The following is a 63,596-nucleotide window of genomic DNA, read 5'->3' as shown; positions in this document are numbered from 1 at the left end:
TGAAAGGACAATATTCCATCATGTGGAATGTTATTTAGCATATTTGGCAATAAAAATGAATTAAGTACTGATATATTCAACAACACGGGTAAACATTGAAAATGCTATGCTAAGGGAAGGAGATCAGTCAAAAAAAAAAAACCCTCATATATTATATGATACTATTTATATGAAATGCCCACAAGAGGAAAATCAAAAGAGACAGAAAGTAGATTTTTGGTTGCCTCAGGTATGGAGAATGGGGAAAATGGAAAGTGAATGTAAAGGGCATGGATTTCTTTTGGGGGTGAAGAAAATTTTCTAAAATTGATTGTGGTGATGGTTACATAATTCTGTGAATATACTAAAAACCATGGAGTTGCACATTGTAAATGGGTTAATTGTACGGTATGTGAATCATTTCCCAATGAAGCTATTAAGAAAGAATACTATAAGGACCACACAGAACGCATCTGCTGGGCTGCCAACTTTTAGTTTTCTGCATAGGACTTGATCGTTGCGTAAAAGGTCTGGAAGGGGATCATTAAGCCTAGTCCCTTAGGAAACCAGAGAAGAGGGTGCTCTGCTAGTGGCAGAAACAGGGCCAGAACTTGCTTCTTGCTTTTGACCTCTAGGCCACACTAACTGTATCCAAAGCCCAGTTTTCAAGGCTTAACCAGGAGGATCCTGAGAATCATCATCAACAGCTGGATAGTCTCTTCCCTTTCCTACATATTGCAAAGGTTCCCTGAAGGCTTGTGAGGAGGGGATAAAATATGGCAAAAAGGGTGTACTTCTTAAAGGAAAAGACAGGCATAATGCTTCCCTGAGCCTTTTTCCTTACAGCACAGGAAGCTCTGCAAGTTCCAGAGAACACATACTCTGTATGTTTGTGATTCACTTACACTTAGCTCATCAATATATTGTTTGTGCAAGAACCATTTGATGTCCAAGAAACCCTGGGGGCCTCTTAAAGGGTATTTTTTTTTTTTTAACCAGAGAACTGAACTCTGCCAAGAGCAAATGAAACTCAGATATCAAAAGGTCTGAGTTCAGTTTTCTTTGAATACAAAGGGTGAGTAGATTCTGAGCTGAGCCAAATGCATTCCCCCACCCTTAATTTACAGTACATTATTTTGGCAGACTCTACAATCCTGAAAGTTGGCTTTCTTCTTCCATTCCTCTCTAGGGTGTAACCACAAGCCTATCTTTTAGTTAACTCTACCAAAAAATAATGCCATATTATAACAATTTATGAGAGCCTCACTCATCACTGTTCTTACAGCTGTCGGTTTTATTAGAACAAATTGAGATGTTTGAAAAGGGTAAAACTGTCCTCTGATTTTGTTTGATTTCCTACAAAAATTTATTTCTTTTATTTTTTAAGTCCTTTCTTGTGGGAGTTTAGTCAAGGGATATTGCCACATCCCCTTCCCAGTAAATGGTCAGGCCACCGCCCAAGATTACTGTTGCTTGGCGTGCTCAGATTTGGAGGGTGCAACATATCCCTCACTGTGCTTTCCAAGGAGATAGGCTCAGAGTAATGATTAATACTTTTCTTTTCTTTTTTTTTTTTTATAAAAACAATGTTTGATCCCCAGAACCAGGAAAGAGAGAGACATAGAGAAAGAGACAGAGAGAGAGAGAGAGAGAGAGAGAGAGAGAGAGAGAGAGAGAAGAAAGAAAGGAAGGAACAGGAAAAGTTGAAAGCATCCCAAATTCTGCCACTAATATAACTGCGGATAAGAGTTTGTGGATCACTATTCTTTTATTCTAAAAAAGCATTTATATCTATATATCTATACCAATATATGTCTAAAGCTACATCTGCACTGTTATAAAATATCATATTGTTTCATAATCTATCTTTTCCACTTGTTAGTTCATGGTTATCTATTAATACAATTATAATAACTCTTACATAAAGTTCAAATGTGCAGGAGACTACTTCAAAGATTCAGTAAGAGTTGAGGGTCTGTAAATCCCAGTAGCTCAGGAGGCTGAGGCAGGATGCCACCTGTAGGATCATGAGTTCAAAGTGAGCCTCAGAAAAAGCGAGGCACTAAGTAACTCAGTGAGACCCTGTCTCTAAATAAAATACAAAATAGGGCTGGGGATGTAGTTCAGTGGTTGAGTGCCCCTGAGTTCAACTCTGGTACTGGAAAAAAAAAAAAAAAAGATTTCAGTAAGGAGTCTTTTGATTTCAAGTGGTAGAAAACCAATGTTAACCTGACTAAAATACAGTAGGTCAGTTTTTGGCTGATATCTGAGAAGTCCAGTGGGAGATGTGATTTAGGGTATTGTAGTATTCAGGGACCAAATAATGTTACAAGATCTGTTTTCTCCTTCTTTGGTCTCCTTCTGCTGCCTTTGTGCTATTCGTATGTTGCATGTAAAGGCAGTAGTTCTAGAGCATGTGGTTTCAGGCTCTTAGCTGGCAGAAGAGAGCAATGCCATGTTCCAGGACATACCAGGCAAACCCTATTGCATCGCATTGGTCACATCGCATTGGTCCCATCGCCATCTCTGAGCCCATCATTTTGGCTTATGCCTGGGCCACATACCTGGAATCCAAGTGCTTCACTCAGGATAATTCAATTCAACTTTTCCCAGAGGTTCTCCCGAAAGAATTTCAAGAGCTGGAAGGAGGCTTCATTATGCTGCAGACACAAATTTAAGTCTGGTTCAGGGAACAACAAGTGCTTCTCCCTCTCTCCGAAAGCTAATGCCCTAAATTCTGAGCCAATTCTTTCCTCTAAGGCAATGAGATTATGAAATACTTGTCCCCTTTAAGTCCTCACTTATCTCTTTCGGGTATCTTAAGTTTTCTTGCTTACCACTTGGTTTTTCCCACCATCTTTCAGATGTGGACTGGAACCACTCATTTTATTTAGTTTCTCTCTTCTTGGCTCCATGAACTCGAGGGAAATGGAACAGATGTTCTGATGCAACACATCTTTGGTTCTTTCATGGCTTATCCAAGTGCTTATTGACTGCTGACTAGAACTTGGAGTTCTCGTGAGCAGCAAAACCATTTGGTAGGGGTTGGAGTTGTGGCTCAGTGGTAGAGTGCTTGCCTAGCACGTGAGAGGTACTGGCTTTGATTCTCAGCACCACATAAAAATAAATAAATAAAATAAATATTAAAGAAAATGCTAAAAAAATTTTGATATAGGTGAATCAGGCCCTTCACCAGGATCAATGCAGGAGGAAATGCAGATCACCTCTTAAAAATGTAGGCACTTTGATTTAGTGTCAGATGTTGTTCTAAGCACCAGGGACAGAAAAAGAACAAGAGACCCATTTTCCCTGCTCTTGAGGAGTGCAGATTCTGGAGATCTTTAGTCCCACAGAAAATATATGATAATTTACTAAATGCCACTTATTGCTCATCTTTAAATGTAACAGAAACAATCCCTCCACAGATGGTTATGTTTTGTATGTGTAGGGTGTGTGGGGGGTACAATACACATAAATCAAATTTTTTATCATGTTAAAAAGATGTTAAGTGCTATGGAAAAAAATAAAGCAGGGTAAGGAGGGTTGGGTATGTCAGAGAGGGTTTACAACTTTGAATAGGGCGGTCAGGGTAGGCCCCATTAAAAAGGTGATATTTGAAGGAAAATGAGGAAGGGAGGCCTGATATTTGGGGCAAGAGCAAATGCAGAGACCCTAGAGCATAAGTGTGCCAGTTTTTAAGGGTATCAAGGAGGCCAGTTCAGCTGGAGTAGATTCAGCAAGGTGGGAACAGTAGGACATGATGTTCCAGGAAGATCACGTAGGGCTTTCATCCTGAAGGAAATGAGGACCCACTGCCAAGTGCTGAGCAGAGAAGCATTTTGATCTTAGGCTTCCAAGCATGGTTCCAGCTTCTGTGTTTAGGCTAGACTGTGCAGTTGCGGGCATAATCGCACTTGTGAGGTGGTAGCGATGCACACCAGAGGGGTGACAGATGCAGTGGGTGGAAATGGTCGGATTAGGAGATCGATTTTGAAGACAGGACGAACAGGATGTGCTGACAGACTGGATGTGGGGTAGGAAAGAGAAGAGGTAGGGACGATTTAAAGATTTTTGACCTTAAAGAATAGGAAATCTTGCCCTTAAAGAATGGGGTAGCATTTGAGACGGTGAACACTGAGGGAGAACGTTTCTGTTTTGTTCTGGTGAATTGGGTCAGGAGCTCCCTTCGGACACATTAGGCTTCAGGGGACTATTAGCTATTCAAGTGGAGTGGACAGCTGGATTTTGAAGCTCTCTGGAGAAATCAATTTGGGGGCATCTATCTGTAAAGCCTTAGAAAGTGAGGCGCTGCTACAAAACCTTGGGGCGCCTGTCGAGCGAGGGTCCTCCAGAACTGGCCATGTCCCCTCCTCTCAGCTCTCCTAAAAGCGGGAACATCCCTGGTGGCACCCCTTTAACCCTCAAAGCCTTTCTCTTTCCTCTTTGGGGAAAGATGATAAAAATGAACAGTAATGATGACGCGCCCCGCACGGTGTCCTTTCCCGAGGGGCTGCCGGCAGCGAGGCACAGCCTTGCAGGAAGAAAGGCGGGTTCGGCGGCGGCGGCTTCCAGCCTCGCGATGGGCCGAGTGGCCCGGGCCCGGAGCTGGGCGGGGCCTGGGGGTGGGCGGGGCCGAGGCCGGGCACGCCACAGAGGGGGCGTGGCTCGCTGAGCGCGCACGCCCGCCGGCCTGTTCGCGCACCTCCCTCTTCCTGCCTTTCCGGGGGTGATCAGCTGGTCTGCGCTCCCCTGACGTGGGCCGGGGCACGTCACCACCGAATGGCAGCCTCCAGAAAGCCACCGCGAGTAAGGTGAGGGGACTCTACCGGGGAGCCGGCGTCCCGGCAACGCGCGGCTGCCCTGTCGGTTCGCGCGTGCTGCAGCCTGGAAGGCAGGGCCGAAAGGGTAAGCCGCGGTGGGCCAGCCGCAGTCGGGCGAGGGCCGAAGCTGCCAGAGTCTCTTGAGAGGGAGCCCAGGGACTGAGCCATGCAGCTGGGCAAGATCCGGTTGGTTTCCGGCGGGGCCACCGGCGCCCCAGAGCAGCCTGAGCCTGTCCCGGACTAGTGTGCTAGAAGACCTGCCCGCTGGACCCGAGGGCGCGGTGGGGGTCACCGCCCTCCACCCCGTGGCCCCGCCGCGAGGCCCAGCAATTGCAGGAAGTTGCCTGGTCTTGGATTCTCCCCGGGTACAGAGAGGTGGGCGATCCCATGCCCTCGCCTCTCTTCCCCAGCCATCTGATCTTCAAGTTTTCACCTGACACTTCTGATACCTGCATTTCATTTACAGAACCTCACCACCACAAAGATAGGCACTTCTGGGCCCTTCCCACTCAAGTGTTTTCAGAGGCTGCATTAGGGCAATATTTTGGCATAACGTTTAAGAAAATCCCACCAGTTACCTGCCGTGGGTTCTTCTTGGGCACAAAGAGATGAGAAGGATAATCCCTCTGCTTCGAGTGAAATATGTCTTAGTTTATTTTCCCCAACAATGAGGGTACACTTACTAACAAAGTGGGAGACCAGGAGAATCCATCAAAGTACACAAAGGTCAGAATCCAAACTTTCTGATAATTCCCAGAGGTCACTCACCCTCTAAACATAGGAGATTTGAAGGAACTCATCATGGCAGTATGGCCAGGCTTACCTGCCAAATTCAGATCAGAGCTTGTGAGTGGACAGATTACAAGCCTACCTTGACATTGACTTGATTGGCCTTCCCACACTTAGAAGTGAGCTGAGATCCAGACCTGCATTATGGAAGGGTGTGATGAACTTCACTGTGGAGAGATCTAAGTTAGGTGCTGGAAGTGAGGCCAGGTAAGTTGATAATGAAATGATGAGTAAGGCTCTAGACTGGAAGGAAGCCTTTGAGGACCAGGTAGTCATTGCTGGATTCATAGAATGACAATATTTTAGAAGCAGAAGAGTCAAGATGGTAGCCTGAAAGAGGGGAGGCCACTTGCCCCAGGCCTTTTCCATAAGTAGTAGAATTTCGGTGCTATCCAATGTAAAAGTGAGGACTTCTTTCAATTTGGGTGATAGAAACTGAACTCACATTGACTCAGGTAAAAAAGGTTGGACTGCTCTCTATGCAGCTGAGTCCAGGAGCACCCACACTCACTCTTTTGACCTCTTTTGTTTCTTTTCTCTGATTTCAATGTTGGCCTCATTCTCAGGCAGACCATCTTCTTATGGCAGGTTATGAGAGCTGTAGGCTAACAGCCCCAGCAGAAATAGTATTATTTTTCCTGGTAGTCAGAACAGAAGGTCCAGATCTGATTCTCACTGGTTGACTTCATTCTTATGTTCATCCCTGAATCAGTCATTATTGCCAGAGGGATGGATTGACCTGGGACCCAGAACCTGGTGGGTGTGTGGGTGATACTCATTCCAGTCCCTTGGACTGAAATGGAAAAGGGATGTTCTCAAAAGGAAAACCAAGGTGATCATTTCAAAGGAGGAGGGAGAGATTCTGGTAGACAGAGACAACATTTCTCCACCTTAAGAACCATTCCAGTTTGCCTTTATCTCTTCTCACTAGGGCTGATTGAGCATCATGGTTCTTGTTTTGCCCTGTCCTGAGCAGTAGACATGTATGATTCTCATCATGGACTAGGGGTAGTATTGGGAGAGGGTACCTAGAACCCCATTGGGATTTTTTTTTTTTTAAAGAGGGAGAAAAATGTGTGGTTGTTAGTAGTTCTGGCCATAACTATCTTGCACAAAGGTTACACAGGAAAGTGCCCTGCATACCCCCATTCCTTTTACCCCTGCTGTGGCTCATCATGACTCTGGGAAGGTGGAGGCTAAAGATGTCCTGGGAAGGGGGAAGAACACTGAACTCAAGAGTTGAAAGGTCTGGACTCTGGTTCTGGTTCTATCACTAAATTGCTCTGAGCCTTTGAGCAAGTCATTTGATCTGTTTTCCAGTTTCTTTGTCTAGAGGAGGGAGTTGAATTAGGTGGTCCCTGAGGTACAGCCCCTTAGCTCTAACATTTAATGATGGTCCTGCTTTGATAGTTTGTAAATGTGTCTGGCAAAATAAGTGAAGGGAAGATGGGTCTTGGAGTCTACAGAGACCACAGTACTACAAGAGCAAGGCAACTGTAGTGTTTACCTGCTTGTGGCTCCGGAGATACTGAGAGAGTTCAAGTTGGTGATGTTTACCTGGAGAGCTTGAACCTGCCTGTCACACCTGGTTTTGGCTCATTACTTTGCAACTATGGAGGTGTATGGTCTCTTTTATCTTTGTTACTTCCCCTGAATGATAGGACTACCTCTGGATAACCTCCTCCTGTCTGTCTAGTCCTGTGTCTAAACCAGTCTTTGGGACCAGCTATCCATAGATAGATAAGAGCTACTGACTTCTTTCCCTCAACATCTTGGAAATTTACATATAAAGTTATGAGAAATTGGTTGAGAATCTACCCCTGTCTTTGTTTAAAAATTCAACAGCATTATTTAACAACTTTATTGTATCATGCATGAAACAATTCATCTGCTAAAGTGTACAGTACACTATTACTAGTATATTTACCAAGTTTTATGGTCATTACCACAGTCAATTTTTAGGGCATTTATCATTCTCCCCCAAAAATATTGTACCACTTAGTAATCACTCTTCACTACCCCCAGTCTTTGGCAACCACTAATCTGCTTTCTGCCCCTATGGATTTGCTTATTTGGGTCATTTTATATAAATGGAATCATATAGTTTGTGGTCTTCTGTGAGAGATTTAAACCCTTAGTGTAATGTTTTCAAGGTTTACCTATGTTGTAAGTATGGTTTGTTATTGCCAAGTAACAGTCCATTATATGGTTAGAACAATTTTATTTGTCCATCTATAAGTTAATGGGCTTTTGATTGTTTTTGCTTTTTGGCTATTACAAACAATGAAGCTGTGCACATTTGTGTATACATTTTATTTTTCTACAGCACTGGGGATCAAACCCAAAACCTCACACATGCTAGGCATGGGCTCTACCACTAGCCCTAGCTCTATGTACAAGTTTTGATGAGGATATATGTTTTCAGTTTTCTTGAGTATATAACTGGGAGTGGAATTGCTTGGATTGTATGCTAACTCTGTGTTTCATCTTTTAAGGAACTATCAAGCCACACCATCATTTTACATTTCCACCAGCAACTTTTGAGGGTTATAATTTTTCACACCTTTGTCCATACTTGTTATTATCTGTCTTTTTTGATTATTACCTTCTTGGTGGATGTGAAATGGTATTGTGGTTTTGACTAATGACTAATGATATTGAGCATCTTTTCATTGGAAAAATGTCTATTCGGATTCTTTTCCCATTTTAAAATTAGGTTATTTATCTTTCATTGTTGTTGTAATAGTTCTTTATACATTCAGGATACTAGACTCTTAACCACATTTGCAAATATTTTCTCTTATTAGTGGGTTGTTCTTACAGTTTCTTGATATGGTATCTTTTGAACCACATAGTTTTTATTTTGATGAAGTCTGGTGTATGTGTTCTTTTGTTGCTAATGTTTTTGATGTTGTATCTTTAGAAATCATTGCCAGATTCCAAGTCAGGTGGACTTATGCCAATATTTTCTTTTAAGGTTTTATAGTTTAGCTTCTATTTTATATCTATGACCCATTTTGAATTAATTTTTGAACATGGTGTGAGGTGGGTCCAATTTAATTCATTTGCAATGGTGATGATTGTTCCAGTACCATTAGTTGAAGAGACTATTCTTTTTCCATTGAATGGTCTGGTAACCCTTGTCAGAAGTCATTTGATAGTAAATTTGAGGGTTTATTTTTGGGCTCTTCAATTCTATTTTATTGATCTATAAGTCTATCCTCTTATCTTGATTACCATAGTTTTGTATTAAGTTTTGAAATCAGGAGGGGTGAGTTCTTTTTCAAGATTATTTTGGCTATTGTTGGTCTCTTGCATTTCTTATTTTAGGATCTGTTTGCCCACATTTCTGCATTGAAATCTGCTAGAATTTTGATAGAGAATGTGTTGAGTTTGAAGATTTGTTTGGGGAATATTGCCATCTTAATATTAAACCTTCCAATCCATGAACATGGAATATCTTTCTACTTAGGTCTTATTTATTTCAGTAATCTTTTGTACTTTCCATAGTATACATATTGTATTTATTTTGCTAAATTTTTTCTTCAATAGTTGTTTTTGATGCTATTATAAATAGACTTAATTCTTAAGTTTCATTGTTCATTGCAAAGATATGGAAATAAAACAGATTTTTGTATGGTTTTGTATCCTGCATTCTTGATGGATTTTTTTACTCTTAATTTCTTTTTGGTGAATTCTTCAGGATTTTCTATATTTAAGATAATGTCATTAAAAGGAAAGAGTTTTACTTCTTTACTAAACTGGATGCATTTTTGTTTTATTTTCTTGGCTAATGGCCCTGTGTAGGACTTCTAATACAGTGTTGAATAGAAGTGACAAGAGTATTCAGCCCTGTCTTATTCCTGATCATAGGGAAAAGCATTTAGTCTTTCAGCATTACGAATATTATTAGCTGTGGGTTTTGAAATATTATTTCTCAGGTTGAGGAACTTCTCTTTTCGTTTTTTGAGTACTTTATCATTAAAGGGTTTTGGATTTTGTCAAAAGCTTTTCCCATGTCTCTTGAGATGATCATGTAGTTTGTGTTTTTTATTCTATTGATATGGTGTGTCGCATTAATTGACTTTCATATGTTGAACTAACCTTGTCTTCCTGAGATAAAATCCATTTTGTAATGCTGTATGATCCTCTTTATAGCTACTGAATTCAATTTGCTGGTATTTTGTTGAGAATATTTGCATTTATGTGTGTGTGTGTGTGTGTGTGTGTGTGTGTGTGTGTGTGTGTTATGTAATGTGTATGGTATTGGGGATTGAAACCAGGGCCTTGTGCTTGCTAGGCAAGTGTTCTACCACTGAGCCACACTCCTGACCTGGTGTCTTTTTTTTTTTTTTTTTTTATGGAAGATACCTGGTTCTCTCTAAAATAAGGAAATGCAAGAGACCGACAATAGCAAAAATAATATAGAAAATCCTGAAGAATTCACCAAAAAGAAATTAAGAGTATTCTGCCCTGTGAAACTAAAGTAGCAGCCATATGAAAGCAGGCCTGGAGTGACTGGTGAAAATGTCTAGTCTTTAGTTCTGGCCATGTGATAGACTGAGTTAATGTGGACCTGTCTCTAGAAACACTTTGGTCAAATTATTACCTAATTGCCTTTATGTTCATAGCTGAAAATAAAAGTAAAATCCTAAATCCCCACAGTAGGCCCCTGGTGCCTTTCTGGTCTTACCTCCTAACCACTTACCTTCATGCATCCCCCCAACCCCCCAAAGGTGCTGGCCTCCTGCTTTTCCTCAGGCACACTAGCCATACTTCTGCCTCATGTGCCTTATTATTTGCTGTTCTCCTTTTCTGGAATGTTATTCCACTAGATATTAATGTGGTTTACCCCTTCACTTATTTTTAGGCCTCTGCCAAAATGTCAGCTGTTATCAGAGACTCCTTCCCTGGCTACTTCATATGAAACAACCTTCTACTTATTGCCTAAACACCCTCTTTCCCTTTCCCAGCTTTCCTTTTTATTTTTTTTTTTCATAGAACATGTCTCCCATTCCCCTGCTCCATTCCCTGCTCCGTCTTTTTTCGTTTACAGTTGTGTCTAGAATATGGACTAGCTTTTGAAAGATTCTCAGTAGATATTTGCTTGTGTAGACTTGAAAGAGAAATCCTCACGTACTGGAAATTTAGAGAGAACTTAGAACCTGAATGGTACACTGTTAAACTGAGCCCAGGAAGTTTATCCAATGCAATGAGAGACCTTTATGCCAGGAGTCTGGGGCATCATACTGCCCTATATAGGAATAGGAGACTCATGTGCAAATCTTCTAGCCAAGATATTAATGTGACAGTTGTACTAGAAGCACACAACAGTGGAAGTAATGCTTGTAAGAACCAGGACACATCTCATTCTCACAGGCAGTATCTATGACGAGAGCTCTTAATAGAAGATTACAAAGCATACAGGCATGAGCCACCACCAGCAAGAGGCTGCAGATGCAGCAATCGGGAGGATTGATATCCCAAATGGAAAGTCTGAAAGGAACTATAAAATAAGAACCTAAAATGGTTAAATTGCTAAGAAAAGAAATAGAAACCAGAGTAGAAAAAAATAGTATACCATAAAGAAAAAAAAAAAAAAGCCCAAACCAGGCACAGTGGCGCACACCTGTAATCCCAATGGCTCAGGAGGCGGAAACAGGAGAATTGGGAGTTCAAAGCCAGCCTCTGCAATGGTGAGGCACTAAGCAACTCAGTGAGACCTTGTCTCTAAATTAAAAAAAAAAAAAAAAATATGGTTGGAGATGTGGCTTGAGTGGTTGAGTGCCCCTGAGTTCAATCCCCTGTACTAAAACCAAACCAAAACAAAACCCCCCAAACCCCACAAATGTGAAAGAGGACCAAATAGAACTGTACAAGTGAAAAAATAAAATGTTTGAAAATAAAATCTTCTTAGTCTGGCCATATAGAATATAAGACATAGTGAAGAGAATTCATGCAGTGGAAACTCCAACTGAGGTTAGCCTGCCATAGTGATGTTTTACACACCTGCAAGTTTATCTAAAGCTTTTGTTTATTCCATCACTGTTATTGGGGTGAGAGTTCTTCTGACTCATGGAAGAAAACTGCTAAGTTGACTTGATGTCTTTGACTGAGCTTTGCCACGTTTACTGGTCAAAGTCTACAACATCCTGTTCTTTCTCTATTTAAGGGCGAATCACCAGGATTTTCAGCTGAGAAATCTAAGAATAATTGAACCTAACGAGGTGATACACTTAGGAGACACAGGTGGGAAAACAGGTAATAATCATTTTGTCTATAAATTAGATGGTGCATCTCAAAAGGATTTTAGATATCTTCATCCCAATCCCAAATTGGGTGAGAAGAGAGGATAACGAATTAATAATTGGTCATGACTGGGTTGAGGATCTAGAAATTAAAAATCATTTTGTTTTTTGGCTTCTTGAGTGTGGTTGGTTACTGTTTTTATTTATTTACCACTTTCTTTGGTTAGCAAATCTGAGAATTGTAGTGGTTTTCATTTCCCATTCTTGTGGGGATGAGCGGTAATGGTAATAGAGATAGGCTATTATTGAAAATATATTATTTTTATTTTTCTAATCTTGTTCTTTATTTTTAATATAGTCCTTTATTGATTTACCTTAGAAATTAGCTTTCAACCTTTCATTAAATTCTGAAATGAGAAAATATATTATTGTGCTTTATAAATTAAAATTATACCTTTAGGAAAATCTTTTTGGGAAGAAATTTCTGGGACCATACTTTCTTCCCTGGGCTTGTTAGTTGTATGAGGGGTTGACAGAAACCTGGATTCTGAAAGGGATACATTACTATATTCCTATCCCAGATAAGCCAGTGCTTTTCTGTGGAGAATCTCAGTATTTCCTCCTAGTTGACTGAAGAATTCAGCCCTTGAAGTGCATAAAAACTGTTGACTATCTAATTTCCCTTGGAACAGCAGAGCTATGATTGCTATGATTGAAATTTTAGGTCTTTTTTAATTTGAAAATATAGATATATCTATCCAGCACATTTTGGGCAATATTAGGAAATAGGAAAGGAAAGAGGAGGGAGAAGTATGAAAAAGAGGAAGTAAAGAAAGGGAAAAAGGGATAGATTCATCAGAACTGGAAGAAGACTTCTCTTTTTTAATTGTAGTTGGACCCAATACTTTTATTTTATTTATTAATTTTATGTGGTGCTGAGGATTGAACCCAGTGCCTCGCACATGCTAGGTGAGCGCTCTACTGCTGAGCCACAAGCCAGCCTCTCTTCTCTTTACTACATATGAAGAAATAGTTTCAGGAAACTTAAGTTGTTTGGGGTTGTAGATGCCAGCTGGTTAATAGCATTCGCATGTTTTGATTCTGCTGTTCTTAGAATGCTTTAGCCTCTTTTTAAGTCCCCTAGGTAATATGGTGGTAATGGAGCATGGACTTGAGAATTGGATACATTTTGTGTCCTGGTTTATGATGATCCAGCTGATTTGGGCAACTATTTAACTCCTTCCAACTCCTGTTCCTTTCTGTGTAAAATCCTAGGAGGATTATTGTGAAAATTCATCACTAACGTATGAAAGCCCTCAGCCTTCCCTCAGCCATGCCACAAGGAAACCACTACCACCTCAAAAGCTATTGATGCTGGAAGAGCATCTGTGCAAGCGTTAAGATGCTGAAATGGGAAGAACTAACCCTTTCTATTCTTATAACAAGAGGGGTGGGAATCCCAGTGGTGCTTTAGTCCAGGTTCAAATAGTTCTTAAGCTTCAGCAATGAATGCATTGCTGTATTAGTACGTACTTTCACACACATTATCATGTTTAATTCTCCTAGCACCCAGGGAGGTAAATATGGAGGGCTGTCATGTGAAAGCAGTGAAGAGTTGTGTTCGTGATAAAAACTGAAGATTTGGGAGCTTATTTCTAAAAGCAGAGCCACATGCACAAGAGACCTTTCCATGAGTCACTCTCTTTAAGTTACAATTTAAAAATACCTGGCAGTGTATGGGCTAATGTTACATCATGGATTAGGCCTGTTGCTCTTGGCTTTCTACTTCCCTGCACACTTAGCTCTTGGCTGCTTCTAACATTTCTGAAAAATAAGAGAATATGGAATGAGCAGATGTTATAATACAGTATCTTCTAAGTTCCTAGCTTTCTTCTTTCACTGAAGATTTATTATCATTTGTTATATTGGTTTTGAAAAGATCATAGACACAAAGTTGTGACACTCTTTTAGCCCTCTTGGGGTGAGTTTAGGTGTGTTAGGTGCTGAGCTGGATACATGGATACAGAAATGACAAGTTTTCTGCTTCAGGGAGAAGCAGTATACAAACCTGCTATACCATTATCATATTGCATTTATAGTTAGTTGTGTATTTACCTTTAATGATTGTAAATACTAATGTAACATTTATTTTGTACCAGGTACTCTTAAGTGCTTCACATAGAGTAACTATTTTAATCCTCATAAAAATTACCCTATGACTTTTACCTCCTCCATCTTTTTTAAAAAATATTTTTAATTGAAGATGGACACAATACCTTTATTTTTTATTTATTAATATCTTTTTTAGTTGTAGATGAACACAGTATCTTTATTTATTTTTTTGTGGTGCTGAGGATTGAACCCAGTGCCTCATACATGCCAGGTAAGCACTTACCACTGAGCTACAATACTAGTCTTACCTCCTCCATCTTTGCTGCCTTTTTGACTGCTGCTACCTTATTGGCTGAGGTTTATAATTGTGACGTCTTGTCCTTTCCTTAGCTCTGGCTTCTTCCCCCATTCAATCCCTTTCAAGGCCCTGTTGTTTTATGGCTATAGCTGCCCCAACCGCAGTTGCCTATTATACTCACCTGACTGGTAGCTGTCCCTGCTGCTGTGGCCTATGATTTTAGCCATTGCTCGTTGATGTCCTCTCTACATTTACTCTTGCCACAAGAGCCCCTAACTATATCCTCACTGTCAATTGTGTTATTGGGAGTTCTCTCATTGGGTCTGACACAGGTGACAAAGAAGTGGTTGCCTTTGACCCAGGACACCAACCAAATGTGTTGGGCTTGAAGGGATAGGAAAGAAGAAAGAGGGGGACTGCTGAGAGTGGTGATGGAGACAAGTAACACTTTGGAGGAAGTAAATATGCACTGTGGTGGAATGAGACAAGGCTGCTGCTGAATCTGAGAAGGCCTAGTATGCCAATCCAGAGAAGGAATGCAGTCATGAGGCAGGAGATCAGGAGTTCAAAGCCAGCCTCAGCAACTTAGAAGGTACTAAGCAACTCAGTGAGACCTTGTCTCTAAATAAAATATAAAAAAGGGTTTGGGATGTTGCTCAGTGGTTAAGTGCCTCTGGGTTCAATCCCTGGTGCAAAAAAAAAAAAAAAATCCTGAAGTTAGAATGTGCCTGAATTAGAAGCCAAACATAAGGAAATTAATGATCTTGAAAGAAACTATATTGGACTCTTTATCAGACACTTGCTGATAAAATTAAAATTCCAGATGCCAAGGCTGCACTCCAGATCAATTAAATCAGAAGTCCCCCCAGGTGGTTTTCATGTGCAGTCAACATTGAATCACTAAAGCATTTTTGTTTGACCCTTTTTAAAAAATGTTATCTTGCTCAGAAATGTAGTTTGAAAATATGATAAATCTATTTTGAAGCTCCTTATAGGGAACAGAGTCAAATTTTCAAACACTGGCAATCTTATGAGGTCATAGTCAGCTACCTATTGTATGATTCTAACTGTATGACATTCTAGAAAACACAAAGCTATGGAGACAGAAAGATCAGTTATCGCCAAGGGCTAGAGGAGAGGGAGGGATGAATAAATAGGTTGAGCACAGGATTTTTACAGTGGTAATACTTTGTATGGTACCATAATGTTGGATGTATCATATGTATTTGTCAAAACTCATAGAAAGTACAACACCAAGAGTGAATGGAAGAGTAAGCTGTGGACTTTGGGTGATAGTGATGTGTCTTTGTAGGTTCACTGATTGTTAAAAATGTGCCAGTCTGATGGGGGAATGCTGGTAGTGGGAGAGGCTGTGTGTAGGTTAGGGCATTTGTCACGTGGGAACTCTGTGCTTAATTTTGCTGTGAACCTGTATAAGGTCTATTAAAAAAAGAATTGGAAAAACTCATTATTCTACTTTGAGTTGTATAGTTTTTCGTTAGTAACCTATGGGATGTAGTAAAATGTGCATGACCCCTGGTCTGTGTGGGCTACTTGCAAGGTCATTTTGTTACATGAAACTACCACTATAATGTTTAAGAATTGTTAACTGTTACCTGTATTTGTTGAGAGAGGGTCTTTTTGAAGATCCAGCTCAGTCATTTCTGTCATCTGTGCCTTCATCACATAGAAATGGAGTTTCTGTGTGCAGTATTCATTGGAAGCAGTGTTCTTTTGATTTTGATACTCACATATTTGTAAAAGCTTCAGAATTTCTAGTGGGACCACAGTCAATGTCCTTATTTCTTTTTAATGACTTTTATTTTTCTATTCATATTTTGTGTTTTCTAGAGCTGGTGACTCCAGCTCTGATTTTGTTGGGCTGATAGGCTCCTCTGGGCCCCTGAGACTTCTTGGGGCTCAGTTTGAAACCTTGGGGCTTTAGAGAGGAGAACACAGCACTGAGGCCCTTGTCCTCTTCTCCCTGAGGTTGCACAGCTGGTTGGTAGCTGGTCATCCCTAGAGCAGAAGACTTGAAGACTGTTTTGAACCCAGGGCTTCAGGTATGCTCAGTAAGAACTCTGCCACTCTATAGCCCCAGCCTGCACTTAAGGCTTGATTCCTGGTGGACTGGGCTTTCTACTCCAAATCTATGGTTTGTTAGTTGACTGGAAAAAAAAAAAAAAAGGTTTATAAAGCAACTTCTTTTAAAGCACTCAAATTTAAGAAGCAGAAAAACATCAGAAGAAAAAATGATAATCATTCTAAACTTACCCCAAAGTAACTACTCTTAACACTTGGGTGACTCTCCTAGAAACTCCTCTATGCATATATACATATATAATTTTAAATAAGAATAATCTATAGGTATTCTTTAAAATTTGTTTTTTAATCACTCACCGGTGTTGTCTAGCCATCTTTCCAAGTGAAATGTAGATCTATATAGTATTTTTCTAGTTTTGTGTAATTTTTAATGGTTGCTTAGTGAACTGTTATATATGTTTAAGTTTAACCAATCATGTTTTTCCCATTTATTTTTTACTTCCATAAATAGACATCAACACGTATTTTTGTGTAATTGCTTATCTCCTTAGAATAAAGTACTAAAAGTGAAAAAGGTAGCCAATTTGGAAATGAGTATTAGTAGCTAAAACTTTCTTGCCACATAATTACCATTTGAACGTGTTTAGAATCTGTACCCATTAGTGTTTCTGGCAGCTTTGGGCTTGTTTTGGTGGTGGGATCAGCAGAAGATGCTGCTGGGGAGGGGCAGAACATGGCAGGCCCGATGGCTTGCTTTGAATCAGTCACTGAATTGCAGGGTGCAGGCTGGTTTTGGAACCAATTCTCCATCATTGCAGGTTGCAGAATGGCTCCAAAGGTGACTTCAGAGCTGCTTCGGCAGCTGAGACAAGCCATGAGGAATTTGGAGTACGTGACGGAACCAATCCAGGCCTATATCATCCCGTCTGGGGATGCCCACCAGGTACAGAGTGGCAGTGGGTGGGGACAGAACACATCAGTCTTCCCTTTTGTGTCTTTTGCCCAACTCTAAGGTATTTGTAGAATTTCATTTGTTAACTCACAACCAAGGACGTCCTCTAGAGCTTGATATAGGGACATGTGTCCAGTAGGGTCTTGCTGAATACTCATGGATTTCACCCTCTTTTCTTTGTTTTCAGTGAATTTAGCCAGCTTTCAATAAACTGTGAAAGAATAAGTGGACAAATTAAGTGGTGGAAGTCTTGGACCTTTCTTTACTGATACAGTCCACCCATCTCTTCTGTCACGCCCTGCCCCTAGCAGAATTGTCTTCCCTGAAGGACAGGTAGCAGGTTATCATGGAAGTATCATGATCATGTTGGGTTATGAAGATGAATTTAAGATTGAATTCCTTCCCTCACTGTGGTTATAGTTTTTAGTGAGAGATGGAAAAATATACAAAGTGCTCTTCTTCCTTAGAGTCATTTAAATATTTTTTTAATTATTTATTTTTTAGTTGTTGCTGGACACAATATCTTTATTTATTTATTTATTTTATTGTGGTGCTGCAGATTGAACCCAGGGCCTTGCACATGCTAGGTGAGCACTCTGCCACTGAGCCACAACCCCAGCCCCTAAGTATTTTTTTTCTTAATAATTTTTTTTAGTTATAGGTGGACACAATATCTTTATTTTTATGTGGTGCTGAGGATCGAACCCAGTGCTTCCCCCATGCTAGGCAAGTGCTCTTCCTCTGAGCCACAACTCTAGCCCCTCATCTAAGTATTTTTTCCAGCCTTTGCTTATGTGCAAAGGTGACAATTACTCCTGGTCTCTAGACTTCAGTTTAATAATGGAGTTACGTTGTATACACATGTATCTGTATTGCAAGGAAGAACGTGGTAAATGCTATCAAGAAAATTTGGACAGTGGGCCTTGGAATTTTGATGAAGAGATTCACAAAGCAAGAGAGGTATTTGAGCTAGACCACTAGACCTTGAAGGACTGATGGGTGGAGTTTGGATAAATAGAATTGGGGTGAGGTGGAGTGAAAGAATTCTAGGTAGGAGGATTAATAGGAACAAAGGCAGAGAAACAGGAAGCTTCAAGTGCTTGCCAGATACAGTGTGGTAAGTTTCTCTAACTAGAACCCAGGGGAGTAAAAAATAATAATGAAAAATAAGCCCGGTGTTTTAGGATTCTTGTGCAGATAACAGAAACTGCCTTGAGGCACCTTGAGAAATGGAATGCCTTGTGAGGGCTTAGGGGCGGAAGCACTGAATTGGCAACACTTGAGGCTCTGTGTGTGTGTGTGTGTGTGTGTGTGTGTGTGTGTGTCTGTATGGCGGGGCCTGGGAGTATGCTTGCCAGGGCCTCTTGTAGGTGTCTGGTCCTGAGGATAGGAACCTAGCTGACTCTGAGCAAGAACTGGGTGGAGGATTTGACTCTTAGTGCACATCTGTTTTTCTGGCCAGCAGGACAGGTGGTATAAACTAGACAACTCTGGTTTGTGTATCTTTCTCTCTTACTTTTAAGATGCCAGATTGAGCTAGAACCTTAATCCCAAATCTAGAGTCCCTAATGAGAACATGATGGGCATAAACCCTTTGTTCTGATTTCTTTGCATGTGTGTATTTGAGAGATACCATGTGGAACAAATATAAGAGGTGGGGGTCTACTTGATTGAAGCGGGTAGCTGAGGCAGGTAAGGGTATTACGGTTAGCTGAGCAAAGATCTCAAAAGATATACAGTCTGGCTGACCTCCTTTCTGCCTTTCCCAAAGTCCTGGCTCATATGGCTGTGACAGGGTCAGACTTGTGATAACTTGGGGCAGCCTCAATAGTAGATCCTTGCCTGGAGAGCTGGAATTTCCTGGCCTCAGGAGCAAGTGAAAATCTGAACTGAATAAACAGAGCAATTGAATGATTTAAAACAACAGCCTAAAGATTAGGATACCTTGATATTTAGAAGTGTTCCCCAAACCGTGTTTGATAGCATTCCTGTTGTGTCTTGTAAGATGTTCTGCAATAGTGCAATGAACTGAACATTTCTTTTATTGTAGTAAATACATAACTTGAAATTCACCATGGTAACCATTAAAAAAGGTATAGTACTGTAGTGTTAATGTATAAATACATTGTTATGCAATAGTACACTAGAAGTTTTTTCATCTTGCAAAACTGAAACTCTAGACCTTTTAATTGACAAATCCCTGTTCTCCCTCTCCTCCCTACCCCTGGTAACCACCATTCTGCTTTCTATTTCTAAGAGTTTGTCTACTTCAGATACTTCATACTTCAGATATTTGTCTTTTTGTGACTAGCTTATTTCACTTAGCACAATATCCTCAAGGTTTATCTGCATATGACAGTGACTGACAGGAGTGAGGTGATAACTCAAAGTTAAAAAAAATTTTTTTAATTGAACCCAGGACCTCACACATGCTAGGCAAGTGCTCTACCACTGATCCACATTCTCAGTGCTTTATTTTATTTTATTTTGAGACAAGAATTTCATTAAGTTGCCCAGGCTAATCTTGAACCTGTAATGTTTCTACCTCAGCCTTCTGAGTAGCTGGTATTACAGACTTGAACCATTACGTCCAACTTATTTGACAGTTTCTTAACTTCAGGACTTCTCAGGATCTTTCATATGTTGATATACATTGCATAACTAACTCTAAGAAGAGGGTAAAATCTTCAGCATTTCCCCAGACTTAAATGATTATGGAAATTCCAGTAGTCATCTCAGGGGTGAAAGGGGATATTCTAGTGTCTCATGAAATAACTTTTGTTGATCCACAGTAGCACTTTTCATGCCATGATGGATTAGAACTTGCTCCTTGAAGTGAGAGGATGGAAAGATCCATGCGTGGAGAGGAGAGGCCACTGAAGATGTAGAGGTAGATGAGAGGGGGGTGCTGAGCAAGCCTGAGGAATGTTGAGGGAATACTGGCTTTTGAGCCTAGTCATGTATTGGAAAAGTAGATGATCAAACTAGAAAGAGGGTTGGTGGCCTGTGAGGAAGCCATAGAGCTGGTATGATAATGTTACTAGCTTTAGTAGGCAGAGAGGGAGGTGAGGCTAGCCTGGGGAATTTTAGGTTTGGATTTTAGAATTGGGTTTCATAATGGAATCCTTCCATCCATCTGTGTTCACTAGAAGAGATAGTCAAGATTCACCACATTTTCATCTTCACCAAGGAATGAATGAGTAAATAGTTGAGCTGGGCACATCACCATTTAAGACGGGCTGACCTTGGCTTTCCCTTCTAGGAATTTCTTTTTCCTTGTGCTTTCCTTGTCTTTGCTGTCTCTCATCAGTCCTAGGCATTGGCCTTTGCACTTGGAACCAGAGGCCCATGAATTCTCTGGAGTATGCCAGGGGTGTTGTGCATTTTCTGCCTTCACGCATTGAGCTGTTTGCCAAGGCTGGTTTGACCTCAGCCGTCCTGCCTCAGGACTGGGCAGAATGGTGCGGCTGCTGCGGAGCCTGTCACGTAGCAGTTGTTTGGGGATGTTCTGGATGTCCCTGGTGCTGTTTGAAATTGGGGATCTCTTCTGAAAGGAGTTTCACAGTCTGTCATGGAGTCCCAGATAAAGACTCTTGATAACTTTCAATTATTGGTGAACCTAATAAAATAGGGGAGGCCTAATTGTGTGGGAAGATTGACCTGCGAGGGCCACTAAATGAAAGGCTGAAGGCTTCTGGTTAAGGGGGTGTTCAGAGGTTTTGTCGTTGTGTTTCAGTTTCATTTTGCCCGGGGTAGGGCCACTAAATGAAAGGCTGAAGGCTTCTGGTTAAGGGGGTGTTCAGAGGTTTTGTCGTTGTGTTTCAGTTTCATTTTGCCCGGGGTTAGGATATGATCTGTGCAATCTGTGTGTTTACTAGTCAGGAACATTCCTGTAACCAAGCTAAGCCAAGTTTATCTTGATGATCTTAGTCCTGGGTACTGTTCCCTAGCAGCTTTTTTTTTTTTTGGTCATTATGAAACTGGTTTTTGAATAGCCTGATGGAGTGAGTTTTTTTTTCTTTTTTCTTTTTGGTCTTTTTTAAAATTGAGATTTTATTTTGTATATCTTTATGGGTTACATTATGGTAATTTGATAATAATAAGGGTAATAAGCGTTTCCATTTCTTCAAACATTGTGTGTTGGGAATTTCATTTTCTTCTAGTCACTTTGGAATCCGTCATAGATTGTTTTAACCAATAGTTACCCTACTGTTCTATAGAAGACCAGAATGAATTCATCCTCTGTAACTGTGTTTTGTTGCTCCTTACTGAAGTTCTTTCTATCCCCCACCCCCAGTCTCTAGTGACCACTATTCCGTTCCGCTCTTCTATGGGATTGACTTAATAGCCCCACAAATGAGTGAACATGTATTGCTCTGTGTCTGGCTTATTTCACTTAACATTAGCGACCTACAATTCCATCTGTGCTACTGCAAAGGATGAAATTTCATTCTTCTTTATGTCTATAATATTCCATTATGTATAGATAACATTTCTTTATCCATTTATCTACTGGTAGGCATCTGGGTTGATTCCATACTCTAGCTGTTGTAAATAGTACTGCAATAACCATGGGAATGCAAGTATTTTTTTTTTTTTTCATTTTGATTGAGGATTGAACCTGGGGTGCTTTACCCACTGAGGTACATTTCCAGACTTTTTTTTTTTTCTTTTGAATTTTTTATTTTGAGACAGGATCTTGCTAAGTGCTGAGGCTGACCTCAAATCTGTGATCCTCCTGCTTCAGCCTCCCAGGTCTGTGCCAGATGTCTGGCTATAAATATCTTTTTGGTATAATGATTTCTTCTTCTTTAGATATATATCCAGTAGTGAAATTGATGGATCATAGGGTGGTTCTATTTTTTGTTTTCATTTTTTTTTCCCAAGGGATCTCCATACCATCTGTACTAATTTAAATTTCCACCAGCAGGTATGAGAGTTCCCCTTTCTCCCCCTTTCTCTTCATTCTCATTAGTTTTTTTTTTTTTTTTGTCTTTTGGATAATAACTATTTTAACTGGAGTGAGGTGATATCTCATTGTGGTTTTGACTTGCATTTTCCTGATGATTAGATGTTGAACATTTTTCAACTTGTTGGCCATCTGTATGTCTTCTTTTGAGAAGTATCTGTTTAGTTCTTTATCCTGTTTTTAATTGGATTACTTGTTTTATGGGAATTTAAAACATTTTCTGTGTCTGACATTAGGTGTGGCCTGATATATCCAAAACAATTACTTTTGGGAATGGCAGTGAGGCTGGCCAAACCACGGGGGCTGTTCCAGGCTCCCCTCAGCTCTTTATCTCCTACTAATGATCCTGGAATATAGAATTAGATGGCTTTTCCTTAGATGAGGAGAACAAGGCTCTAATCCCAGACAAACATGTCTTTCCAGCAGCATTCTGAAAATAAAAAGTCAAGCTTGCTTGGTATTAATTGTCACTTATTGCAGAAGTTACTGTTTAGACTTCACAAACTTACATTCTGTACTCTGGCTGTTCTCCCATTTTCGCCACCCTGTTTTTCTTTTCTAATCTCTAACTGGCCTTTCTGTAGCTTAGCTCTCTGTCCTGCATATATGGGGGAATTTGTGTATCTCTTCTGTCTGCCTTGTCAGCGCCTGGTGCTGGGCACATGCTGAGGCAGGAGGTTAGCAATCTATTTGGGTTCAGATGCCAGAGTTGCCACTTCCTAGTTGCTTGACATTGAGCAAATTACTTCACATTTTTAATGATTATGTTGAATTCTCTGGGTCTGTCTACCTGTAAAAGGTGGTGGGGGGGATAATGATAGTACCTACCTCATAGGACTAAATTAACTTGGGATTAATAGATGCAGATGCTTAAAGCTTGTCCGTCTCCTAATGAGTTGTCTTATACTTATATAATAATACCTTATTATTATTATTTCTATTACAGAAATGAATGAGATTTCCCTTAAGAAGATCACAGAGTAGATAAGTCACAGTTAAAAATGCTAAAACAGTTGGAAACTGGCAAATGTCATAGGAAAGAACTCAATCAGCACTGTCTAGTAGAAATATATGAGCCATTTATGTAATTTTAAATCTTATTATAGCAACATCAAAGTAAAAGAATCAGTGAAATCAAATTAATAATATATTTTGTTTACCCTAGTATGTCCAAAATATTATAATTTTGACATATTAATATAAAAATTAGAATAGGACAGTTTATTTTTTTTTCATACTGAGTTTTCAAGTATGGTATTTTACATTTAAAGTCATCTCAATTTGGATATGTAATTTTCAACATAAATTTTTGATCTGTATTTAAATTTTTTTTGTATTTAAATTAATAGTTAAATTTATTCATTAAATTTATAGTTGAAAAAATAGACCCACACACCCAAGTTGTTCTAAACATACTTAAAAATTTTCCAGTAATTTAATCTTGAGTATCAGTTTTATTTCAATTAATTAAAATGAAATGTTCTGTTTTTCAATCATATCAGCTACATTTCAAGTGCTCAGTAGCTGCATGTGACTGCTGTAATGGACAGCATAGGTTTATATAAAGTGTAGAAGGCATTCATAGGTGAGAGAGAATATTTTAAGCCAGCCAGGGTCAAAGAAGGCTTCATGGGGGAAGTACCATTTAAATTGGAATGTGAAGAGGTAGAATTTGGATGTATGGAGAGAGAGATAGGCATAGAAGATATACCATGAAAAATCTTTGAGACGAGGGGAACAGGCATAATGATAAATGTGAAGAAAGCCATAGAGGGACCTGTCCAGCCATGGGTGGCCTTGGCTTCCAGACAGGAGTTTGGGTTTATGGGAGTAGGGACCCACTGAGGGCCTTTGAAATGAGGGTGACAAGATCATCAGGAGCCATATGTATTATGGATTGGAGAAGGCACACACTGGGAATTGAGAAACATGTTCAGAGGCTGTTTCAGGATCCCAGAATCTGGGAAAAGAGGGCCTGGACTTGGGTCCAGCATTTGGAGCAGAGCAGAGAAGAGGAACTGGGAAGAGAAGTAGTAGAACCTGGATTACATGTGGGCTTCATATGCAGGAGGCAGAGAGGATTGGGAATTTTGGGGCCCAGGGTATTTGTGGTGCCATCAATAAAAAGAAATAGGCTTTGTTTCAGTTCCTGTGGAGAGCAGGGGCATCGTTGGGGTGACTCTATTAAGTGGGTTTCTGGGTCCTTGCCAAGACTGTGAGAACAAGAAGGAAGGGTTGGCTTTGTGTGTGACCTGCACAGCAGCCTCTTAGCAATAGAGAGGCTCTGTTCTCTGTGACTCTTGCTCCTCATTGTTTCATTTCAGGCTTGATTCAAGGTTGATGGAATTTCTCTTTTTGGGTGGGGAAGGGAGGGTGTTGGAGAAGTGAAGGGGAATCTTGAATTCTATCCTTTGTGTATTTTCCAAAACACAAATACACACACCCACACACTGTTCCCTACTACAGAGAAACGTACCCCAATTGCACAATTACTCAAGGACTTGGCACTCCAGTGGTCTGCTGCTCTCTGTCCTCTACCCCTCTGAGGATTTCTTTTTTTAAAACTCAGAACAAAGGTTGTGGTATAATGAATTTAGGCCCAAGGGGACTTTTACAGTGAGGACTTGTCCTTTTTCTCTGGTAATCTGGAGGCTTTCATGTATATCTTAAGTGAAACATTGGGATTTGTGGGCACCATTGCTTCAAATCAGGAGAATCATTGGTTGGGCCCAGAGCTGTGTAAGTACTTCCTTTTAGAAATCCCAGTTCCTCATCCTCCCCATCTGAAAGGATCCATATTAAATTCTTGGGCTTGGCTTATAAAAGGGTCATATTTGTCAGAGACTCTGCCAATATATTTCACTGTGTTTATGGTTCCTTCTTCTGGAAGATACAAATCAGATTTTCCTAAACTCTTTGAACGCTTTTCTGTTCCTCCAGCTTCCTGGTTTGTTTGTTTTGTACTTTAAGAGGCTTTTTCCTAGGAGGGGTAGTGATTTTGGCAACTGTGTGAACTAGGGTAACGCCAGCAGTTGTAACCCATCTTAAAGTGTCAGTGGCTTGATACTGTGAAGGCTTTTATCTTCAAGTACAAGAGTGGATTTCCTGGGTAGGATCCAGGCTCTTTCCATCCTATTCACCCCTACCCCAGAAAGGAGTATGGAGAGGGAACACTCATATTTAAGTGCCTTGACCCAGACATCACTTCCCATACACATTCTGTTGGTAAGACCTGGTTACATGACATCACCTAGATACAAAAGGGCCTAGGAAATGAAGTCCTGGTTGGACAGACACTTTTCAGTGACTCTTCTACACTAAGGTAGGAATATGAATCTTTGGACAACTATTTGTTTTTACCACATACCTCGACTTGGTTCCATTTAGGAGAGAATAAGAAATTTCCAAAGACTGGGAGTTATCTAAATATCTGGGCACAAGGAATCCATGTCTTCATTCACAATTTACCCTCTGGTACTTCCTGTAGACAGTCAACCATTTATTCATTCAGTTTTGTTTTCATTGAGAACCTCCTATGTTTGAGGCATGTGCTAGGCGTATGGGAGTGTGGAGGGTCAGGGAGGGGAAGGTGTCATCCCAGTAGGTGCTCTGGTAACCTCAGTCATCACTCAGCCATCAGTCTTCCTTGCCCTGTTCCTTATGCATGTGGCCATGGTGACCACTCTTTTTAAATCCCAGCTCTGGTCTTCAAGTGTCTGTCTAGAACTTGCAGGATAAAGTTCAAGCTTAGGGTAAGGGTTGATGTCTTTGACCTTGTCTTCAGACAGCCTTGCCAGAAATCTCTGCTGCTTCCTTGAACTTCCTGCCCTGTTAGGCCAGTAGGCTTGCTGCCTCCTGTGGGAGTTGCTCTGGAAATACATGCCCTTAAGTCCTCAGCAAGAGATAGTAAACAGTTACTGCGCCCCACAATAACTTGGGCCTTACCTCTGCTCCGATAATGAGGGTGTGGCTCCACAAGTAGATGTCACCCAATGGGGTTGAGTTACAATCACTTGTTCCTTTGTAATCCTATCCCTTTGCCTTTTTTGGGATAGAATGTTCCATGGAACCTCCCCTTGTGTGTCCCCTATGTAATAATAAAGAATTCCAGTGATTCTCTCTCTTTCCATGAATCCTTAAGGTTGGAGAGCCATCACAGATTTTGGAGAGGTTATTTCTGTACGTTTGTGTGCTTTCTTCCCCCATTTTCGTAAGTTATTGGAATAGTGAGATTTTTGTGAACCCAGCATTTATCGCCAGCCTCCCCCAGACCTTGCCTCTTGCTTCTTGGCCTTCTCACACCTTTCCTTCTCTCCACATTGTTCTCTTACTCTTCCTCACCTGTCCATGGTGGCCTGGGTCAAACCTCTGAGCTTGTCCTGATGGATTTAAGGCAAATCTCTATATCCTTAAAACTGTAGCAAATTTTTTAAAAATATATTTTTTTAGGTGTAGATGGACACAATACCTTTATTTTATTTGTTTTTATTTTTATGTGGTGCTGGGGATCAAACCTAGTGCCTTATGCATGCTAGGCAAGCATTCTACCACTGAGCCACAACCCCGGCCCTGAAAACTGTAGCAAATTTTGTATTGCCTATTCAGCATAGTTTATGTGGTTGTGCATTTCATGCAATAACTCTCTTATTTTGCTGACATTTCATGCCATAACTCTCTTATTTTGCTGGCCAGATTGTCTGCTCTAAGAAGATATTTCATTATGTTTCCTACGGAGTCTAGCTCATTGCCTGATGCAGAGTGATATATGCTACAGTCCATCAGTGCTGAGTGTGTGCTCACTGCTTACATCACACCTTACCCTTTGCTGTGGGTTTTCTCATCTTCCTCGTTTTACACATGGGCAAGTTGAACCCAACATATGCCCAGCTCATAAACTGAGAGCCAGGCTTGAATGTGGGTCTGATTCCTACTTGTAGGCGATATTGCATGGTTGATGACTGTAGAGGCAAGCGTGAAACATGATTTGTATTCCTTGTTCCATGGGAGTTTATAATCTAATTGTGAAAGTAGATGTACGCAACCTCTGAGATTAGAAGAGGTGACTTGACAGCCTAGCATGGATGGGAACTTGTTTTTTTTTTTTTTTTTTATTGTGCTGGGGATCAAACCCAGAGCTTGGTGCATGCTAGGCAAGTGCTCTACCACTGAACTACACCCTGGGTGGGGACTTTTATTAGTTGGACCGGAAGTTGGATCCTGACCCTGCCATTTACAGTGGGGGTTCCTTGGGGAAGTAAGTAGTTTTCTCCTCTGGGCTGTTGCTTCTTCTTCTTCTTCTTTTTTTTTTTTTTTTTCTTTTCATGGGTAGGTAGAAGGATGGATCCTTCCAGAGCAGCTGTGGGTTAGAATAGAGGAAATGAATATATAGTTATTGGCAACTAACAGGTGTTCAGCCGAATATTTTAGCAAGTATTGTTATCATTCAAGGCCCAGTGTGGATAAATACCACGTGGATGGTCCTGTAAAATTCAGAGATGTGGGAGGTCTCTGAAAGCTGGAGTTGGTTAGAAAGCTTCGTGGAAGACCATGTGTTTGAGCCAGATTTTGAGAGAGGACTATGGCTTTTTCTTTTTTCCTTCCCAGTAGTTTATAGATGTGCTTTATTTAGTTGTGTTTTATTTATGATGTTTGAATTAGATGCCAGCGTTTAAAACTTGGGTGATTTCTCATGAACACATATACTTCTATCTTCTTCTGAAATATTGAAGGTTGACGACATGTGACCTGAGTCCCAGCAAGACAAGAATGAGAGCCGAGTAAGGGCTTCTCTCTTTAGAAAAGACACCTCTTGTCTTGCTTGACTTGTTTGGCTTACATACCTGAGGTATTGGAGTTTGAAATTAAAATTAAAATCCCTTCAGATCTTTCTCCTGTTATTAGTTTTCTGCCACTGCCATATCAAGCACCACAAATATAATGCTTAAAACAGTGCAAATTTGTTCCCTCATATTTCTAGGGGGTCTGAAGTCTACAGTGGTCACTAGGGCTGCATTGCTTCTGAGGCTCCAGAGGAGGACCCACTTCTCTGCCTTTTCCAGTTCCTAGGGGTGACCTTTACTCCTTGGCTCATGACTCCTTCTTCCATCTTCACAGAGATGGTTAAGGTTTTAACTGGCCAGAGTGAAAAGATTCAGCTTTCCTCCTCTTGTTCATTTATTCTGTAAGTATGGTTTGAGGACCTACAACATGTCACCTGTACTGTGTATAGGCACAGTAACAACCACTGTGATGTCATGGAGCTTATATTATGGGAGGAACAATACAGTAAAAATGTAAATTCTTAACTAAGAGGAGAAAAATCTAGAAAATGTTCTATACAGAGAGTTCAAAGTGGCCAGGTGGCTACATTAGCTGGGTAGTTCAGGCAGGTGTCTCTGAGTTGGCGACAGTGGATCTGAAATATAAAGTGAGAAGGAGCTGGCCATGCCATGATCAAAGAGAGGGCTCTTTATAGAAACAGGAAAGAGCATAGACAAAGGCCCTGAAGCATCTCGGAGTTCAGGATGTGGAGAGAACGGAAAGGAGTCTGGGGTGGTTGGAGCATTGTGAAAGGGAGTGAGAGTCCCTAAGAAAAATAGGGCCAGATCCAGTGGTGCCTTGGGGACCAGGCCAGGGTTTGGACTATATCTTAAATGTGCTAGGAAGCCATTAGAGGGTTTTAGGGAAGATGCTAATATGATCTAATGTAAATGTGTGTGTGTGTGTGTGTGTGTGTGTGTGTGTGTGTGTATTTCTGAAAGACTCCCTTTGTGTGTAAAAAACGTATTATAAGGGCAGTGATTCAGGTAGAGATGATGGAGGTTTGGACTGAGTCCTGTTATCAGAGATAGAAGTGAGAAATTTTGGAGAAGTGCCACCAGCTATGTTTCTTTGTGTCTTTTTCTGAGCATGCCATAGGCCCTTTGCAGTGCTTTGGGAAGAATGTCCCACACCCTGCCAGCTTTGTGGCTGGGGAAGAATGGAGACCCAGGCCCCATGCTTGCCTGGGTTCTGTGTAGTCTGTTGGTGTGGAGGTGAGGCTGCGGCCAGCGTCTTCAGCCATGTCTTCCTGGCATGTTGACCACTTAGGTCATGTCTGGTTCTTGCCTCAGACCTTGTCTGAATCCCAAACTGAACTGTGCATCTGGTGTTAATTCTGCGTCCCTTCAGAGAAATCCTTCCCCTGCCTTTCTGATGGGAAGTCTGGATAAACCCTCTGGGTTGCCTGTCCCCACTCTCAGACTTGTCCAGCCAAGGGGGCTGGCTTCCTGAAGAACTGTGCCCCTGAGCAAAAATGGTCCACCAGATGAGATAGGCATTGCCTTCTCTGGCAGCTGTAGAGCCTCCTCACTCTGTGACACAGGGAGGAGGGCCCAAGTCCGTGGAGTCATGTCATCAGTTGAGATGAGTTCTCACTGTGTATTCCCCGTGTGTGCAGTGATTTTTTAGCACAAGTTATTTTTGTTAGCGTTGTCGCCCCAGTCTCTAAGAGACTTTCTCACTGTTCAGGAAGAAGAGATTAGCTATTTCGTCTGTGGCATCCATGTAGCACTTACAGGTTTCAGGCAAGTTTTAAGACATTAACTTACTGTCCTGTTAGTACTTTTATTATTATTATTTAAAAAAAATTTAAAGAAAACTGTTTTTTAGTTGTAGATGGACACAATACCTTTATTTATTTATATGTGGTGTTTATTATCGAACCCAGTGCCTCATATGTACAAGGCAAGCTCTCTACCACCGAGCCACAACTCTAGCCCCTTTTGTTATTATTATTATTTAGTGGTGCTGGGAATCGAATCCAGAGCATGTAAGGCAAACATTCTACCAACTGAGTTATATCCCAAGCCCCCCTTTTTTTAAAAAAAGTTTTGTACCCAGTGATCCCTGGGTTAATAAACAAGGATTCTAGCTGGGTACAGTGGTGCATGCCTGTGATCCCAGCAACTCAAGAGGACTGAGGCAGGAGGATCACAAATTTGAGGCCAGCCTCACCAACTTAGTCTCAAAAAGTAAAAAGTAGTGGGTGTGTAGCTCTAATGGTAGAGCTCTCCTAGTGCCCCCAGTGCCTCTCCCACAACCCCCTAAGTTTTATAAGGATTCTCCAGTTCATAAGTGATGCTGAAGCCCTTTCTGTTTCCTTAGGACTCTATGAAATAGTCATATGTTTTGGAGATAAAAACATGTGCCTGCAGGTGCATGTAGCTTGAAATGACCAGTTTTAGAGAAGAGAAGCTGAGGCCTTGTGGCAGGCCATGCAGCTGGGCTGGGTGGGAAGTGGGTGTGACCCAGAGCACCTTCCTGCTGCATTGGAGTTTTATCTGCTGGCCCTTCCAGCATCTCCTTGGAGGGGTCCTGGGCTGGTTTTAGGGTGTAATGTGGATGCCTTGGTGAAAGGGCCAATTCTCACCCACAAGGCAGGAGTGGAACATGGGCATGTATTTTCCCCCCCATATCATGTTGACTGTCCCCAAAATGCCTTGGGCTCTGGCCAGCAGCCTCATACTCCACCCTAAGGATTCTTAATCTTGCTGAGTCCTTTGGTTTGGGAGAAACCCACTAACATGAAGCAGCTCTGGATGTGAGCAGAGCTGATCTTGGATCTTGGCCCACCATCACCCTGTCAGTGGGCACGTTACTTAAAGATTGTCTCTTTGAACCTTGTTTTTCTTACTTGCTATTTGTCTTATCCTGAAGAGTTGTCATAAGGGTCAGAGAGAGGTGCCATGTATGGTGCCATGTATGGGTAGGCAGGCACGGGGCTTCAGAGTTGAGGCCCTGGAGCTGACTGCTTGGGTTCAAGTCCTATATCTGCTGTTGGCCTGAGGCAAGTTCCTTAAGCTCCCTGTGCCTCTCTGGCTATTACCATAAGTTATTCATATGCCTCCTGTCCCCTAGCCTGGTTTTACTTTTTTCACCCGCTCGCCCCTCCACTCAGAGACAAGGGGATTCTCAGTGGGGAGGACCTGGTTTTGGACTTGTTTTCTTTTGCTGAAGCCTCCTGGGTTGGAGGAAGCGTTTCCGCTCATTCCCTAACAGGAAGGGACAGGGCCTGCGTGGGAGAGACTGGTGACGCTACCTTGGAGGGGATGCAAACAGGAAGTTCAGAAACAAGTTAGAGAATTATTAGCACTTAAAACAGAAATTCAGCTCTACTTTTCAGAAAAATAACAGATGCCTAAATGTCAGTGACAAGGGAGGGGAGAAGGCTATTGAGGAAAGAGCAATTTTTATCTGTTTCTCTTCACTTGCTTTGTTTTCCAAATTAAGAAAGGGGGTAGAGGAGATAACTCTTTCAGCCCTTAATTAGCCTTGTGTGGTGTGTGGTAATTTAAAAAAATAAAAAGTTCAATTTGCCATTTTAACTAGACCATTGGCTTCTCTGGGGAGGTGCCAAGGATTCCCTGACCTTTGTAGTTCCCACTGGCCCTGAGCAAGGCTTGTACTGATGTGTTGTCATCTGTTTTCCAGAGCGAGTATATTGCTCCATGTGACTGTCGGAGGGCCTTTGTCTCTGGATTTGATGGCTCTGCGGGTGAGTGGCTGAATTGTCTTTCTTCTTGTACTTTTGTTCACCTCCCCCAAATAACTGAACCAAGTTTCAGCCTGTGATTTAGAACCAAAAAGAAAATGCAACCAGAGGTCCCCTTTGAGCCTCTGTGTGAGCCTCCTCCCAGCTCAATGAAATCACCTTTTGGTGACCTTTTTGTTGTTCTTTGAGTTTTTAGTTTCAAAGTTTTTTTTTTTTTCCTAAAAACTTTTTTAAATTTTAAACTTCTTATTGAACGTGGCCTACACACAGAAAACAGTATCAATTAAACTGAATGTGCCTGTGTAACTATCACCTCAAACAAGAAATGGGACTTCAGTGGCACCATAGGACTCCTGTCTTGACTTATTGGTTCTGCATAATTCTCCAGGTGCTTGGCTTTTGTTTTCTCTGTTAACTTAAATAGTGTTGAGCTTCATTTTTCCTAACTTTTCCAAAACTGTTGTACCCTTGGGTATTTCAGGTGGTTTTCTTCAGGCTCCCAAGCCTTAAGTGAGCTGGACAGAGGGTGAGCCCCTCTCCCCCTGTGGGTAGCACACTGCTTTCTTTGGTGGAAGTCCTTGTGTTAGTTGGCCTATTAGGATTGGTTTTGGCTGTCACTTGCTGAAAGCCCCCGGGCCTGTGGGAATCAAGGGCCGGTAGAGTTAGGAGGCACAGACTCCTAACTGTTGACTGGTGAGTCACTGGGAACACTCAGGGTGGAAAGGGTGAAACGCCTCCTTTGGAGTGTCTGATAGAGCAGAGGAATGGCATGACCACTAGGCAAAAATTGTCATTGGTTAGAAGACCATTTTGGCTATAGGCCCACAGTTCCCAGTTCTTCTTGCCTTAACCTCTGTGGCACATGTTGGATCCTTTCTGCTCAGAGGCAGTGCCCCAGCAGCCTAGACCTCACGGCTGCTTCCTTCAGAGCTTGACCCACAGCTGGTTCTTTAGTGTTATTGCTTTCTTGCCTGAGTCAAGAACACACCTGCCCCACTGGGACTGTCCTTTCACAGCTGTCACTTGCCTGCTGCCATTTTGTGGAACTTCTGGATGTGGTCAGAAACCTTTCTCTTTTATTTGCTTCTCTACTACAGGCACAGCCATCATCACTGAGGAGCATGCAGCCATGTGGACCGATGGGCGCTACTTTCTGCAGGCTGCCAAGCAGATGGATAGCAACTGGACACTCATGAAGATGGGTGGGTAGAGGCATGGTTAGCCTCACTTTAGTTGACCTGATCTGGGACATGACCAGCTCTTTGGGACTCTTGGATCTTAATCTTTTATCACATCATGGACCCTTTTGAGAATTTAAGGAAAACCAAGAAATTGGCATTCCTTCAAATCTGTACCATTGCACATTCAATTTTGGAGGGGGTGTGATTCAGGGTAGTCATTTTACAGAGGGGAAATTGAAGGCTTCTCTCTTTGGGGTCCACAAGCTCAAGGTGTCATGTCTATTAGCACTTTGGGGTCAAAATGGCAAAGGGGCAAATACTGTCTGCTTGTTAAAGTAGCTTGGGGCTAGCAGGTATGTCAGTCTCCCTTTCAAGCCCCTCTGGTTTGCTGTCTGTCTCTAAATCTATTTTTTCTCAGGTGTGTCCCCTGTGTTAAGAAGATTATAGTGGGTTTTGTTGGCCAGTGAGTGATTCACCACAGGTGTTTTGCCAAAGATTTATCTGCTAGGAAATGATGTGACTTCATCCTGTAGAAGTTACACCAGGGGCCCTAACAAAAACTTCGTTAATAAAGTGGTTTGTTTAGTGGCTTGTAAAAAAATAGGAAAGAATCAAATAGCAAAATAAAACTCCATGCCAGCCTCCAGGCAGCTTTTTAGAATTGGGATTCATGAGCTCATTTCTTTATAAACCTTTGAATTTCCCTTTTGTGGTTATGTGGTTATACCAAGAGTCAGTAGAGAAAACAGTAAGGATAAGGACTGTTTCAGAAAATGTGAGCTTTTACTCTGCATGTATTTTACCTGAATATTAATTGCTTAGTAAAAATCTGTTTCTAAAAAGTATAGATAGAGAAGATAGGACTTTATTAAAGAAAAACTGGATTGTAAAAATTATAGTTCCCCTTTGAAGTTTACTTAGTAGAAACAAGAAGAAAGGGCTGTCTCTCTCAGGAATTGGGAAGCCCAGGACTGTGCTGACTGCCATGACAGCAGGCTCCTTTGTGCCCTCTGTAATCTTTGAAAGATTTCTTTGTGACCAAGACTGTGCTCAACTCTCAAGTGGACTGGGGGCCTTTTCTCTGTGACACTGACCTTGTAGATGAGGGGAAGGAACTGGTAAAATGTTGTTCCTTGCTCTGCAGTGTGATGTGAGGGAAGGATCCCAGCACCTGGCCTTGACCAGATCACTGCTTGGGTTCTTGTCAGGTGAATAGTGATGGGAAGTGACTAAATGCTGACTGAGGTGATTTTTTGCAACAACACCAGCCATGTACCTGTGTTGCGGTGATCCCAGGAGGACATTTTGCCAGGAGTTGAATGACAGTCATGCTTTTTCTCCCTTTGGTCTCGTGCTCTTCCCACTCTTTCTGTATCTTTCCAGGATCTCAATCCTGGTTCAGATTTTCTAAATGCTGCCAGTCCACCTTAAAGAATGTCCTTAATATAGGAACCTGCTTCTGTCCTGGTGTGGATAAGTTGTACTATCTGGAAATCGTTTCTCATTAGTTCTCCTTCCCTAGGTCTGAAGGACACTCCAACTCAGGAAGACTGGCTGGTGAGTGTGCTTCCTGAAGGATCCAGGGTGGGTGTAGACCCACTCATCATTCCTACAGGTGAGTGACCTCAGTCCCTTCCAGCATGGGTAAGGAAATGACTTCTAGACTCCTTTTGATCCTTGTTTGTGTGTGGAATGTGGCTCAGCATGATTTGGTGTCATAATAGAGGTCAAGGTGGGAGAAGAGTTCTGGGACAGAGCAGGGGAAAGCCATCAGTGGTGAAGGCGTCTTCTGACAGTTCCTCACCTTCCTCACCTCTCACTGGGCCCTGAGAGGGTGGCCCTTCAGTGGGTGCCGGGCTTGCAGGGCCCTGCTGCCTACCTAAGATGAAATGGTGTCCAATTCATGGCTGGCCATATGCGTGTCTTTTCAGATTACTGGAAGAAGATGGCCAAGGTCCTGCGAAGTGCTGGCCACCATCTCATTCCTGTGAAGGAGAACCTTGTCGATAAAATCTGGACAGACCGTCCTGAGCGCCCCTGTAAGCCCCTCCTCACACTGGGCTTGGATTATACAGGTGAGAACCATGCTGTGTCTAGCAGGCCCAGCTTCTGCCCCCCACCTCTCATACTTGCTGCCATCTGAATCAGTCGAATCTGAGCTGCCCAGAGGACCGCCCACTGTGGACTAGCAGCACATTTGACAAAAGCAGGGGCTCTGTTGGTCTCCACTGTTGCCATCAACTTGCCACTCACTTTGGCTTGATTTGTTTTTGTAAAACTCTTCTGGGTGGCTTTTTGGATACTACTGAGAAGACTTAATTTTTCACCTTTTACCTGCTAACTGATTCTCTACTGTCTAAAACTAGAAACAGAACTTAGCAGTTTCTAGGATTTATTTCCTTTTCTGACGTTAGGGTTTGTAGGTTTACCTTCGAGGCCCACCTCCATCTTTACCTTCTGTCTGGGTGTGGGTGTTTATTGGCCTGTGTGGTAGTGGTGAGTGAGCAGCATGTTCTGTGCACTGTTTGTAGGAGACAAAAGTGTGGATCTATAACAGCAGTGAAGGGGTAGAGGGAGAGAACTGGGAGGTGGAGTTACAGAGGAGGGAGTCTTGCTGTAGAAACAGAGGTGCTTGGGGGATGTCTGGAATGTAGGCAGATTGCCCAGAGGGGTCTGGGAAGAAAACATTACAGCCTAGTCTCTCTGCCAAATTTTAAATAGCATTCTTGAGCTGATCTTCAAAACAACCATTGGTGGTGGGGCAGCCCCCAGCTTGCTTTCCTGTGTGACACCTCACCAGAGAGTATCACACATTGGGGAGGATGGGTCCAGAGTCAGCTAAATATTTTCCATCAGCATGGTTTGAATTTTTTATTTTTTAATTTTTACTAAAGCAGAGGCTCTGACGTATTGTTGTAGGAGAAAGAAAAACAAGTATTGCTGATAAACTTTCATTTTACAAACATTTGTGTGTTTATTATGTGCAGGGCACTGTGCTAGGTGCTGGGTAAATAAGAGATGCTTATCCTAGATACAGGTGACTGTAACTTTAGTTACCAATGCCCCTGTGGTGGGGTAGTTGGGTGACTATGGGGTGAGTTCCTCTAGGCTGCACTTTCATCCTGGGAGCAGCAGGGAGGCCTTCATTGTGTTGAGTGGAGTGAGTGTGAGTTGCAAGGGGTAGTCACAGGCACAGGGAATTCCTAGGTCTTAACATTGAAAGCAATTCTCGAGGCCTCAGGAATGTAAAGTGATATTCCTATCCTGTGAGAACGGGGGTCACTTTTCTCTGCTTTGTGGTGTGTGCACATAGTTTTCTTGGTATTCCCTGTTGCATTGGTCTTTAGACAGTAGTGTAATTAATTGCTGATTTAATTGTCCTCTTTTCTAGATTATAATCCCCATCAGGACAGGGTCTGGGTCTAGTCCAGGGCTGTAACTGCAGCCAGTGACCAGCATGGTAGAGAGCTCTGGCATCTACAGTAAGTGTAGGTGCTTCATAGGCATTTGTCGTATGAACAAATGAATAAATTTTGCTGGTGAGGCAGTCAGGGCTCTTGATGGGCAGGTGGCTTGTCAGAGTCGTACCTCTTGCACAGGACTTGCATCTGGGCCTCCTTCCTGTGCAAGCATCATGCTTCCTGTAAGTTATGGTGGTCGCTAAGTGTTTGGGATGGGATTTTTCACTTGACTTCTCTTGCTTCCTGGGATCAGAATTGGAGTCACAAGCATGTTTGTTTTCTATAGGCATTTCCTGGAAGGACAAGATTGCAGACCTTCGGTTGAAAATGGCGGAGAGGAACATTGTGTGGTTTGTGGTCACTGCCCTGGATGAGATTGCCTGTGAGTGCCCTGGTTTCACTGCTTGGGAGTGTAACCCGATCTCTTCTTTTGGGTCTTTGGGAATCTGTGTGTTCATGCCATTCAGCTTTCTGAGTGGCCAGGGAATAAGCCTTTTGGTGACTGTGTCACCAAATGGGTATAGGAGATGTCAGTTAGGATGAAGGAGAAAGAATGACAGCGTGTGGGGGAGGGGCTGTAGCCTCACCTGGAGCCTTATTATAGCCAGGGGGCTCCTGATGAATCCATGGGTGATGCCCACTTCTTGGGACTGTGGCTCCTCTGAGGAAGGGCATTTCCTCCAAATATTTCCTGTCTGTCAGCCTCTTATAGCTGTAGGAGTGGGATTTTAAGAGATATATTTTTTTTTCTTTATACTTTTTCTATGGTTTTCCAAAGTCTTCTCAGTGAGAATGGTCTAGAAACATTTCTACCTCAGTAAACTCAGGGACTGAAAGTTCCTCTCAGGCCTTTTGATACAGTAGCAGTTTCTCAGTCCTTAGATCTTAAACTGCTTCCTTGCAATTGTTTAGAACCTTCTATTGTCTTCTAGAACCTGAAGGAATCTGGTTGAAACTTCCTCTCCTGTCTCCTATTTTCTGGCTGGATTTCACCCAGGTTGACCCAGAGGGCACTGCTTTATCTTTTTACCTCCTCCCTGGAAAAAGAGACCCTACTGCACACAAGTGTCCTGTCTCTTCAGTCCCATCTCATCTCTTTAATCCCCTAAACTTGTCAAATGTGTCAGTGATTTATGTTCCTAATTAGCTTAATAATTCCACCATCAGAGAAAAAAACATACAAGGCTATGTTACACTCCCCTTGAGTATAACAGAAACACATTTCCATTTTGGAAAAGCTGGAGAGTGTGGAGGAAATAGAAGGAAGACAAAAATCACTTATAATCCTGTGAGCTAGAGACAGTGGTAATATTTCTATGCACATGTCATTTTTTGTAGCCTGTTTTTTAAAATATATCAGTGTGCTCTAAGTGTATACAAGCATATTTTAAGTATTAAGCATTCCATTAAATGGCTATGCTATAAAATTTGCATAGCCATCTCCCTATGGATGACCTTTGGGTTATTTCCAGTTTTCCCACAATTTATTATAATGCTACCACCCAAATCTTGGCTCATGAATCCATATCTTGGTTTCTGATAATTTTCTTCTTTCTATTTCTTTGGCTTTGGGGTGGTGTTGCTATGTGTATGGTAGAGCTTTTGACCCATCTTTTTCACCCCTCACCAGCCCCAGATGCTGTCATTTTTTAAAAAGGCTAATGATAGGCAAAAACTATGGTCTCACGGTTTTGCTTCAAGAGGCTGTTATGTTAAAATGGAGGCAGCATTTTTTGTGCTGGGGCCTTTTTGCCCTTTGGTCCTCCTGAGAGCAAGCATTTGGGAGCCGGAAGCCCTGGGAGTAGAGCTGTGCTCTCTGCTGGTCTCTCTAGTTTCTCAAATGCTCAGTGACCTCACTAGACCCCAGACCCTGGCTGCAGGCGGGTCCTCCACCCATCTTGGTAACAGCAGACCGTGGGTGGCCTGCAGGCTCTGGTTTCATTCATGGGCCACAGCCTCATGACTCACTGCTTTTCTTCTGCTTCTGACGGGAAGCTGTGCTTCCAGGGGCTCAGAGGGGTCCTCATTTGGCCTCCCTTGTGGGTGGGTCCTAGTTTTTCTACCCCTGGCTATTTTTCTCAGGAAGGAGAGAGTGCTTGGCTCTCCCCTTTTATTTGGGAGTGCTAGAGGTTTGTGTGCAGGAAAGCCAAGCTTGGCAGGTCACTGCTAGGCGGGTCATTTCAACCATTTGGTGGGCATTTCTCATATTTTCTGACTAAGAATTCTTCTGTTCCCATCTCGGGACAGTGACACAATGGCCTAAGAAACAGTTCTGGTGCCATCAGGTGGCAGACACCAGCAGTTGCAACTCAGAGGTGGAGCCAGGACTGAGGTTCTTGCTTTTTGAGTGATGTTTGAGTCCTTTAATAGTCATTGGAGTCCACATGAAAGCCTTTCCCTCCCCTATAGGCTACCTCTTAAAGCATGACTTGGAAGCCAGGCAGGTGACAGGGACTTTGCTTTCCTTTTTTAGGGCTGTTCAATCTCCGAGGATCAGATGTGGAGCACAATCCAGTATTTTTCTCCTATGCAATCATAGGACTAGAGACGATCATGTGAGTGTTTAACCCCCACTTGGACAGCCTCCCGGCAGCTCTTCGGAGCCCCAGGCTCCCTTTCAGGTCCCAGCCTGACATTTTGCTGATGTGCTTCCTTTTTCCTACCCTTTCCCCTTTTCTCTTCTTGTCTTCCTTACCCTAGGTGCTTATTTATATCCTGCCTCTCCTTTAACCCCTCATATAACTTGAAATCTATGAAAGCATTTATAGTTCTGTGAGATTAAGAAATAAGTAGGTGAGGATATTAGGACAAAGCTCGAGTGAGGTTAGTTCACAACATTCCTGCTACAAGGTCTTGTTCGGGCTGCATATTTGATTCCAGGTTTATAGCAGCCAGTGCAAAGGGATATAAACATGTATAGGTTTAATTATGCCATGCTGGGTCCACAATGCAAATAAATGCAGTCATTTTGAAGGTCAGAAATGATCATTTTTAAGGTCTGAGAAAGTCCCCTGAACTGTGCTTTGTTAAATTGTCAGTTTATCTTTTCAAAGCCTTGTTTGTGGCCTTCCTGTCATTGTTCTTCTACTGGATGGCTTTCTTCATTTGGACAGTACATTTATTGAGTGCCTGCTCTGTGTGCTGGGGGCCTGTGTTAGGTGTTAGGGTGAATGACAACAGACAATCTTGGGTTAGAGTTGGGAAGATAGTGTCTCTTCTGCCTGAGGGATTCAGGCATGTAAGTGGGCACCAGCCTGTCAGGGGGTACGAACAACTTCTAGCAGGGGGCTAGACTAGACTTGGGGGTCAGAGGCCACTCTTAGGGAAAGTAATATTGAAGCAAAGATTATGGGTAAGTGTGAATTAGCTGGTGAATGGCAGGGTGAGGAGGAGTGCGCAATGTGATCCAGGTGGAGGGAACAGCATTTTCAGAGGCCCCAGCAGGAGTTAGCATGTGGAGGACCCGCAGTGGTTCAATGTGGTCAGAGCCAGAGTGTGGCCAGAAGGTAAGCAGGGGCCACAGAAAAGAAAGGCCTGTGGGGCAAGCTTAGGAGCTCACCCTCTTGTCCTGAGAACAACAGGGAGCTACTGAATGAGCTGTTCAGAGGGAAGCACATGATCAGTCTTATAAATTGTAAAGAATGTAATGACTGAAAAATAGAATGGATGGGGCCAGACTTGGAAGCTGAGAGGTGGTGGCCCAAGCCGGGGTGGCAACTGGCCATGCTGTAAACAGAGCTGGACAGATGTGATGGGCACTTGGCTGTAGGTTCCAAGATCTTAATGGAGGAGAGGAGAGGTGTCAGGGAGGACAGTGCCCAGGTTTCTGGCTTGGGTAGTTGGTGGATGATAACCGCATACACTGGGATGGGAACAGAGTTGGGAGGGCAAGATTCATGGAGGCAGTGGAAGGGAGGAAAAGCTGCTTGGATTTGGTTCCTGGCAGAAAGAACCCATTTTGTGTGTGTGTCTCTGTGTGTGTGTGTTTTCTTACCCCCTTACTCATGTGCCCTCCTTTTTCTGTCACCCACCTCTGACCCTTATGCAGGCTCTTCATCGATGGGGACCGCATAGATGCCCCCAGTGTGAAGGAGCACTTGCTTCTTGACTTGGGCCTGGAGGCTGAATACAGAATCCAGGTGCTTCCTTACAAGTCCATCCTGAGCCAGCTCAAGTCCCTGTGTGCTGACCTCTCCCCGAGGGAGAAGGTGTGGATCAGCGACAAGGCCAGCTATGCCGTGAGCGAGGCCATCCCTAAGGTTGGTGGTCCCACTCTGGCCTGCCTGGACCCTGCTAGCCCCTCTAGTTCTGGCATCCTATATACCTGTTTTTGGAGCAGAGGCTGTGGGGTCTGTGCTGTTGTCTTTCTCAGTCAGACTTAGAGCTGGAGCTATATCGAGGTCTGAGGCCCTTCGAGCTCATTGAGGCCTGTGTCAGCCAGAGTGTGGCATGAAAGATGGTCTTAGGTGGCACACATTAATACTTAGGTTTATTTAAACGTGTTTGTTTCAGCATTTAGTGTGTATGAGAAAAAAATATAAATAGCGTATGGGGCTTTGATGTTGTGAAAATTATTTAGGACAGAATGCTAAGTAAATAAGGGCGCATATGGGGTGAGAACACCTTCTGTGTACACCCTGTCTTCCACCTACTGTTTTAGCCTAGGAACTTGAGGCCTTTGAGGGCATTTATCAAAGATCAAACGATCATAACAACAGCTCTTTCTGGGCAATGCTAAGCAGTGGGTACCTGTTGCCTCATTTTAGGTGGAGTCTGGGACAGGACTGGAATCTAGGCCTCTTTAGAAGGAAGCTTTTCTTCTGTTGTGCCCTGGGCTTCTGGTTGCCAAGTGGCCTGTGGCAGGCTCAGCATTGTCCTCTCCTCCACTGAGCAGTGGTCCCACCATTCTGGGAGAAGCCGAGGCCTGGTTCTCTAGACACAGCTTGTCATTGCATCCCTGCCACTGTCATACTGTGTGTGACCTCTGGCAAGCCACTCAGTCACGAAGAGCTTTACTTTCTTTATCCAAGTAGTGATCACTCTTGCCTTCCATGTTTCATTAGGGGTGTGTGTGTGTGTGTGTGTGTGTGGGTATGAGAGAGTGGGAGAGAGGGGAAAGAAAAGCAGTATGAGAAATTATATGTCAGGTGCTCCGAGGCCCCCTTCCTAGGGCTAAGTTTTAACTTATTCTCATCCTTGATGAGCAGGTAGTGAACTCTGACCACAGCTGCTGAGGCTTGGAAAGGGGTATCTTGCCCAGGGTAGCAGCCTGCGGCCTCTGAGCTGTGGGGCAGGGATGGAGGAGGACGTCTTGTATGATATTCTTACTTCTTTCAAATGAACTCAAACTCCTTTTATCATACTCAGGGTCATCAACCAAAGTGGGGGGTCTCCAGGCCCCAGGGGGCTGGTGCAGCCTGAGTGGAAATCCTCAAGTGTGTTTTGTTTGGTGAAGGGGTGACTACATGATCAGGGCAGGTGGAGCAGGCCCTGTTTCCCATTCTACTGCCCTGTGTCCCCAGGATCACCGCTGCTGTATGCCTTACACCCCCATCTGCATTGCCAAAGCTGTGAAGAATGCAGCCGAGTCAGAAGGCATGAGGCGGGCTCATGTGAGTAGAGCAGCCAGAGCAGAAGATGGGCTGGGAGGGGCCAGAAGGTTCAATCCCTCACCTACTGAGTGGTCCTGGGCCTGGCACAAGTTGGACTCTCTCCTCCTCAGTCTTCTGGACCTTCCAGAGATGATTAGAGAATGAAATAAAACACTCAATGGGTTAGGTCTTTACAAAGTATAAGGCACAGCCTTATACTTTGTAAAGATGGTGGTCTGGAGGATGGTGAAGATGTGAACGTGATGAAGAAAAGGGGCTGGATTATGTTTCAAGGTGGGGTGGGGGGTGCCCAGAAAGATCTGGTATCAGAGACAGCTTTGGAGCAGTGTCTTGTCTTTCCTGGCTCCTGTAGGGCAGGAGTTCAGCCTTGGGGAACTGCCCATGCTTTGAGGACCCTTCTTGCCTGTTCCTCAATTACTGCTAGCAGAGGAGCCTGCTCTCTGTTAATAGGAATTGCTGCTAACTAGCTTCCAGGAAATGTCGGCCTGTAAAACCCTGATTGCTGGTGGTTGGTGATCCGATAGGTGCTACTCTTTCTGGATTGTTTTAGGGGTGGCCCTCTGAATTTGGCCCTCTAACTTTCAGTAATAATTTAAAAAATGTCTCTGTGTTTGTACAGATTAAAGATGCTGTTGCCCTCTGTGAACTCTTTAACTGGTTGGAGAAAGAGGTTGGTTCTTAGACATCATTGAACACATGGATATAAATGATTCCAAAATACGTACATGGGAGCTCTAACTGTGGCTTCCACTGGGCTCTGTTGATCATGTGGTCTAATTTTAGTGATCTCTTTTAGTAACTTTTTCTCTAACTTTGGTGTGTATATGCATATTTTAAAATTTTTAATTATAGAACATAGTAACAAGGAAGATGAAAAATTCTCTAACACAGTGGATCCTTTTTGGATTAGGAAGACATACTAAGTGGAATTTAAGGAAAAGTAGAATAGGAAAAATGACCCTCATTATTATAGGCGATTAGATTATACTTGGAGAAAACAGACCTTTGTGTACATTTTTTAAAATATTTTTTTTAGTTGTAGTTGGACACAATACCTTTACTTTATTTATTTATTTATTTTTAATGTGGTGCTGAGGATCAAACCCAGGGCCTCGAATGTGCTAGGTGACCACTCTGCTGCTGAGTCACAACCCCAGCCCTCTTCGTGTACATTTTGAACTTTAAGCCATAAAACTTTTTGTATTAAATTGGATCAGCCATTAATTTCTTGTCTATCCATCCCTGTAGTTGACAAGAATGCAACTTCTTTATTAAACAATATTGTGTCTCCTTTAAATTTTATGTTATAAACAACTCTTTAATTGGAAAAAGGAAATATCCTTATTTCCCACTATTTTTCTCCATGGTTTTATTTGTCTGTATTTATATTTTTTCAAATGATTTCTGTTTTTCAAGATATAAATAATTTTGTATGTCTTTCAGTATACATAATTTTGTATTTTATTTTCTTCACTTAGGATCATGAACATGAGCATTTTCCATGTGCTTTGAGGCCTTAAGAAAGGATCTAAATAGAGACTGCATCTAATGGGAAGACTGATTTACTTACCCATTCCTCCTATTTTTGATTGTTTCATTTGTTTTTCACATTTTTCTATTTTCAGTAACTCTGCAATGATATCTTTGCATTTATCCTTTTTATTTCTTTAGGATGATTTCCTAAAAAGGGTGAAAAATTAAACAAATAGAAATGCTCTGCTTTAGATAGCTTTAGTGAGAACCTCTGGAAATTCCCTTCCTGTTAAAGAGCAGACAGTTGTGTCTTGTAGATTAGACAGCTAATACTGGGAATTGAGGAAGAAGCAAGCTTTTAATGTACCTTCTTAACATGGATGATTTATAAGCACTTTTCTTGCAGGTTCCCAAAGGTGGCGTAACAGAGATCTCAGCTGCTGACAAAGCTGAGGAATTCCGCAGGTGAGGTTCCATTTGGGAGATCAGTGAACTGTATGCTGAGTTGCCTGGCAAGGTAAATGAGGCTGGAAAGGTCCTGATTCTCAGCACGGTCCAAAATGTTTGAGCAGCTTTGCCCTCTGTGTCTTTTCCAGGCAACAGGCTGACTTTGTGGACCTGAGCTTCCCCACAATTTCCAGTACGGGACCCAACGGCGCCATCATTCACTACGCGTAAGGCATGCGGAGGAGCACATGGCCTGGCTTTGCTGCTGCTTCTGCACAGGAGCCTGAGCAGGGGAGAGACATTATTTTACCAGAGGCCCCTGTGCCCACCTCTGTATGTCTGTTGAGACTATAAAATTCAGGGAAATAAGACCTCAGAGGTCTTACTTTCTCTAAATTCCCCAGCCTCTACCCTTTGGAGGTCTCCTTTTAGGTGCAGTGTGGCATTCCACAGTGCAGATGACACTGCTTTCATGTTTGAGGCTGCAGAAACTGTCCATTGCTCTTGCCTCTCGATGACTGGAATTTCTGAGTGCTTTTCTTTTTTCATAGTAACGGTCTTATTGGTGTCCTAGTTCATCCATCCTGTGAGTTCCATCACCTCCATACCAAAAAAACAGCACTAGGTGGTATGCAGCCTGTTTTGGATAGAGATAACAGAGCCCTCTCCCCCATCCCTTGGGCTTGCAGCCTGGTCTGTGGGAGTTTGTATCACATGATCTTTGAGAGCCCAAGGACCCAGAGCAGAGCATCCTTAATCTGTGAGACAGAGGGGCACTGATAGGCTTAGGATTGGCAGAGTTGCTTGTGGAGATGAAGGGAAATGTCACCCTGGGTGTGGCCAAGGGCTTCAGCTTCAGTGTCACTCAGCTCAGCCTTCACTTTGCACTGGGCATCTTGAGTCCTGTGTGTCTCTATCTGCTATGTTCAGAAAAAGTGTCCCTGGTCTGTCTCCCTGGCTGTACTTGAGTATGATCCCCCCGCCCCCTTTTAATAATCACATTTAGAGTTTTTAGTCTCGGGGCACATTTTGAAGCTTGTGGGAGATAGTCACAGATGTGACAGTACAGTTCTCTCACATTAATCCTTCTGTTCCAACATAAAAATATCAAAGGGATTTCAGTTTAATTCAGATGATGAATTTTCTGGCTCGAAGTTACCCTGGAATTTTTCATGTGATTAAAGCATTAAAAGTTTTTAAACCAAGTGGGGAGAAATTTGCTTCTCCTGTGGCATTCTTCATTGCAGGCTGTCAGAAGCCTGTTTCGAGGCAGTGTGCTTGAAGGCTGGGTACACATCTGGTTGTCTTTGAGTTGGTTGTGCAGCTCATGTGCCTACTGGTGCCCTTATTGCTGGAGAGGGGTTGGTGCCTGCAGAGCCAGGCATGGAATGCTCTTATTCTTTTGGGCATTTCCCATCAGTGATATTGCCTGGAAAATGGCCTGGGGAGACCAGACCACTTTTTAAAATACTTCACATTCATCTGGAGAAAAGTGCTCTAGCTTAAAAGTATTGTGATCCATTCCTTTCCCAGCAAAATCCCTTCAGTGTTTCTCTCAAATGGAGTCATTCACAACCCTCGCACCTCTGCCTGTCTGATGGTCTCAGAAGTGAGTAGGGAGGCACATGGATGGTGTCAGGACTAAAGGAGGGACCCGGAAGCTGTGGCAAGTCCTAGGGTCCCCAGAAACTAGTGAGGCTGCCAGTGACCCATTCCCATGGCTCTAGCTTAGTCCTCCTGCTGCCATGGATCCTTGTTTCTATGGCTTTTATGAGTCACTTCTTTTAAATGCTGGTTTTGTTCTAGCACAAACACAGGTAGATATAGATAAATGTGTTATTTTCCTCTTGAACTCTTTATCTAGTTGGGGAGATAGTTTTGAGTGATTCTTTGAATAGTATAAGTTTAATACTAGTTAGAGGGGCTCAGGCTGTAGCTCAGTGGTAGAGCACTTACTTCGTACATGTGAGGCATTGGGTTTAATCTTCAGCACCACATAAAAATTAATAAATAAAGATATTGTGTCCATCTACAACTAAAAATATTTAAAAAAAATACTAGTTGGAACAATAAATTTATTGGGTAAGTTTCTTTTGATATAATTTCATACTTAAGAATAGAACAAGAAACCCTATGTGCCCTTCTCTCAGATTCATCAAGTGTTTACATTTGTGGAATAACTAATTTTTAATTAATTTTGTTAGGCCGGTCCCTGAGACGAATAGGACCTTGTCACTGGATGAGGTGTACCTCATTGACTCAGGCGCTCAATACAAGTAAGTGAACTGGACCAGGGCTGCCACAGAACTTGACCCTGTAGGTTCAAGGCAGTTAAGTGGGTGGATAAGCCGTACTCCAGTCAAGAGTGCTCAGCTGCGGATCTCATTCTGTGCTGCCACTGATAGAATTGTTCCTGTCTTGTCCTTTTTCTCACCTCTAGTTGAAATAGCCCAGTTGTGACTCTCTTCCCACAAACGACTGATAGAAAATGTTTAGTTCTTGGCTAGAAGTTGTTAAAGTACTAAATAAGTAACTGTGAAATGAACCAAGCTTTTGACATCCCTGGGAAGTTTTCTGCCCTAGCCCATAGAATTGTCTGCCAGCCCCCAAGACTTGTAGCTTCTCCTGGGTCTTAGGAAGTAAGGGTTAATTTTAAATGAATGAATGCCCCTAGATTTCTGAATTTTCTTCTTTCTGTCTTGCTGCTTTCATGGTCATCTGCTCCACATAGTTTCTCAGAGGGGATCCTAACATTTGGCTGGGTGTCCACATGGAACTTTGAGGAGGAGTGAGAATAGATGCTGTCTAATCAGAGATCTCACAATCGAGGACTTGGAGTGCTCCATTCATCACAGCAGTTAGGATGGAAAGCCTAGTTATCAAAGGAGCTCAGCCAGTTATAGGATAACCATAGCCTGGCCTTGGAACATGAGGGCTGGTGTATCAGCCTTATGCCAAGGGCTCTAGGACGGCTTAAAAATGGTATAACCTGTTCACTTTCAAGTTTTAGCAAGATTCCTAGACTTATCCTTTCTGTGCCAGGGATGGTAGGCTAGGGTGTATTAAGAGATGCATTTGGGCATTTCTAATGTCTTTGTCCAATAAATTCCTTGCCTTCCTAATGAGGAATTGAATTGGCCCTCTTATGTTACAAGTAGACGCCTGTGTATTTCTCATTACCTTAGTGATGGTGTCTTTCACAGAACAGTCTTTATACTGTAGACCAAGAATGTGTTTCAGGGTCAAGTTCACTCCCATTTATCAGGCCATTTTTACACTTACACTTTGTCTTGTATTGAGATATAATTCATGTACCATACGATCCACTCAAAATGTAAAACTGATTTTTTTTTTTTTTTTTAATGGTACATGCACCATGTTGCATAGCCATCACCACAATCAGTTTTAGAACATTTTCACCCTGGAAGGAAACCTTATCCCCATTAGCAGTCAATTCCCCCTTTATTCTTCCCTGAAGAACCCATAGTAGAGTAAAAGGGGAGTGGATTACCTATTCTGGACATTTCATGTAAATTGGAATTATATAATATATGACCTCTCTGTCTGGTTTTATCTTACTTTGCATAATGCTTTCAAGATTCAGCCATGTTGTGGCATATATCACTAGTACTTCATTCCATTACATGGCCAAATAATATTCCATTGTATGTATATGCCACATTTTGTTTATCCACTTATCAGTTGATGGACCTTTGAGTTGTTTCCACTTTTTGGCTATTGTGAATAATACTGCTATGAACATTCCTGTGCAGAATTTTGTGTAGACTTGTTTTCAGGTCTCTTGGGCATATGTACTTTGGAGTGGGATTACTGGGTTATGTGGTAACTCCATACAACCTTTAAGAATGATGAACTGTTTTTTCAAATGACTCCATTTTACATACCCTTCAACAGTGTGTGAAGGTTCTAATTTCTCCTCATGTTTGCCTGCCTCATATCGAGAGAAAGCTATTGTTGACTGAAAACTTTTTTTTTCTTCTATTTTCAAAAGGGACGGAACCACAGATGTGACCAGGACCATGCATTTTGGGACCCCTACAGCCTATGAGAAGGTAAGGTGGAGGGTAAGGCTCTTTCTGCTCTCTTAAGAAGAGCATTGCTTTTGTGAAAAGGGACTGTGTATGTAAATATAAACTATATGTCGGATAGTAAAATTGTTCATTTTTGTGAAGTCAGGCTTATCTGATTTATGAAGACTATTTAATTAATTATTGGAGGGTAAAAACATTTTGAGAGTTTTAAAAGCATTCTGTAAGATCAAGGCAGCTCAGGTTCAAGTTTAAGTACCTCTGGTCTTCTCTGGAGTCAGGAAATCTCCTTGGGGATGGAGGAGTAGTGGAAGGTCTGCTTCCCAAGACACCTCTAGTTTTGATTGTAAAAGCTATCCCCTTTCTTTTTCAAGTTCAGGATTTCTATTTGCAGGCTCACCTCTCAAGGAACTTTTTGAAATGACAGATGTTGTCCTGTTTCTGGTGTGACTTGGTATGGATAGTAGAAATAGAGCCATGAGGCACAGATATGTGTGCCAGGGGTCTGGAGTCCTGGCTTCAGATCTTCTCTGCTGTTTACTGGCTCCTTGACCTTGAACAGAGTATTTACCACCCATAAAAATGGGGTAGCAGTACCCACCTCCTAGACTGGCTGTGTGAAGCTCCATGAGCCAGTGAGTTCCCAGGTTATAGTCTCTGCTCAGGGAGTATTGGTTCAATCTCTGAGAGAATGCGTCTGGCTGAGGAAGCTTCTACAGGAAGATTATCCAAGGAAGAGGGTTTTATGTGATGCACTGGAAAAATGCCTAGTCTTGGTGCCTGTCCTTGTCCATTTTTAGGCACCACACTTTAGGAGCATTTGCACCTGTGGTCAAGGATCTCTTTGATGTGACTCTTTTGTACATGGAAAGAGCACAGATGAGATTGGGGAGTGCAGAGTTTCTGCTCTTCACTGGGAAGCCATTACCTTCCAAGTAGCATTTTTCTTATCTGGGCAGTAGGGATGACCCCAAGGATAGCATGGAGGTGAGGAGGCCAGATGTCAAAGCCAGACTGCCTGGCTGTGAGGTCAGATGCTGCCACCTGGGGCCTGTGTGACCTGGCTTGCTGCTCACTCCTGTAAGTGAAGGTGATGATAGTGGCTCTGCAGTGAGCACTGTGAATGTATAGTCCTTAGTATAGTGCCTGGCACTGTCAACCTAGCTTGGACCCTCAGCACCTTTTGTGACTTTTCCCAGTCTTTCTAAGGCTTATGTGACACAGTGTATCAGAATGTGCATTATGTAGTAAGTCCTGTGGGTTATCTGATAGTGCTTTTACTAAATTTAATTTTAAGATTTCTGGAAAATTGGTCCATGGCCATTCTCTTTTCTGCCAGAGTTTTGTTTGTTTTTGTCTTTTCATTTAAGTTTTCTCTGTGGTGTTACTAAGAACTTTAACAGGCATGTTTTTTTTTTTTTTTTCCCCTGAACTAGTAGAAAACTATAGGATCTGAATGTCCCTCTTCTACAACAATGTGACCCTAGGTTCTCTTTGGCAGGAATGCTTCACATATGTCCTCAAGGGCCATATAGCTGTGAGTGCAGCCATTTTCCCGACTGGAACCAAAGGTAGGTGGTTCCTTCTATCCTATGGCAGGCTCTTTCTTGTTCAGGGATCTAATGTGTCTTAGGTTTGACTAGAAAAACATATCCTTCCCTTTGCATATCAGTCTGTTGTACAGCTAAGGGCCAGCCAGGTCTAGCAGGGTGAGTCTCCTGGACTTACTGGCTGAGCTTAGGTGACCCTGTGTCCCAGAGAGCCTTGCTAAGAATTGGGCCTGATGTTGGTTATAGTTGCTCTCTCAACCACTTACAGCATGGACAACATGTGTGGGTGGCTCTTGGCAAGGGCAGACCAGGCAGGGAGAGACCTCCAGGCCCACTGGGATTAGGTGCAACTCTTGTTGAAGTACTGGGCCAGCACTTCCTTTAATGATCCTGTTGGAATTTATTTTACTGGGATCCTGACTTTACTGCTTTACTAGAGGACTGGTGGATGGGACAGGAGACTCACAAGGCCTGGACCTCGAGTCTGGTTACATAGGCAGGTACTCATCTTTCCTGAGCCTCCATTTCCGATCTTTCATGCCTGCCTTTCTGCTTGCAGTCTGGTTAGAGTTTCTGAGATATTAAGGTTCCTGAGGTGGGAAAGGAATATCTGTGTCTCCTAATACAGCCTTAGTTTGCAGTTGGGGTCTGTCCCCTTACAGTATCCTGGACAAATGATCCCCTAGCTTCAGACTGAGCTCTGACTGGCTCCTGAGGAGCTTTGAATATTAGGAAGTTCTTCTTTGTGCTGCAGTCTGAACTTTTACCTGTTGGTTTCTGTCTCATTTTCTGGAGCCAAACATAATAAACCTAATCTCTAAAGTGCTGTACAAATATCATTAAGTGGTTCTTTATATGTCTTTCAGGCCACCTTCTGGACTCTTTTGCCCGTTCAGCTTTATGGGATTCTGGCCTGGATTACCTGCATGGAACAGGACATGGTGTTGGATCTTTTCTGAATGTTCATGAGGGTCCGTGCGGCATTAGTTATAAAACTTTCTCTGACGAGCCTTTGGAGGCAGGCATGATTGTCACTGATGGTAGGTGTCCCTAACATATAGGGCATGCATAGATCCTTGAGTCTTTTTGCTGGTTCTTTGTTGTTTCCGATTTTTTAATTTAAAGTCAATTTCTCCCTCCTGTCACTTTGATTAACAATAACAACAACAAACTTTTCTGATTATAAAAGTGATACAGGTTTATTTTAAGAGTAAGTGAGATTGTGGAAGAGTGTAGAAAGAAATCAAAAATCATTTGCTATCCCACTGCCCAGGGAAGACATGACTTAATATTTAGCTGTATTAGTTTTTTGTGTTTTATGTAGGTAGAAATATCTATATCTATCTATCTACATAGATATCTATACACACATATAAAAACACATACATATATGCACACATAGTTTATTATTGATCATACTGGACATATTTTATTCTGCTTTTTATTTATTTATTTATTTATTTTATTTTTTTTATTTATTTTTTTTTTTAAAGAGAGAGTGAGAGAGGAGAGAGAGAGATAGAGAGAGAATTTTTAATATTTATTTTTTTTTTTGTTCTCGGTGGACACAACATCTTCGTTGGCATGTGGTGCTGAGGATCGAACCCGGGCCGCACGCATGCCAGGCGAGCGCGCTACCGCTTGAGCCGCATCCCCAGCCCCTCTGCTTTTTATTTAATATTGTTGTCTTTTCCCTTGTCATTGGCAAAATCTTTGTGAACATATTTTAATGTCCTTATCATTGTGTCCTGGGAACATGCATCATGTTTCATTTGGCAGATCTCCTGTTATTGTACTCCCCACCCTGTAGCCAGTTTCCACAACTTCAGAGCCTATCCTCCTCATTTCCAGTGCCTGTAATACTATGGTCTTGTGGGAGAAGGTGGTACCTTTGGACCTTCTCTTGAGGTGGGGCGGCCATCTCTGGTGTGTTTCTCTCTGTGCATCTTCACTGTGGGCTGCTTCTCATCCTGGCTTTGTTTGTTTTAGAGCCAGGATATTATGAAGATGGGGCTTTTGGGATCCGCATTGAGAATGTGGTCCTGGTGGTTCCCGTGAAGACCAAGGTGAGAGTCTGCTAATATAAAAACTTCCTGTTCCTTAATGTAGGAAGATGAAGACTTTTGGCTTTTGGAGTCAAGAATATGCCATTCTGGGGTCCAAATGGAGCTTTCTTCCCTCATACCAGGGTGTTTTATTGGAGGTCACTCTGCTTCCCTTCCAAGCTAGTAAGAAAACCCACTCACTAATGAACTGGGTCTAGAACTCATGGCCTCCCAGGCTGGCCCCCGCTTGATGTGGTTTTAAGCTTGAGTTTACTAGAGGTGGCTTGTGGTGAAGTCCCCTCTGCTTGTTCCTACTGGAAGCCAGAAACTGGAAGCTATGATTTCACTACACCCCCAGGTGTCCTTGGAGGAATCCTGAGTTATAGGGTGGGTTAGGGCTCCAGGCAATATGAGACACAGGCACTTCACTTTCTCCCCTTTGGAGTTACTAAGAGGCTGCAGGATTTTAGGTACAAGGCTCCACCCAAAGGGTCTGTTTGTGCCTCCCCCTTTGATGTTTATGCAGATGAATAGCCAGGGGGAAGTAGCCTCCTAAGTCTGCTAGGAGGTTGACCTTGGGGATCTCTCTGTTTGCAGAAGTCACTATTCTTGGAAGTGTCACCAGTGAACAGAGTCCCAGTATGCTCTTGTGTGCCCTGATGGACAACCTTGTTGTCACCTGATGGGTCAAGGCAGTCACACAGATGACTGTTTAACTATGATTCTGAGAGCCTACACCCTAGCAGAACCTTGAGAACAAAAACCAGAAGTGCTACTCAGTGCAGACACCCCACGCCCTGTCCCTGCTTCCTCCATCACAGAGGACATCAACCGTATGGACCTGCTGTTGAGAGCCCCTCAGTGTTTGTGGCTTGGCTATTCCTGATGACATAGCCACATACCCATTGGGGCCACTCTTAGAAAGTATGTTCTTGCGCCTCATGTAACTATTAGAAATGGTCACCAGCCAAGCACTTTTCAGCTCCCAGTTACATCAGGTTCTGAGAGGTGCGGGGCTTGGAGAACCCTCATGGCAAGTTCATGGTGGTAAAGAGGGCTGAAAGCTGCTGTTTCTTCCTTCTCCCACAGTATAATTTCAATAACCGGGGAAGCCTGACCTTTGAGCCTCTAACTTTGGTTCCGATCCAGACCAAAATGATAGATGTGGATTCTCTTACAGACAAAGAGGTAATGGGGAAGTGTCGGTGAGGGGGAGAAGTGTTAGTAGTTGGGGATGAGAGCTTCCCTAAATTCTCTGCTTCATTTTCACTTTTTAATTGAGAAGTCCCCTGAGGACCTGGGAGCTTTTCCTGTATTTGTTGAGTCTCCAGGCAGAGGCAATCCTGTTCTCTCAGCCATGCAGGGCTCTAGAATTTGTGTGTAGGAATAGTAGCCATTGCTTTTCTAGAGGAAATAGCTGTACTGTTCTGCCATAGATGCACTGAGATGTGTTTAGCAAACATGGGTTTATTTGTCTTCCCTGCAGAAAGCCAGATGGATCATGGGACCTCTTGGCCACTTCACATGCCAGATTATTTTCTTGTGTTGTATGAAACTTTAAGGACATGAGAAACAAAGTCTATTATATGCCCAGTGTCACCCAGATCAGGAGAGATGGTACCAGCCTTTCTGTGACTTTTGTGGTCACTCTGGGGCTATGAAGCCCTTCATAATACCTGAGATATGATAGTATTGGTGGATTACAGGTTATAAATACCTTTTAAATTGTGGAGGAATTCCCAGCTCTTGAGGCCAGGTGAGGTGGCAGGCTGGGGCACTTGGAGTCAGGCTTGAGGGATCAGACAGGTGATTAAGATCAGAGTAGAAAGAAACATGGCAGGAGCAGTTAGCACCTGACGGACAAATCAGTTCTCACACCAGGAAGCCAGAAGCCATACACAAATTCTAGAGCAAGGCTGGGGATCAGAAGTCATAGTAAAAAGCAGATGACTGGTGGAAGCCAAAGGCAGGATAAGTGTGGCAGGATACCTAGGAATGAGAGATTTTTCATTTGGGGCAGTCATGGGCCATGCCACTTAGGAGCCAATCCTGGTTAGAACTCCTGTGCCCACTAGGAACCAGTATCTCTTACAATGACCCTTGGGCACAGCTTCCATGGTCTTAGCAAGAGATTCTCCAGTGATACATCACTTTGCATTCTTGGAAGCCCAAGGCTATGGCTTCTTATCAAGTAATTCTGTGACATGCAGTCCTTCCTGTCCACACAAAATGTATGAATCAGGAGGCATCTGCCTCATATGATGTTCTACTTAGGAAAGCAGTGTGTTAAGCAAGGCCGCTTTTCCTTGAAGGAGAAAGCCTTGTCAACCTGTGACCTGTACTTCCCCAGGATACTGGACATAGACCAGTGGGATCAATCTTATCCAGATCCCACCTTAGCACCTGGTCTAGCTGAATCATCGAAAAATTATTTTGCTGATTATGCTTTGTAGTTCAGATAATATATTTAAATTTTTTTCTGTAGTTATAGATGGACAGCATGCCTTTGTTTTGTTTATATTTTTATGCAGTGCTAAGGATCAAACCTAGTGTCTCACATGTGCTAGGCAAGTGCTCTGCCACTGAGCCCCTGCCCCAGCCCCCAAATAATGTTTTCTTATTCTGGGGATCATAAACCAATTTCTGCAAATAACAGCGTGTAAAAGTATTTAACATCCTGAGTAGTATTTCGTTTATTATATTTTGGCAAAAGTTCCCTTTTCTACATACTTCTTTGTAAGTCTGGGGCTTCATTCTGGCTGAAGGGACAATCAAATCCTGCAACAAGATTTTGTCCATTGGACTTTTAAAATACCTGGCCATTGCCTGCTACATCTCCCAGTTGTTTCTTTAGCAGTCACCTTGAAGTTTTCCAGTTTGATCTGCGTTCTATCATTTGTCACCAGATGGCACCAGAGGACCTTAGAAGTGAATTTGGGCAGCTGCAGTGTTGGAGCCTTGGGATGTTGCTCAGGCCCCTCTGAGGCTATCTGTATCTCCTATTCCTTACCCCCATTAACAAAGGACTTTTGTGAGTGTCCCTGGGACCCCAGGGTTCCTCAGGCCACCACCACCTTCACTGTGAGTTGTTTTGGATGGCAGGCTGCTTTGTAACCTTGCCTGGCCTCTCTTTGTTTCTCATGTCCTTAAGATTTCATACAACACAAGGAAACAACCTGGCATGTGAAGTGGCAAGAGGTCCCACCATCCATCTGGCTTTTTGAAGGGAAGATAGTGGTTCACTTGCTCTTGCCCCTGCCCTGCTTTCCTTAATTCCTTAGGGCTGGTGGCTCTTATTGGGAGCAGGGCCCTGGCTATGTCATACCCCCATTTCTCTGCTTTCTTGTCTCCTCAGCTGGGCTTTGGAACCTGGTCCTGACTATATTCCCTGAAGCCAGCTCCTTTGTAATAATACCATTGCCTCCACGAATGAGTGTGGCTCATTTCTTACAGCCACTCCAGTGGCAGTGGGGTCCTGTTAGCCTTGCTATAGCTAGGTGTACACCCTGGGATGTGGAGAGAGCAAAATTTGCTTCATTTCATCTTCCCCTGCACCCCCACCAAGAGGGAGATTTCACCCTTTTACCTGCCACAGAGTTTTCCCCCCTCCCTCATTTCTAGTGGATCAGTCCCCACCAAGGCACCTAGTTCCCTCAGCACCTTCTTCCTTGTAATCTTTTTTTTCTTTCTTTTTTTTAATCTCCTGGTGTGGTGGCACATTTCGGATCATCTAGACAGCCACACACATGACCCAACTGGGCTTTGCCGATCTAGTTTATTCAGCTCTGTTAGTAGATATGGGGTGGGAAACCCACTGTATCGGCAGGACAGCTTTGGGCACATCTCTTAGCAGGAGTCTTCTACCTCCTCAAGATAGCCAAGATGAAAGAGAATGTGTCCACATGGGTGGGTGCAGCAGCTACAGCTTAGTGGCCCCTGCTCCATCTCTCTTTGTAAAGGCCTGTAGGTATCACTTCTGGGGCGTTTCCAGTAGGGGACTGCCTGTTACAAGTTGCACCACACTCAGGGAAGCCCAAAGCCATGACTTACCACCAGGTATTTGGGGTTCCCTTGCAGACAGTGTCAGTCCATAGGATAGACTCTTCGGGGAGTGTTTTCACCATAAGCACTGTAGCTGGTCCCATCTATTTCCAGGGAAATAGGCATGAGGAATTGCTGTCTGTCAGCAGGAAGAAAGGGTTTTATGCACCTTGAACCCCAGCTTATGCTCTCAGTTCGTGAGTCCCTCACCTTTGGTCTCTATAGCTTTTTGGTAATAGTGTAGTGACGGTGTCCTTCTTCTCCTCCCTGCAGTGTGACTGGCTCAACAATTACCACCTGACCTGCAGAGATGTGATCGGGAAGGAACTGCAGAAACAGGGCAGACAGGAAGCTCTGGAGTGGCTCATCAGAGAGACGCAACCCATCTCCAAACAGCATTAATACCTCCCTGGTTTTATTTTTTGTAAAATTCTCTGGAAAGAAGAAACTTGGCAGACCCCTGACATATTTCCCCTTTCCTCTTCTCCTTGCCTAACTCCCCTTTTTACTTTTAGACTCTAAGAAGAACTGAAAATCTTCTTATCTTCTTTGATATTTTCTTGAAAACAGTCTTTTATGACTTTTTAATTGTTGAGAATGAGCCAGGAATAAAATTGCTACCCCAGAAAGAGGGTCCCCACTAAGCTGAAGACTCAGTGAAGGGGAGACACCCTGAGCTCTCTGGCCAGTGATGGCGAATCATCGAGGGCTCCATGATGGTCATGTTCCAGGTGCTAGTCCATCATTCATGATCACTTTGATGTTCATGGGACTATATTTATGATCAGTGAATAAAAATGTCAGATCTCTGCTCTGTCTCAGCTGTCTTCTTTCCTCAGGGTGCTGCCTGCTACATGTCACAAGCTGATTGCCAGGGCTGCTGGCCTCTGAGGCATGGTTTTCCAGGTGGAGGCCCCTTTAGGAGAGACCCCTGGTCTCCCTGCATATTTTCTGCCTTAATTGTGACCATTTATTTTATTTTTTCTTTCCTCTAGAAAACCTAGTATTTTGGTATTTTTATTATCTCATTAAAAATATTTTAAATGTGTCATTGATGTCAGAAGTGACGGTCTTCCCTAATCTGTCCTATAGGAGTTGCTGCAACTCATTTATCTCATTCATGTTTACAGAGCCACAGTTCTCATCATCCCGTTATTTGTAGATAGCATTTTACATCAAGTGTCCCTTGACTTTCTCTTGATGCACATGTGGAGAAATCCCCATGGGCCTAGAGTTAGTGTTCCTGTGACTTCACACTATCATAGTTAGGGGCAGACAGACTTCCTCATCCCTTGGCTGGGATATTGTCCTACATTTTTTCTGGATGTCCCTGGTGCATTGAGTCTCAGGTGCCCCAATTGTTCAGTAATAGATTCAGTGTTTTCTTCTTTTACTTCTGTGTCTTTTTTCCCTGTCTCCCATTAGTGTTTCCTAGTATTCCCCCAAAATGCATTCTCTTTAGGAATCCGAAGATATAATCCTTAAGTATAACCACTACTATCTGGTACATATTTTTGCCAACTTCTTTGTATTCATCATTTAACAAAATATTGAATCTGTACATATGTATTTATAAAAGGATATATGTGCATACACTTGAACATGTATTCCGCATGTGCAAATATTGGATCATTCTATACCTATTATACAGTTGCTTTTTTAACTTGCCAGTATATTCATTTTTTTGCATATTGATACATATATACCTAGTTATTTTTAATGACTAGTCCTTAGTATGACTCTTCTTTTAAAAACTGGTCTGATTAAATTTCTCTTTTATGATGTTAGCTTTTAGAATAATTTTTTTTAAAAAGTACAGGTCTTTTAAAAGTAAAAGTAGAAAACAAAATGGACTCACAAACCATTGTTAAAACAGGAGCTTTTGTAATTGCCCATGTATTTACCTTTATTCAGGTTTATTTCTTTATATGATTCCAAGTTATTGTCTTTTGTCCTTTCATTTCACATTTTAGGAACCTTTAAACATTTATGGCAGGGTAAGTGCACTGTTAATGATCTTCCTCAGATTTTGTTTTTCGAAAATGTCCTAGTTTTCCCCTCACTTTTGAAGAACAGTTTTTCCAGATACAGGCTTCTTAGTTGACAGTTTTTATCTTTTAGCACTTTGGATATTTCAGCCCACTGCCTTCTGGCCTCAGAAGTGTCTGATATGAAATCTGAGATCATCTTATTGAAGATCCCTTGTTTGTGATAAATCACTTTTCCCTTGCTGCCCTCAAGTGTCTTTGTTTTTGATTTCTAAAAATTTGGCTATAATGTGTCTCGGTGTGAGTCTTTCTGAAATTTATTGAACTTGGATTTTATATTCATGTCTTTTATCAAATTTGGGGATTTTCTAGCCATTATTTCTTCAAACATTCTCTCCACTTCTTTGACCTGAAACAGTGTGTGCACTGTTCTTTCTGGGACTGCCAGTGTGTATGTTGGTCTGCTGGATGGTATCCCCCAAGTCCCTATACTCTGTTCACTTTAACTTTTTTCTCTCTGTTCCTTAGGCTTGATGATTTCTGTTGTTCTGTCTTAAGTTTATCAACTCTTCTGCCTGTCTTTGAATTTTTCATTTCAGTTACTATACTTTTTGGCTTCATGATTTCTTTTTAGTTTTTTTCTACTGCTATTTTTATTTTGTCAAAATATGATTTTCTTGACTTTCTACACATTTCCCTTTAGCTTTCTGAGCATCTTTTAGTTGTTTTAAAGTCATTGTATATCTCCTGTCAGCTTTTTTTCAGGAATAGTTTCTGTTGATTTGTTTTTCCTTTGAATGGATGGTACTTTCCTGTTTCTTTATTTGTCTTGTGAATTTTTAAAAATATCTTTTATTTGTTGGTGGACCTTTTATTTTATTCATTTATTTATATGTGGTGCTGAAAATTGAATCCAGTGCCTTATACATGCTAGGCAAGTGCTCTACCACTGAGCCACAACCTCACTTCACTGTCTTGTGAATTTTTGTTGAAATTTATTAATGTGGTAACTCTGCAAATCATATGCTTTCCTGGAGTTTATTTATTTTGTTACTGATTATTATTATTTTATTGTTGTAGTGATCTTTATGCCAAATATCAGTTTGTGGTAAAAAAAAAATTAAGGTCTTTTCAGTTCTTTTCTGAATCTGAGCCTTTTCCTAGGCAAGTGTGTCACTTTCTCATTTCCCCTGTGAACACAATTGTTTTTAAATGTTTTTGTCTGTAATGCCTGGCTCCCAAAAAGAGAAAAAGAAAAATGAAGGAAGTTCAAAGAATACTGGTCTTTTCAGTCCTTTGGATGTTAGTGGCTTTGGCTGGATGGAGGAGGGCATCTATCCACAGGGAGGTATGACAATAGCTGTCCACATCTGTATCTCTGTGATTAGAAGCAGCGACCAGCAGTCAGAGCACACGTCCCCTATATTTGGCAAGGTCTTTTTGCCCACACAATCCCCCCTCCCCCGCCCAAGTTCTGTGCATGTTGCTTCAGGGGTGTATGCACAGCTGCCTGCCAAGAGCTAGAAGTGAGGTTTTCTTGCTGTGGTAGTGCTAAGAGCTGAAATTGACCAAAATTAACCTCAATTTACTATCAGCTTTTCCCTGGAAGGTGCAAGCCTTCAGAGAGGTGCTAAGTAGTTAAAACAGACAGATTCTGCCAGAACAATTACTGTCCAGGTACGGAGACAGATTCTTGGTGCTTCCTACTTTGCCACCTTCCCAAGAATCTTACACCATATCTTTAATTTGAATGTTTTGACTGATGAATAAATACGAGTATACTATGGCCACTAATCAGCACATGATTGCATTGTTCATTACTTTTCCAGTTGAGGAAGTGGAAAATAAAAGATCCAATCTATACTTACCATTGAGAAGCAGCAGGAAAATTTTAGTAGTAGGGTGAGCCTAAGATCAGAGAATACTTAAAAACAAACTGGCCAACAGTTTTTTTGTATATTTTCTTATTCAAGAATCCTTGATTCCAATGTGGTGTGTGGGAGGAAGCAGGATATGCTACTGCTTCTTAGGTTATATTTGTAGTGAGGTCAGTGAAGCATAGAAGTAGAGCCTCCCAGTAACAGGATACATTTTGATCCCCTGAAGATTCAATTCTCAAATGTCTTTGGTTCGTGCTTGTTCATATTTCTAATATGTACTGTAAGGTTGGACTTTAAAAAGAAATCTCTCCCCAAATGGTAGAATGTGTTGCTCATGTTTCTCATCTGTCATCCCTGTGGAAGCCAGGAGGCCTCCCCCTAGGACTCAGGCTGTCATCTCCTCTGATGTCCTGAAAGCTTCTCTCTCCAAGGAAATGGGAGCTGTGAATCGCAGTTGACTTGGAGTTGAAACAGACCATAATTCAAGTGTGACGGCAACTCCACTGTTTGCTCATCAGACTGTTAAGCCTGTCACTTCCCAAGGCAGCCTCAAAGCAGTTGGACTTAATTGGTTCCAGCCTGAGAGGCAGAGCTAACAGGTGCCAGGTGCCTGGCTTCCTGCCTGGGCTGCTTTGTCTTAGCATTAAGTCCAAGAGACCTCAAGTGGACAAGATGGTCTCATAATGATTGTGAACCAGAATGAAACTCAAATGTTCCAGAGATCAGAGGGAAGATGGCAGGATAAAAACGTGGGTCAAAAGAATTATTCTTCATTTTTAAATAAATGATAAGATACTATGGAGTGGGGAAACAGGCTTATGATAAATTATAGAATAACTACAAGGAAACTGAGTTTGTTTTTCTGACTTGCTCACTTTAATACCTGGGTGTTAGGTGCAAGGTTCTGAGGACTCCAGGAAGGACATGTGCTTACGTGCACTTGGTTTTGCTTTGGTTTTTTTTTTTTTCAGATTCCATGGACTTATTTCCTAAATTGCTGAGGTCAATTCCTTTTCTCCTCTCTCTCTTCAGTGAGATTGTTTCATATGCTTTAATAGAGTTAGGTCACATTCTGCATCCCCTCTTGGGCTTCCTTCAACCCCCAAATGCTTTTATTTTTAAATTGTGCATACTGAGTTTTATTCATGCTGTAAGGTTCTGTGGGTTTTTTTATAAATGTAGAGTGTTCCCTGTTCACAATTATAATGTCATACAGAATAGTCTCACCAACTTAAAAAAAAAATCCCCTGAATTTTACCTGTACAAGTCTCCTCTCTGTTTTCCTGAAAATTCCTGGCAACCACTTATCTTTTTACTCTTTATAATTTTGTATTTTCCAGGTGTCATATAATTGGAATCACACAGCATGTAGATTTTTAGACTGGCTTCTCTTATATAGTGATATATATTTAAAATTCATCTTTTCTTGGCTTGATAGCTTATTTCTTTTTTAAATTACTGAATAATATTCCAGTGTATAGATATACCAGTTTGTGTATACATTCACCTGTTGAAGGAAATCTTGGTTGCTTTCTATCATAACATATATATATGTGTGTGTGTGTGTGTGTGCATGCACATGTGTGAGATCTCTCTCTCTCTCTATATATATATATACACACACACACACACACACACACACACATACACATGTGGATTTTACCCAAGGCCTTGCATGTGCCAGCCAAATACTCCACCACCAAATTACATTATATCAGTATTCCAATATTTTAAGTCAAAAAGTTTTATTTTCTTACTAAGGAAAATTCAATATTATTTTTCCATTATAGAAATAACATGCTAAAGGAGAGTATTATGGTGGTTAGAAACATGGTTCCAAAGCAGACAGCAGTGTATACCAGCTATGAGTCTCTGGGCACCACTACCTCTCTGAACTCCCCTCTCCTTCTCTTATTGTGAGGGTGGTTGTGGTTTCTCCCCCTTGCCTGATTGTGAGGCTCAATGAGAGAGCTCAGGTAGATAGTATTCTTGAATGTTAGCTCTTTATGTCCATGTCTTCCAACCCAAGCCAAGACATGAAAAAGAAAAATTAATTGCAGCTTTACTGAGATAAAATTCACATGCCATACAATTCATGTAGTTTAATAAAGTGGAGATGGGCTGAGTCGTGGAAAGAGAGGTGTCTGGCTTATTCCAGTATCCCAGGCTCGCTCTCGTTCACGTGAGCCTTAGAAGGGCCCACAATACGCCTAGGTGGGGTAGTGGAGGACATGCATTTATGAGCAAGATACAGATTTTTGAGGAAAGGAGAAATGAGTTCTGGGAGATGCTGGGAGAACAATAAGGAAGGGAACCTGGGGTTTCCAAAGCTGACAGCCTCACAGGCGGGGTTGAAGAAGACTAGCTCAGGGAATGAGGCGCTGGAGATCCAAAGCATTCCTGCAGAGTGGGCCCTGCTGCACCTCCTGTGCATCTATCAGCAGATGGCAGTGTGGTGCTTTGGAGAGAGCAGAGACCACCAGGCAGCTGGGGATGCAAGTTGAATTACAGGTGCTATGTAAAATCTGAGGAGGACCCTCAAGAGTGCTGTCATACTGATGTGAAGGCTGAAACGTGGCTGTCACTCTGTGTCTTCTGAGAGGTTGTTGTGCCCAGTCCATGAGTATAGGTGGAGTTCATTTAACACACATGGATTGAAATGCCAGCTCTTCTGGGATCGGATCCCCAGCTTGGTGTGATGGGAACAGAAAGGTGCATGCCGTGGGGCCCCTCACAAAGCTTCAGTGTGCTTCAGTGGAGGCATGGCATGTTCAAATGCGGCTCTGATGTAGGAGAGTTTCTGATCTAAGTGGAACAGGCAGGTGTCCACCGCTTGGGTCTCAGTGCTCTGCCCTATGGGCATATCCTATGTATGCCTGGCTCACACTTTCCCCAGAAACATGTGTCCATTTAGTTGGGAGAATAGCCAACCCCTAACCTCTGTATAAGAGGGCTCACCATGGTAGAAATTCACCACAACCTTGTTCCCTGGTCTTTTTTTTTTTTTTTTTTTTTTAATCATCACCACTGATACTATTGCCTCTCTTCTCTTTCCCCTGAGACTCTTCATCTGTGCTATTGGTCTTAAGTGGGAAACTTGATGTGGACTGCATTCTCTGCAATATAAAGAAGAGGGTTAAGGGCTCCCTTCTGTTATGCTTTTTCCTATTTAAACAAAGGCTTTGTACTGTGACATCGCTACAGGTTAATGTTCACTCTGACCCCAGAATCCTTTCCTGCTCTCTCCACATGAGCTTTGTACTCTGTAGCCTTGGGTAGTCTGGTTAGTTCAATAGTCTGGCACTCAGCCCCAGTAAGATCACAATCTGTTGAGACTTCAGGTGATCCAGGAGATTTCCTTTGTTCCATGATGACAATAGTGCCTTTAATCTTGGCCCCGGTGTTATGATGTCCTGACTGCACTTTCCTTATCCCCATCTCTTCAGTCTCAAAATGAACTTCCTTAACCCCCACCTTCAGGATTAGCCCCACCCAGGCTCCAAGACCCCAGCACCTGTCAACCTGAGTCCTCTTTCTGCCAGTCTGTTTCTCCCTTGTGCTCACTTTTAGAAAGGCACCCGGCTTCTGAATTCTTCTCGCTGCCTGAGAGCCAGCTTTGGTTCCTGCTCAGTTCTCAGACCTGGTCTTAGACCTCTAGGTTCTGTGAGCCACAATTTCTTCCTTCCTCCCAAAAAGAATAGGTTAATAATGCTTCCTTTTATAAATGTTGTAGAAAACAGATGTTCAATGCTAGTCTATTCTCCCATCTACCCCAATCTTTGCATTCCTCTGGCCTGGAGTTCCCCAGCTTAACTGATACCAGCTGTTTGCCTGAATGACTCTTTTTCCACCCCAGTCTACCGAATCCTACACTCCCTCATGCCTGATGGGACACTCCCTCTTTTTGCTGGACTCCACAGATGTGCCACCAGCCTGGGCCACCACCTCTCCCCACCTCTCCTACTCGCTGCTCTGTCACTGTGTGTTTGTGTGGCGGCCTGGGATCATGTTTAGGTTCAGATCCCTGGTCCTGCTAGTTCACTTACTCTTCTCTCCCCACCCTCCTGCTGCACCAGTCTCTGTGACAAGCAGGTGAGGGAATGTGGATGGATCAGGGCAGCCCATCA

The 63,596-nt window shown here is 42.5% G+C and overlaps 1 protein-coding gene across 4 annotated transcripts; it reads left to right on the top strand.

Annotated features, from left to right (window-relative positions):
• Positions 1 to 4,678: 4,678 nt before the first annotated feature.
• Positions 4,679 to 56,408, top strand: Xpnpep1 (X-prolyl aminopeptidase 1). 4 transcript variants are annotated; one of them, XM_026389164.2, is made up of 21 exons: positions 4,679 to 4,790; positions 11,761 to 11,849; positions 17,108 to 17,232; positions 31,682 to 31,745; positions 32,840 to 32,944; positions 34,446 to 34,538; positions 34,855 to 34,998; positions 36,671 to 36,766; positions 38,858 to 38,939; positions 40,433 to 40,643; positions 41,907 to 41,996; positions 42,616 to 42,666; positions 43,876 to 43,934; positions 44,066 to 44,143; positions 46,121 to 46,192; positions 47,929 to 47,989; positions 49,467 to 49,536; positions 50,382 to 50,555; positions 51,505 to 51,581; positions 52,650 to 52,748; positions 55,875 to 56,408. In XM_026389164.2, exons 1-21 carry the CDS (start codon positions 4,759 to 4,761, stop codon positions 56,001 to 56,003), a joined length of 2,001 nt encoding a protein of 666 aa, XP_026244949.1. In that variant the 5' UTR covers positions 4,679 to 4,758; the 3' UTR covers positions 56,004 to 56,408. The 4 variants fall into 4 exon arrangements, with proteins under 4 accessions (XP_026244949.1, XP_026244952.1, XP_026244953.1 ...); XM_026389168.2 differs by lacking the exon at positions 4,679 to 4,790 and adding an exon at positions 4,792 to 4,884; XM_026389165.2 differs by lacking the exon at positions 4,679 to 4,790 and adding an exon at positions 16,236 to 16,309 and having other exon boundaries at positions 11,764 to 11,849.
• The last annotated feature ends 7,188 nt before the right edge of the window (positions 56,409 to 63,596 follow it).

Source organism: Urocitellus parryii, chromosome 5 (genome assembly GCF_045843805.1).
Source record: "Urocitellus parryii isolate mUroPar1 chromosome 5, mUroPar1.hap1, whole genome shotgun sequence".
Lineage (NCBI taxonomy): Eukaryota > Metazoa > Chordata > Mammalia > Rodentia > Sciuridae > Urocitellus > Urocitellus parryii.
This window is presented reverse-complemented; position numbering and strand designations above follow the sequence as displayed.

What these genes read in the sequence shown, in the direction of transcription:
- Xpnpep1 (XM_026389164.2), top strand. Translation starts at nt 4,759, where the DNA reads ATGGCAGCCTCCAGAAAGCCACCGCGAGTAAG. An exon ending in AGACACAGGTGGGAAAACAG is followed by an intron (nt 11,850 to 17,107) that starts GTAATAATCATT and finishes CCATCATTGCAG; the next exon opens with GTTGCAGAATGGCTCCAAAG. An exon ending in TGGTTCCCGTGAAGACCAAG is followed by an intron (nt 51,582 to 52,649) that starts GTGAGAGTCTGC and finishes CTTCTCCCACAG; the next exon opens with TATAATTTCAATAACCGGGG.